General features: G+C 44.0%; 1 protein-coding gene across 1 annotated transcript; it reads right to left on the bottom strand.

Annotated features, from left to right (window-relative positions):
* Positions 1 to 48,564: 48,564 nt before the first annotated feature.
* Positions 48,565 to 68,950, bottom strand: LOC130607127 (BTB/POZ domain-containing protein kctd15-like; the record flags this gene model as incomplete). Its single annotated transcript, XM_057423984.1, has 3 exons — positions 48,565 to 50,085; positions 54,823 to 55,128; positions 68,806 to 68,950. Coding segments are annotated over 3 exons (607 nt in total), but the record flags the coding sequence as incomplete, so codon positions are not given.
* Positions 68,951 to 72,089: the final 3,139 nt, after the last annotated feature.

Below are 72,089 nucleotides of genomic sequence, written 5' to 3'. Positions count from 1 at the left end.
AGGTGTAGTTTCTTATTAGCTACTGGCTAGTAAATACAGGTGGTTTTATACACAAAATCACAGCCTCTAATAATAGCTTCTTTACAAGCACACATATTCAGGATGTTACTTTTCAGTTGCTCCCAAGTGATGTTTTGCAATCATTGGTTTTTCTCTTCCTCTATCTCATTCTGCTTGGGGTATTCACGATCAGCTCCTGTAGCTGAGGCATCAGGTTCCTCCATTCGTCTGTCCAGCTCATGGCAAGGCTTGACAAACTTTGCAGGCAGTCTCCATGGACCTGTAGGCAGGAGGACACAAATGTAGCCCCTCCTCCAGGTTATCAGTTCTTGAGAAGCAGACAGGTTAAACTGCACATTGTTAACAGTGGAGGAGTTTGCTGCATCATTGCCTCTTCTTTTTTTTTTTTTTCTGTCACCCTGATGCTGCTTAGGTGACGGCTCATAAAGCCTGTGGTTGCACTACCCCTCTCGCTTTTTTAGTTAGCAGTTCTTATTTCAACTGATCTATCTATTCCTCCAAGTCTTGGATTCACCCCCAGGTTACCTTAAACATACTAAGCAAGGCTCCTACCATGCACTCACTGTGTTGCTGGTGCTCTTTAGGCTTTGTCTGTGGTGTCTCTACAAACTGCCTCAATACCTCAATAGATTGAGAGGTTGGGTTTTGTTTTGTTTGTTTTTTTTTTTGTTGGTTTGTTTGTTGTGTTTGTTTGTTTGTTTGTTTGTTTTTCTCTTCACTCCTTGGCTCTGGCTCCATCCTGGCCGTTCCACCAGTGGAGCACCGGGAGCTGAATCGGAGGTCAGGTTTTTTTGGTTTTTTTTTTTGGTTTTTTTTTGGTTGGTGTTTTTTTGTTTGTTTTTTTTTTTTTTTCCAAGAAGTCGCTCACTCTGCTTTGCACAGCTACAAACGCTGGCCTGCTCGGCAGCAGCTATAAAAGCCTGTCTGCTCAGCAGCAGCTACAGCTGCCTGCCTGCTTCAGCAGCAACCATAAATACCTGCCGGCAACCGCACTTTTTCATTAACCCTCTCTTGCCCGAAATGTTAAACTGCTACCGGCTAAAAAACTTTTACATGAACTCAACAACAAAAAATGCACAGAACACCGTCTGCCCTCAACACACACACACACACACACATATGGGATCCCACAAGCACACTCCACACAACTACAATATTTGAAGCACAAAATCCAGACAATCATTACTCCCACTACAGTCCCACGTACAGAACGTGGCACAAGAACCCTGTGGAGACTAACAGGAAACCAGCTCCGAGAAGCATCATTGCAGTGTGAGGTGGCAGGCTCATCCTTAGAGGGCATCCCCGCAGAGGCTCTGCCTCCCCCACATCGTATGAGTCTTGGGCTTTTATACTGACCAAAATGCACACTCATTCCGACACAGGTGGCCAGCCTATGTTGAAAGAAGTGGCCAGCAATAGCTTTAAAGGTCTCCAAAGGTCGACAGAAATGTGGACATACTTATATTTACCAACTTCTAGTAAATGAGTATCACAGAGAGACTGTATCAAATGAGTTGTATAAGGGATCTTTGATTAACCCGTGCCAACAGTGTGCAGGATTTGTGCCCCCTGATACCTCTCCCACCCCCTCCCCTGGTTGCCTTCTTTAAGGAAGGGGTTTTACAGAGGATAAGGTGGTGGCACCGATGGAGATGTCTCAATCTGAGTCTCGAGGGCTTCAAGCTTTTTCATCAATTGTTGCAGCCGAGCGTCTCCAAGGCCAGTAAGTAGTTGCTGATGAGCCGAGCAGACCGACCTGGGAGACGAACAGTCAGAGTCTGGAAGCAGAGGATATAAATCTGGCTTGGATTCAGGGGACTCGGAGTCTGATCCTGGGTCGAACTCAGGGTCTCCATTGTTCGCAGCTATGTCTTTCTTGTCAGGTGTCTCTCGTTCGGTATGTGGCCATCTGCAGACCTGGCTCTTGCTTTCATCCGCTCGGGGATTTGATCTTTTTGGCACCGTTCCAGGTACCACAGGAGGTGCAAAAGTCATAGCCGCAGCACTATGATGGGGGTTAGGGGAGACAGCCCCTTCTGGAGCTGTGGCGGCAAATACAGAAGCTACCGCCGCCCTTTCCAATTTCATCTCTTTCAAAGTCTCTAACACCAATCTCCAAAGTGTAGAGTGTTTCTGTGCATCTTTGGTCCCTTTACTAACCTCACGATCACAGGACCACTTTAACAGCCTCTGTAAGGCAGCATTATTATATTGCAGTCCTCTCTTAGAGAGAATGTGTTGGAGGAGCTTCACCACCGCCTGTTCCTCTTTGGATAGCAAGTGCCCCATCTCCTCCCCGGCCGCTCACCTGATCAGGGTGAGATTCCTGAAGTTTTGCAGACGTATGACTTCTCAGCGCTGGGGCAGTGCTGAATTTCGGCCGGCTCTTGGCCCCCTCCTTTTTGTCGGACCTTCAAACTCGTCTTCGTCGAGTTACCAATCGGAGTGTCCTTGTTCGGGCACCACTTGTTGATGTGGGAGTCACGGACAACGCAGAGACGATCAATGTGATCAAGAGATTGCCAAATTTATTACAAAGCCTTAACTCCTTATGTATTATTTCTTACATGCAGTTACAGTGATTTGGCATATTATGATTGGATACATATCTTGAAGACCCTTAGTGACTAACATATAATTGGTTAAGCACAGGTGTGAGAACTTGACCTTGAAAGCTTGCCAACACTCCACAGTTCTCATTAACTCAGTGAATTCCAGCTTCTTCTTATCTTGCTTGCTTAAGCTTCTTCCGGCCTCTCATGGCCTTGCTGTATCTTTCAGGATTATTCAGAGTTTATGTACTAATTATGCATTCTCCCATGAGAACACTGTCTCCACATACCTCCTATATCTTCTCTCCTGGGCAACAGAGTGTCTTCTGTTAATAGCTGAGATGTGGATTGGTACACATTGGGATCTGGATAGATAGTCTTTCAATTGTTTGACCTCCTGGGATAGTTTTTCCACAGATGAAGTGGTGGAAGGGGTGGGATTGTCTTCAAACTCTCAGAACTGATGACTCATTTCATCCACTCTTGGTGGTGCTGCCTCACTTCAGCTCATTGATGCCAATGAGAGGGCATATGATGATGGCACACTCCATTAAAGTTTCCACCACGAGTTGTGCACGTTTGACTTCATCTGTATCCATGATTGCGTTCCCGGCATCCGGCCTGTGATAGATCATCTCTAGAATGGCTGATCCCCTCAGAGACTGGATGCCTCTCTTTATTGTGGTCCACTTGGCTGAGTGACACGTAACATTATCCTTGTAGGGATACCTTTCCTTCACAGCTGCCAAGAGCTGCCTCCAAAGGCTGAGGGACCATTTCTCTTTTGCAATCTCTCTGTCAATTCCTCCTTCCCTAGCAAGTGATGCCAGCTGCTTGGCTTCCCTACCTTCTAGTTTGTGACCGTCAGCCCCTTTGTCCCAGCATTGGAGCAACCAGATGACAATGTGGTGCCCTGGAAGATGGCTGAAATCTGTTCGTATATTCTGCAGATCCGCTGAGGTCCAAGTTCAGGAAGTTACCTCTTCTTCTTCTCTCTTCCTCTGATTCCTGTAGTACTAACTCTTGTTCAGATGCTGCCCCCTGTAGCAAGTGCATTGGTTCTTCATTTTTCTTCACTGTACAGGTTGCTTTGTGCCTCTCATTTTCTTTTCCCCTTGCTTACAGGGGCAACTGATATTGTCACAGATTGGTCCTTTGGTTTAGCTGCAGTGGCTATCACTGTGGTTGGAGTGGCTGTCGTGTCTGTCACTAGTGTTGGAATGGCTGTAGTGTCTGTTGTCAGGGTTGGTGTAGCTGCTATGTTTGGGGGTTGAGTAGCTGTGTTGCCTGTTGCTTTGCCATCAGATCCCAAGACATTTTTTTCCTGCTCCTTACAGAGCATGTCTCTGTAGGCCTTGGCCAAGCCCCAGCATGTTGCTGTAATTTGTCCCTCTCTGGCATTGCCGGGACAACAGCACACCTCTTTTAAGTGTTTTACTAGGTTTTCTATATTTTGAACTTTTTCAGGGGTAAGGTTCCAAAGTACTGGAGGGGCCCACTGGCCTAGATACTTGCCCATACTGTCCAGCCTTGGGGAAATTCTCATGGTGGTCTTCTTAGATCATTGTTTAACCTTAGACAAGACCCAAGCCCGACCCTGCTTGACTTTCGAGATCAGATGAAATAGGGCATTCTCAGGGTGGTATGGCTGTGGGTAAAGCACATACAGTATTTGTGGTAATATGCTGATTCCTAGCAAAAGCTGCAGGCAGGTTTCAAAGGTATTTAAAGGCCATCCAAAACCTTTAGGATTCTCAAATGCTGCTGTAGGGGTAGCTTGGTAGGGGAGCAGAGGGTGTGAGGCCATGTCCCCTTCATAGGTTGACTGAAGAGGAAAAATAAAGATGTGTATTTGCTACAAATTCCCATTATATGCCTTCCAAAGCATAGAGTTGATGACCATGTTGAGAAGGCATACCAGACCAGTTTCATGATCAATGAGTCTATTGTATTACAAGTCATTACCATAAAGTACAGTGAAACAAGAGCCTTAGCCCAGGCCTCCCAGCCAATAAACACTAAAACAGCAAATACTGCAAATACTGGCTCTAAGTAAGTTATGACATGCTGAAACTCTGAGATCAAGTGCAACAACTCTGAGAGCCAATAAATCAGCATTGTGATGAGTGACTATTAATCCACAACAATGAATGCTTATCACAAATACAATTAGACACACTCTGGTCAGACCTGTCGTTATCTCAGCCCTTTGTGCCCAATGTTAGGTGCCACAAAGAATTGTCGTGGTTTAAGCTCAGCTGGTAGCCCAGAACCACGCAGCCTCTTGCTCACTCCCCCCCTTCTTCCTCCCCCTGCTCTTGGAAGGATGGGGAGGAGAATCGAAAGAATGTAAACCCCACAGGCTGAGATAAGAACAGTCCAATAACTAAGGTATAGTGCAAAACCACTAGTACTACCACCAATGCTAATAAGGGAAATAACAAGGGGAGAGAATATAAAACTAACAGGGTAAAAAAAAGATCAATAACCGCAAGTTATGCACGATACAGTTGCTCACCACTGGCTGACCAATACCCAGCCTGACAAGAGCAGTGATCTGGGCCAGGTTTTAGGAATTGCTTTATTTGCTTAGCTGATTTTTTAAATGCTATTTATTTATATTACTGGGGGAGATGGTATTTTAGCAGTGACTGTTTCCTAGGGCACAGTGCAAGCAACTACACTAGTTGCCATCCGTATGACTTCTTATCAGATGTCACCACCATGAAGCTTTGATGGTGGAACAGTTCGTGCAAGTGCATTCACTTTAGACAAAATCAGCTGGATTATTCTAAATAATGTCAATAGGTGATATGGGTTCGATGGGCTGATATTGCCTGGAATGAATTAGGGAGCACTCATACAAGCTAGTGTGCTTGCAGATCTTCAGGGTAATAAATTCAGCAGGGGGCAGTGAGGAGCAGCTTGGGGGCATAAAGCCTTTGATCAGCACAGCTGGATCCAAAGCTAACTAACATCTGTCTATAGTCTTAGACTTGACACTTTTGTTAATACTGTGAGCTTTATTTGCATTTGTTAGATTATTTTGGTAACAGTATTTTCCTGTCTCTAGTGTTCCATTTCTTTCCATAATCCCCTTTCACAGCACAATCTGTATTGGCAATTCAGGAGAAATAGAACAATTATAATCATATAACCCTTTAACAATTTTTAACTTTCCTATACTTTTCTAGCAATGGTTATATGTGTAAGTCTTAGTAAAGAGCAGATGTGAAATTAAAATACAGGAATTTTAGAAAGAAGCTGTTTAGTTGTGCTGCAATTGCCATCAAAGAGTGTGTATATGTACTCAGTCTTTCTCACAGCTGATGAGGGAGAGTCCATGTGCCCATATACTCAGGGTATTTCAGGTTCCTACAGTCATGAGGCTTGTCTGTGCCTTGAGGAAGTGAATGGCTGATGGGAGAACAGAAGATTTGAATTTACAGTCCAATGCACGCTTGACCATAACTGAGTTGATTATAAAAATCTTTATAATAATTTAATGTCAATTTGAGGAACACAGGGAGGAGAAGCTTAGATTAAAAAAGGGTGTTGTGGAGCAGCAGTCTTGGTATCTATTCAGCTTCCCTGAATACACTTAATCACATCTTCTCTATATGTTTCAGAGAAAAAAAATCCTGTAAACATTTGCTGATTTTTGGCATGGAATAATAAAGCAGACAAGTGTCATATGAATGATTGTGACACTTGTACAAATATCTGTGAGCTGAAACAGGACAGGCAAATTATGTTTTGACCCATTAACTATACCTGTCTTAGAAAAAAAATGCCAATCTATCTAAATACTTCAAGCAATCACTTCAGACTTAAAAATTCTGCAGAATCATACCTTCAAGGATTAATAATTTGTCTGCATATTAAAAGCATGTTAAGATGAATCGTTCCATCCTCAGTTTGCTGAAAAAATACAGCTTTGTGTGGATGACGGGAAGGAAAATCTAGCTGAGTGGTTTGATTCCTTTTCATACAGATACAGACCACCTTTTTGCCATTCCTACTGTTTATCCATTTAACTGCAGTACTGTGGAATAGATAATGCTGAATAAAGGCTTTGGATATGTCATTCTTTGGTGTTAACAACTTCTCAAATTTCCTTTCAACTTCTCATAGTGTTGTGTTGATTCTGGGATGATAGTAAGAAGTTTTCTAGGACATAGTAAATTTGTTATCTCTCCATAAATGAACATGGGATAGCCTGGTTGTGGGGCTCAGATGTGATGCTGCAAATACTTAATTTTATGACTTATTACTCATGTTGGAAAATTTTTAATTTGAAAGACTTTTTAAAAAAAAAAAATATTGTAAATTCTGCCATGTCTCAAAATAATTCAAATTTATCGTTATTTCCTGTTTAGTGTAGGTGTTTATGTAGTTACATTACTGTGTTGGAGTCTGATGCCATATGAATTTTTCCACCCAAATCCCAGTAGTCTTATTCTAGAAGGATCGTTCTATACTTGTGTGTTGCTGTAACTCAAGATCCCCATCTTTTGCCTTTGTTTTCTGTCTTCTTCCTTACATGTTCCTTACCTGAGCTTTCCTTACCTATTCTCCTTTTTCTTCAAGTAAGGAAAAAAAAAATAAATCAAGGCAAATTTTTTTAATGCTGGAGTTGAGACCTCACTAAGAAGCATTTTCTGAAAGATGTGTTAATTTTAATTAATTCTCCATTGCTTGTTTTTTATTATATGGTTGATAATATGAAAATACAGCTCAAGAATTTAGGACAAAGGATAAAAGTTTTAAGTATTCATGTACTCCTAAATTGAGCATTCTAATGGGTCCTCAAAGTGTAGCCTTTTATTAATGAGAGTATTTTGGAAGAAATACTGTCTGTAGCAGGTAATAAACAGGCTGAATGTACATTTGTATAGACCTCTTTAATATGAACGAGGAAATGATATTTGATCTGCTTAGGGAGGAGATAAAAAGCCCATCTAAGTAAAAAGGTATAATAGGAGTAAAAAAGTGAGGCACAGTTTTAGAATGAAATGAGAGTGAAGACTTGGCAGATTAGGTTTGCCTTAAGTCTATGATAGTTAAAATAACCCTGTTTAAAATTTTGAGACTAATTTACATATTCCTTTACTATTATTCAGATTAATACTAAAACAGCAGAAGTCATCCAAGGAATTTATGCATTAATTTTCTTCCCTTTCAGTACTCTGCAGATTTGTTTAAAAATATTTTTCTAGCACCTTGAATTTCGTTATTTTTTGGTTTGACAAGTATAAACTTTTCTTTCTGAATGTCTATTAATGCTGCTGAGAAATAAAGATGCTTTTACAAAATGCTTTCAAGCACAAAAGGAGATGGTTTTCAAGAGATTATTTTACATATTTACATATTTTACCTTAAGCATTTTGTAGTCACTGCCTACTGGTGAATGTATCAGATTTTTACACACACTTTAAAAATGAACCAGTTTTGCTTCTAAGCCATTGCAAAGGAAGGAAATGAACTCTTAACGTTTCTCACTTCATTTTCACATCCTCACATTTCCTTATTTCACATGGTTGAAAACAAAATGCCTCTAGCATTATTTTTCCTTTCCGAGGAGCAAAGTGAATGTGACTTTTCTAAGGGGGTAACAGGATGCCTCTGAGGCCTGTGGGTGTTACTGGACTGATGCCTGCTTTCAGCTTAACTGAAAGGCTTGTCATAGTTTTCATCTCCTAAGAAATTAGCTCTAGGTGCTGGCCAGAAGCAGAAGGCAGCATTATGAGTCCCACGCTGGTTATTTCCCACTGACATCAAATCCTGAGTTTTTTTTAATTCATCCTACACAAAGGCAACCCTTCATTTTGGTGCCAGTTTGAAATTAGACTGCAACAAAGACCTTTTAAAGATGTCTACTTGTTAAGATAACCCCCGTTGAAACTTGAAGGTAGCCATTGCACACGGTGTTAATAAGACCTTACTGATGCTTTAGCAGATTTTGTAAAGGTGACTGGAAGTCATGGCCAGTGCCTTGACCTGTGCTGCCAACAGGAATGAATCTAATAGCCCACTGAGCCTTCCTTGCCTTGTATCTCCCTAAATCCTGGTTCCAGAAGCAAACAAAAGGTCTTTATAAAGTTCTAGTGGGAAGATTAGTTACAAACTAGTAATAGAAGACTTGCACAAAAGGGGGCTCATTTGGCCACCAACAAAAGTTAATACTCGGCTCCAAGTGTGAATTAAAAGCATACCTTCTAATGCTTTAACACTGGCTGGTAACGGGAAGAACTAGGAAAATGGAGTATTAACAGCAACTGTTAATATAAACAAGTAAAGCGAAGTGATTAAATATATGCTACCCTCAAGTGTTACTACATCTGAAGTGAAAACTGGATCAGTAGAAAATGGGAAACATAGAATAGATCTGCGTAACAGACAGGAGATTTTTGGCTATTGGTCCTCAATTAAGATTACTTGCCTAATTATTCCTGCCTTTTCACCTTAGGGTTTTGCATTATAAACCTGTATGAATTTACCATGTGCAAAATTGTCTTTCATTACTAGTAATAAATAGGTATGAAGTTGGAGATGATATCTCTTTATAGTCAAAATAGGTGTGAGTAAGCAAAGAGAAGACACTATATATCTATGAATTTCTTTTTCGTACCCATTACCCTTAGCAATTTTCTACATTTAAATTATGAAAAATGCTATCATCATACTGTATTTCTGTTAAAATGATACCTACATCATTTTTTAAATGTAAAATTTTACTATGCTAAATTTTTCAGGGCTTTTAAATTTTGCAGTGCTTAAAGGCAGCTACAACTACATAGAGTATAACTTTGATTGCTGAGACAAATTTGATTATGATTTTAACTATACGTAATATATGAAAATTTCAGCTGTTTAACCAGCATCAGTAGCATGTTTTCCTTTAAAAACTGTAGTAGGTCCTATAGAATGAGCACTTTTCAGCTGTTACAGTACTCTACCTTTGACTACAGTTATTTCAGTTCTATTCATCAAAAATAGAAATTATGCATTAAACACTTCATTATTTAATTGTGCACTACACCATCTGCTGCCATAATGGACACAACTCTTCCTTGTTTTAAGAAATATACTGTGAAATCTGTTTGAATGTGTAGATTTTGAAAATGTGCAATATACAGATGTGCAAGAATTACTCTTTTAACCCTTAGCATTCTTAAAGATTTCAAGAGCAGCTTTACAGCATTTCACAAATTGAAGGATTATTATAGAATCATAGAACAGTTAGGGTTGGAAAGGACCTTAAGATCATCTTGTTCCAACTCCCCTGCCATAGGCAGGGACACCATGCACTAAACCATGTCATCCAAGACTCCATCCAACCTGGCCTTGAACACTGCCAGGGATGGAGCATTCACAACTTCCTTGGGCAACCCATTCCAGTGCCTCACCACCCTCACAGTAAAGAACTTCTTCCTTATGTCTAATCTAAATTTCCCCTGTTTAACAAAATACTGGCATAAGAAAAATGCTGTTTATATCTTGTATTTCCCTTTTGGCTTTTAAAATAGTGGGATTACTTGCTTTATTAGTTTAAGGAAGTAGTAGAAAAATTGTCTCTCATTTTGTTATCATTTGTCTTCTTTAATACATTTCACCTAGTTTACAAGTATGGATCAGAAACTCACAAGGAAAACTGATGCCCTTTCCTGCAATTAAATGAACAGGAATCACGTGGAAAACAATCTGAGCCTTGTATGAAAATGGGAGTCATTAAAATTAGCCCTAAGTTTTGGACTGCACCCAATATCACTAGTACTGCACTCACTGCAGATGTGGAGGCTGGCTCCCAGGCAAACTGAGCTGTGTTGTATAGCTACAATTAAAATCAACTCCTCTGCCAAAAAATAAAAGGGAGGAGAATATCAAAGACAGATTGAAACTTGTAGTTAGTAATAAGAGTGGTCTCCTCTTGAACCAAGCCCTGCAGCGATTCATGGCTCCCTCGTTAATGAGAAATTTTGACCTCTGGTTTGTAAATTAAATTTGTAATCCCAGCTAATGAAGTAAATCAATCCCAACTTCAGTCTGTTGTTCCCATTTTTCTTTCCACAGTGTGTCTGGGAGTTAGTATCCAGGTCTACAAATATGATTTAGGGAAAAAAAAATATTCTGCTTCTATGTAACTTCTCCTGTTTTGCAGATTCACTTAAACATATATAAAGCAGACAGATTATTTTAACTTGTCTGTGGGCTTGTAAAATGTCCCATTAGTTTGGGTGGTTTAGAGACATTTAAATAATAGGCCTGAGTTAACATTTTAAAAGGAAATCTGTATTTGTAATTATCAAAAAATATTAATCTCAAACAGATTTATGCTTTAGATATGTAGATCTGTTTGAAATTATTTGAGGAGCCTTAATTTAGTTCTTGCTATGTATTTAAGGGGATACTGATGAGAGTTTTGTGTCAGAAAAATGGTCTCCCACTTCCATCTCAATTCTGAGAGAAAAAAGATTTTCTAGCAATAAAATGAATGCAAATCTAAGATGCTAATTCTAACAATGGGTGGATCATCCTTTGAAATCCATATTTCTGTGTCTGGTAAGCCACTGAGTGACAATAAACCCAGGCCAAAAGCCCTGGTAAAGCCTCTGAGCTGATTCCATGTCATACCATGTTATTAAAGAATCTGTAAAAGATCAGCAAATGGTATAAAAGGAGGTGAAGTCTTTGTGGCAAAAACAAGGAGATGCCAGGTTCATAGTGATCCCTTAAAAGAAAACATAACCAGCTAGAGAGAGAAAAAAAACCATGCTTGCTTGTAGCTGCTTCGCTTTCCTTCGGCATTAGTAACTGGTATCACTGTGAACCCTTCTAAATGATACAAGCCCTCTTTTGTTCTAATATGTTCCTGTCCAAAGAAAGTTTTTACATTATTTTATTTTAGTGCTGCAGACACTGTGTTACAGGGGCAGAAGATTCCTAATACAGCATGATTTTCTAAATTAAGGGGTTCACAAGCCCCCTCTCTAACTGCAGACAACTTGCTGCATCTTCGCATGCATCTCTGCTCTCCCTGGCAGCTGTGGCACAGAGCAGAGCAGAGTTGTGGTTGTCAAACTTTTGGCTCTTGATACTATGTTTTTGTAGCCATATTCCTGCAATTTGCTCAACAGACCTTACAGCATGCTACTATCTTTTGTAGGCATCACACACTTATATTTCTGTCATGAATAGGAAACAAATGACCAAGTGCTGCTGTATTTTATGCAATTTTATTATAGAAAAGTTTTTTACATGGCTGAAGTAGGAGTCTCTAGGAATTGACACAGTTCAGAAGTTGTTGTTAATGCAATGACCCCGGAGGTGCTGTATTTTTATTACCTGTGGGACTGAGACTGGTCTGTTCTTTCCAGAAGTAGAAGCCATATTATTTTTATGCCTTTAAAAGAAAGGAAACTCCTGACATGTGGAGACAGTGTTCTCACAGGAGAATGGATAATTGGTACATAAACTCTGAATAATCCTGAAAGATACAGCAAGGCCATGAGAGGCCCGAAGAAGCTTAAGCAAGCAAGATAAGAAGAAGCTGGAATTCACTGAGTTAATGAGAACTGTGGACTGTTGGCAAGCTTTCGAGGTCAAGTTCTCACACCTGTGCTTAACCAATTATATGTTAGTCACTAAGGGTCTTCAAGACATGTATCCAATCATAATATGCCAAATCACTGTAACTGCATGTAAGAAATAGTATATCAGGAGTTAAGGCTTTGTAATAAATTTGGCAACCGCTTGATCACATTGATCGTCTCTGCGTTGTCCGTGACTCCCGCGTCAACACTGACTGGTTTTGATTACTTGCTGTCAGAAAGATGATGGTAATTTCCTCAGGGCAGGCAATTGTCAGAAGGCTGTTGGTGCACCCAGAAGGGATGCATTCCCCTGGGGTGGGGACACAGGCTCCTGCCAGCTTAAGTGAATGACCTGTGATTTCAGGTGACACTTGGTCCTTGTCCACTGCTCTCTTAACTGATGGAGACTGGGGAGCACTAAGGATGGTGAAATTCAACCAGATTTGGAGAAGAGGTGTCTTTGTAACTAACCAAAGGCTGTTCTGAAGCTCAGGCTTGCAGGGATGTACCCTGAGTAGTTTCTTTCAGCCTTCCTGAGAAAAGTAAAGCACCTGAATTGATGGGTCTGGAAAAAGAGGTTGATGAACAGTAGCTTTTGCACAGGACCTGCAAGCTGTGGAGGGTGAGATGCAAGAGACCCTCCCAAGGACAGGGAGGAAGAACTTGTCCTGGGTTCAGCTGTAACAGTTATTTTTCCCCTTCCCAGTAGCTGGTGCAGTGCTGTGTTTCGGCTTTAGTCTGAGAACAATGCTGATAACACACCAGTGATCATTACATATGATCTTCAAAGTATAGATGAAGGGTTAGATTAAACTGTATGCTATTTTTGTTGGTGAGAATACTGTAAAATCATTAACTTCAGCTGTATTATTCTTTGGAGATGCTCACAGTCTTCATAATGATTTGAAACTGTCTGCTTTAGACTGCTGCAAATCATTAATACATTATAAGCAAGAGTTTATGTCCTGGGTTCAGCAGTAGCAGTCATTTTTCTCCCTCTTGGTAGTTGGTGCAGCGCTGTGTTTTGACTTTCGACTTGGGAACAGAGCTGATAACAATGATGTTTTGGTTTGGCCAAGGACTTTGTGAGCCTCATGCTCTGCCAGGGAGGAGGGGAAGCCAGGAGGAAGCAGAGACAGGACACCTGACCCAAGCTAACCAAAGAGGTATTCCATACCACAGCACGTCATGCCCAGGATGTAACTGGGAAGGGCAGGGAGTCTGAAGGGTTGGAGGAGGTATCGGTCAGTGCTTGGTTGGGTTGGGGGGAGGGGGGCGAGTTATCAGTCGGCTGGTGGTGAGGTTTTGTATTCTCTTCCCTTGTTATTTCTTTTATCATTATTATTAGTGGTGGTAGCAGTAGTGATTTGTGTTATACCTTAGTTACTAAACAGTTCTTATCTCAACCCGTGAGAGTTGCATTCTTTTGATTCTCCTCTCCGTCCCTCTGGGAGTAGGGGGAGGGAAAGAGGGGGGGGAGTGAGTGAACGAGTTACCTGACTGGGTTTAAACCACGACAGTTCTTTGGTGCCCAACGTGGGGCACGAGGGGTTGAGATAACAACAGATCTGACCAGATTAATAGTCACTCGTCACAATGCTGATTTACTGGCTCTCAGAGTTGTTTCTTTTCACCTCACACTTTCAGAATGTCGTACATTACTTAGACGCAGTATTTGCTGTGTTAGTGTTTATCAGGTGTGGGGCTTGGGTTAAGGTTCTTGTCTCACTGAACTTTATGGCAATGATTTGTAATACGGGCGGGCTCCAGCAGCAGGGCGGGACGGACGTGGCCGTGGACTTGTACCTGGCCGTCCCGCTGCTCTTCACCGTCCTGGCCCTCGTCCTCGCCTCCGTCTTCGTGAGGCTGCTGGGAGCCGAGGGGGAGCCGCCCCGGGAGCCGCCGGCTGCTGAAGCGGCCCGGGAGAGAGGCCCCGGGGACCAAGCGGCGGCGGGAGCGGGGCCAGAGGCCGCGAGGGGACGGCTGGCGGTGGAGGGGGTCGGGGAGGTCGAGGAGCCGAAGGAGGCGGCTGCCGATCAGCGGGAGAAGGCGGCGGAGGAGCCGAGCCTCGTGGAGGAGCCGAGCCCCGCGGCGGCCGAGAGCATTCCCTGGAAGCCGCCCCCCCGAGCCCCAGGAGGATGCAGGAGACCAGGCAGCATTTCCCAGCAAGGCAGAGGAGGAAGAGCTGGACTCAGAAAAAGAGAAGCTGGTGGTGGGAGAGCCGGCAAGCACAGCAGCTACAACAGCCCCAGTGACAAGTACAGCAGCATCGTTTGAGAGTTTTGAAGGTTTTGAATGAATGGCCTTTGGGTATCCTTGGGACCTGCCTGCTGATTGTGATGGGGATCAGAATATTGGCACACATACAGACTGTGTTTTACCCACAACCATTTTGTCTGATCTCAAAAGTTCAGCAGAGTTGGGTTTGGGTCTTGTCTGGAGTTAGACGATGATATAGGGGGACCAGGAGATTTTCCCCAAAGCTGGACAGTCATGAGTGGCAGGGTGTGTGGGACAGTATGGGCAAGTATCTAGTCCACTGGGCCCCTCCAGTGCTTTGGAAGCATCGGAGATGGAAGGCAGCTCTATGGAGTCCCCATCAACAAGCTCCAGAAACTGCTGGAGGGGACAGTGAATTATTTTGAGCTGGGTGGGCCCATGACATTCAGGCCATCAGGGCAGAAATGCAACATAGAGATAGACTCATGATCAAGGGGTGGACTTAGCAATGGATGCTATTGCCCAGGTTATTCACAAGTGTGAACACTGGACACAGCCTCTCCTGCTCTGAAAGATTGTTACAAGAGATGGAGCCTGCCATCATGGACCAGATAGACTCAGCAGCTTTATAGGGACTGGTTCATGCACTAAGATCAGAGTGATGGTATATTGAAAATGTGGGATCTGAGCATGACGTGAATGGTATGGAATAAGGGGTGGATAATGTCCTGGGTTCAGCAGTAGCAGTCATGTTTCTCCTTCTTGGTAGTTGGTGCAGCGCTGTGTTTTTGTCTTTCGACTTGGGAACAGAGCTGATAACAATGATGTTTTGGTTTGGCCAAGGACTTTGTGAGCCTCATGCTCTGCCAGGGAGGAGGGGAAGCCGGGAGGAAGCACAGACAGGACACCTGACCCAAGCTAGCTAAAGAGGTATTCCATACCACAGCACGTCATGCCCAGGATGTAACTGGGAAGGACAGGGAGTCTGCAGGGTTGGAGGAGGTATCGGTCGGTGCTTGGTTGGGTTGGGGGGGGGGGGGCGAGTTATCAGTCGGCTGGTGGTGAGGTGTTGTATTCTCTTCCCTCTTTGTTTCTTTTATCATTATTATTATTGGTGGTAGCAGTAGTGATTTGTGTTATACCTCAGTTACTAAACTGTTCTTATCTCAACCCGTGGGAGTTGCATTTTGACTTCCCCCCCCCTTTCTTGCCCTCCCCCTGCTCTCGGAGGGATGGAGAGGAAAATTGAAAAGAATGCAACTCCCACGGGTTGAGATAAGAACAGTTTAGTAACTAAGGTATAACACAAATCACTACTGCTACCACCAATGATAATAATGATAAAGGAAATAACAAGGGAATACAACACCTCACCACCAGCCGACCGATAACTTGCCCCCCCCCAGCCTGACCAAGCTCCGACCAATACCTCCTCCAACCCTGCCGTCTCCCAGACCTTCCGGCTAACTCCCAGTTACATCCTGGGCATGACGTGCTGTGGTATGGAATACCTCTTTGGTCAGTTTGGGTCAGGTGTCCTGTCTCTGCTTCCTCCCGGCTTCCCCTCCTCCCTGGCAGAGCATGAGGCTCACAAAGTCCTTGGCCAAACCAAAACATCGCTATCAGCTCTGTTCCCAGGCCGAAAGTCAAAACACTGCACTGCACCAGCTACCAAGAAGGAGAAAAATGACTGCTACTGCTGAACCCAGGACATTATCCACCCCTTATTCCATACCATTCACGTCATGCTCAGATCCCACATTTTCAATATACCATCACTCTTATCTCAGTGCACTCTTATCTTAGTGCATGGACCAGTAGCTATAAAGCTGCTGAGTCCATCTGGTCCATGATGTCAGGCTCCACCTCTTGTAACAGTCTTCCAGAGCAGGAGAGACTGTGTGCAGTGTTCACACTTGTGAATAACCTGGGCAATAGTGTCCATTGCTAAGTCCACCCCTCAATCATGAGTCCATCTGTATGTTGCATCTCTGCTCTGATGGCCTGAAGTGCCATGGGCCCACCAGGCTCAAAATAATTCAATGTCCCCTCCAGCAGTTTCTGCAGCTTGTTGCTGGGGACTCCATACAGCTGCCTTCCATCTCCGATGCTTCCAAAGCACTGGAGGGGCCCAGTGGACTAGATACTTGCCCATACCGTCCCACACACCCTGCCACTCATCACTGTCCAGCCTTGGAGAAAACCTTTTGGTCCCCCTATATCCTCGTCTAACCCCAGACAAGACGCAAACCTGACTCTGCTTAACTTTTGAGGTCGGACAAAATGGTTGTGGGTAGAACACAGCCTGTGTGTGTGCCAACATGCTGATCCCCATCACAATCAGCAGGCAGGTCCCAAGGATACCCAAAGGCCATTCAAAACCTTCAGAACTCTCAGTTGATGCTGCTGTACTTGTCACTGGGGCTGGTGTAGCTGCTGTGCTTGCCGGCTCTCCCACCGCCAGCTTCTCTTTTCCTGAGTCCAGCTCTTCCTCCTCTGCCTTGCTGGGAAATGCTGCCTGGTCTCCTGCATCCTCCTGGGGCTCGGCGGGCGGCTTCCGGAGGATGCTCTCGGCCGTCGAGGGGCTCGGCTCTGCCGCGGGGCTCGGCTCCTCCGCGGGGCTCGGCTCTTCCGCGGGGCTCGGCTCGGCCGCGGGGCTCGGCTCCACCGCCGCCTTCTCCCGCTGCTCGGCAGCCGCCTCCTTCCTCTCCTCGACCGCCCCGACCTCCTCCACCGGCAGCCGTCCCCTCGCTGCCTCCGGCCCCGCTCCCGCCGCCGCTCGGTCCCCGGGGCCGCTCTCCCGGGCCGGTTCGGCTGCCGCCGGCTCCCGGGGCCGCTCCCCCTCGGCTCCCCGCAGCCTCACGAAGATGGAGAGTAGGGCGAGGGGCAGGACGGTGAAGAGCAGCCGGACGGCCAGGTACAAGTCCACGGCCACGTCCGTCCCGCCCTGCTGCTGGAGCCCACCCGTATTACAAGCCATTGCCATAAAGCACAGCGAGACAAGAACCTTAGCCCAAGCCCCACACTTGATAAACACTAACACAGCAAATACCGGCTCTACATAAGTTACAACATTCTGAAGCTGTGAGATCAAAAAGAACAACTCTGAGAGCCAATAAATCGTCATTGTGATGAGTGACTATTAATCTGGTCAGATCTGTCGTTATCTCAACCCTTCGTGCCCCATGTTGGGAGCCAAAAAGAACTGTCGTCGTTTAAACCCAGTCAGGTAATTCGTTCGCTCACTTCCCCCCTTTCTTGCCCTCCCCTGCTCTCGGAGGGATGGAGAGGAAAATCGAAAAGAATGCAACTCCCACAGGTTGAGATAAGAACAGTTTAGTAACTAAGGTATAACACAGATCACTACTGCTACCACCAATGATAATAATGATAAAGGAAATAACAAGGGAATACAACACCTCAGCACCAGCTGACCGATAACTCGCCCCCCCCAGCCCGACCAAGCTCCGACCGATACCTCCTCCAACCCTGCCGTCTCCCAGACCTTCCGGCTAACTCCCAGTTACATCCTGGGCATGACGTGCTGTGGTATGGAATACCTCTTTGGTCAGTTTGGGTCAGGTGTCCTGTCTCTGCTTCCTCCTGGCTTCCCCTCCTCCCTGGCAGAGCATGAGGCTCACAAAGTCCTTGGCCAAACCAAAACATCGCTATGAGCTCTGTTCCCAGGCCGAAAGTCAAAACACTGCACTGCACCAGCTACCAAGAAGGAGAAAAATGACTGCTACTGCTGAACCCAGGACAACTGTTCTTATCTCAACCCGTGGGAATTGCATTCTTTTCGATTCTCCTCTCCGTCCCTCCGGGAGTAGGGGGAGGACAAAAGGGGGGGGAGTGAGTGAACGAGCCCTCTGCCTGGTTTTAAACCTCGACAGTTTATAATAACCTACTTTTTGTCTCGCTAAATTTAGAAGTTTTGTTGATTCTAACAAGTGGAGAATCACAGCAGTGAATCTGTTCTCAAGTGATATACCTTAGTATATGGAGGATCCTGTTGTGAAGAACTTTGAAAATAATCATGGTTTATTAGCCACACAGTCTTTTCCCCTTTGTTTCTATTAATTTAATTTAAAGTGAAACAACTCAGCATGCAAAACTAAAATTGTCTGAAAAAAAAGGTGTAAGTGAATAAACAGGCAAGTCCATTAGAGTCAATGGGTTATTGGATCCCTCAGATGGTGGCCTATTAAAAGTAGTAATGTCTGCCTCCAGAATGGCCTTAAGGCAAGAAAGAAGGCTAAGACAGGCATATTTCACATACATCAGACACAAGAATTAAATAGACCCGTGTTCCCTAAAAGACTGAAGTACATCTCTTTCTGACATCCATTTCGGGCAAAAAAGCATTGATCTCAGTATGTCCCTTGGCAATTATATAATATTAAATCCAAGTCACACTTTTCTAGGCTTATTTTTTTCTTTATTCACAGATTTCTATTTGATCAATTTTAATAAGTTAGGAATAGCATCTAGTGATAAAATAAAAAGTGCAGAGTGAAAAAGTTTGTTCATTTGACAGTCTTATATTTCAGTATTTAGTCTTTAGACCTGCCTCTCATTTTATTGTATTTTAAATAGATTTGCAGACTAAATAGATTAAAATAATATTTATTTATACACACAACCCCCCCCTCCACTCTCTCCTTTGAATTAGAAGCTTCTTTTTAAATCTGGATGCTTATATGTGGCCATGATATTGCAGTGAAATCTGTATTTTAAAGCTAAATCTGTGTAGTTAATCACCATTGTTTTTCCTAGTGTCAGACAGTAATTATTTCTGCTTCATGTTTCTCTTATGCCAGACTGGAAAATAATATTGGTGGAACCTTATTTCTAAATGACTACTTACATGAGCAGTTGTTTTGTTTTGTTTTAACCAAAAATTGTATTTGTTTGCGTAAATACCAGACAAGTAGCAAAATGAAAAATAACCTGTCAGAATCTGAATCTCTTTTAACATAAATGTGGAGATTGTCACATACAGTACAGCAGAAATAATGACTTTGCTGGTGGTCTTTGCTGATGAGAGACTAATCTGGGGGAAATCTTTCCCATACAGGCAGTCTACCTGTTGTGTTAGCTTGTTCCCTTCCTGCTTAGCGTTCTCATCTGGCTGGCACACTTACGTTCTTTTTCTTAAATAAGCTCATTCAGTCGCCAACAGCTATAAACAATCTTGGCTGAAAAGATGTCAAGAAGAATGCTCAGAGACTTGGTTAGCTTTCAAAAAATTGCAATTTTGATTATTTACTATAAGCAAAATTACTGCACAAAGAAGAGAAGGCTAACCAGTAGGTCTTAAATTTTCAGAATAGTTAAGATTAGGATTGTATGTTACATTTTTGGAAACAAGATCCCATTGCCATGTTACTACATGTTTATAAACAGCTTAATTTTCTTTTTCTTTTTTTTAGTAAGAAAAGGTATTGTAAGTATTAGATAGAAAAAAAAACAAACCCCAAGGAGTATGGCTGCTACTGTAGCTCCATGAGCACCATTGGAGAGAAATCAGCTCACCTAGGGTGACCACTTAAAAACATGGACAGATTGGATGTATATTTTTGTAATTTCTCAACAGAATTTTTAACCCGGAAAACATTTACATTGACTGTCCTGGGTTCAGCAGTAGCAGTCATTTTTTCTCCTTCTTAGTAGCTGGTGCAGTGCTGTGTTTTTGACTTTCAGCCTGGGACCAGCGCTGATAACGCTGAAATGATTGGTCTAGCCAAGGACTTTTCTGAGCCTCATGCTCTGCCAGGGAGGAGGGGAAGCCAGGAGGAAGCAGAGACAGGACACCTGACATAAACAGACCAAAGAAGTATTCCATACCACAGCACACCATGCCCAGGATGTAACTGAGAGTTACCTGGAAGCGCTAGTGGACTGTGGGGTTGGAAGAGGTATCGGTTGGTGCTTGGTCGGGCTGGGGGGGCGAGTTATCGGTCGGCTGGTGGTGAGGTGTTGTATTCTTTTAGAATCATAGAATCGTTAGGGTTGGAAAGGACCTCAGGATCATCTAGTTCCAACCCCCCTGCCGTGGGCAGGGACACCTAACACTAAATCATATCACCCAAGGCCTCGTCCAACCTGGCCTTGAACACTGCCAGGGATGGAGCATTCACAACCTCCCTGGACAACCGAATCCAGTGCCTCACCACGCTAACAGTAAAGAATTTCCTTCTTATATCCAACCTAAACTTCCCCTGTTTAAGTTTTAACCCTTTACCCCTTGTCCTGTCACTACAGTCTCTAATGAAGAGTCCCTCTCCAGCATCCCTATAGGCCCCCTTCAGATACTGGAAGGCTGCTATGAGGTCTCCATGCAGCCTTCTCTTCTCCAGGCTGAACAGCCCCAACTTTCTCAGCCTGTCTTCATATGGGAGGTGCTCCAGTCCCCTGATCGTACTCGTGGCCCTTCTCTGGGCTTATTCCAACAGTTCCATGTCCTTTTTATGTTGAGAACACCAGAACTGCACACAATACTCCAGGTGAGGTCTCACAAGAGCAGAGTAGAGGGGCAGGATCACCTCCTTTGACCTGCTGGTCACGATCCTTTTAATGCAGCCCAGGATAAGGTCGGCTTTCTGGGCTACAAGCGCACACTGCCAGCTCATGTTCATTTTCTCATCAATCAGCACCCCCAAGTCCTTCTCCACAGGGCTGCTCTGAATCTCTTCTCTGCCCAGCCTGTAGCTGTGCCTGGGATTGCTCCAACCCAGGTGTAGGACCTTGCACTTGGCATGGTTAAACTTCATGAGGTTGGCATCAGCCCACCTCACAAGGTCCCTTGTGAGTGTCAAGGTCCCTCTGGATGGCATTCCTTCCCTCCAGCATATCAACCGAACCACACAGCTTGGTGTCATCGGCCAACTTGCTGAGGGCACACTCAACATGTACTCCCTTGTTATTTCCTTTATCATTATTATTATTGACTGTAGCAGTAGTGATTTGTGTTATACCTTTTTAGTTACTAAACTGTTCTTATCTCAACCCCTGGGAGTTGCATTCTTTCTGATTCCCCTCTCCATCCCTCTGGGAGTAGGGGGAGGGCAAGTGAGTGAACAAGCTGCCCGACTGGTTTTAAACTACGACATCGACATCAACCCAGCATGTGTAAGATTAGGCTTCCTATCTGTGTTTATAGTCCTCAGCATAGGTTTGTATTCACTTGCCATGAATTGATGTTTCCTGGGTGGCCCCGGGGGAAGTGGACCAGCTCGCTCCCTGTTTGTAAGGATATTAGAACAATTTATTATCCTTTTTTTTAGATTGCTAATTGTGCCTGTCCATTGCTGTGTCTTTATAGAGTGTATACTGTAAGAGAGCTCATTTTCAGAGGGGGCTTAAAGGTGGATATAGTTACTAATTGACCAGCATCCATCCATCTATCCTGCCTGTGACTAACAAAGAGGTAGGTAAGGTATAATACAGTCTTCAGGGATCACAGGAAAAACGTACTGGTGACCCAGAATCCCACTAGCTGTAGAGATTTTTTTCCCCTTTTTCATAAAAATTGTGATGCAGGCATTTAAAAGTCACTTCAAGAGCAGTGTTACTCAGAAGCATATTGGGTTTGGAAAAATGCAGGTATAATTTTTCCTTTATAAAATTAACTTTTTGTTCCTCTACAAGAGCCACAGTTTGAAAAAAGGTCTATAATATAACCTCTACTGAAATGCTTATATCTTCTTATATACACACATGTAGACATTTATCTATATAACTTTATGCCTGGTTTACAATCAGCCATTTGATATATAGAATTGTTAAGGTTGGAAAGGACCTCAGGATCATCTAGTTCCAACCCCCCTGCCATGGGCAGGGACACCTTACGCTAAATCATATCACCCAAGGCCTTGTCCAACCTGGTCTTGAACACTGCCAGGGATGGAGCATTCACAATCTCCCTGGGCAATCGAATCCAGTGCCTCACCACCCTAACAGGAAAAAATTTCCTTCTTATATGCAACCTAAACTTCCCCTGTTTAAATTTTAACCCTTTACCCCTTGTCCTGTCACTACAGTCTCTAATGAAGAGTCCCTCCCCAGCATCCCTATAGGCCCCCTTCAGATACTGGAAGGCTGCTATGAGGTCTCCATGCAGCCTTCTCTTCTCCAGGCTGAACAGCCCCAACTTTCTCAGCCTGTCTTCATACAGGAGGTGCTCCAGTCCCCTGATTGTACTCGTGGCCCTTCTCTGGGCTTGTTCCAGCAGTTCCATGTCCTTTTTATGTTGAGGACACCAGAACTGCACACAATACTCCAAGTGAGGTCTCACAAGAGCAGAGGGGCAGGATCACCTCCTTCGACCTGCTGGTCACACTCCTTTTGATGCAGCCCAGGATACGGTTGGCTTTCTGGGCTGCAAGCACACACTGCCGGCTCATTTCCATTTTCTCATCGACCAACACCCCCAAGTCCTTCTCCTCAGGGCTGCTCTGAATCTCTTCTCTGCCAAACCTGTAGCTCTGCCTGGGATTGCTCCAACCCAGGTGTAGGACCTTGCACTTGGCATGGTTAAACCTCATGAGGTTGGCATCAGCCCACCTCACAAGTGTGTCGAGGTCCCTCTGGATGGCATTCCTTCCCTCCAGCATATCAACCGAACCACACAGCTTGGTGTCATCAGCAAACTTGATGAGGGCGCACTCAATCCCACTGTCCATGTCAGTGATGAAGATGTTAAACAAGACCGGTCCCAACACCGATCCCTGAGGGACGCCACTCGTTACTGGTCCCCAGCCGGACATTGAGCCATTGACCACAACTCTTTGCGTGCAGCCATCCAGCCAGTTCTTTATCCACCAAGTGGTCCATCCATCAAATTCATGTCTCTCCAATTTAGAGACAAGGATGGCGTGTGGGACAGCGTCTAATGCTTCGCACAAGTCCAGGTAGATGACATCAACTGCTCTACCCCATCCATCAGTTCTGTAGCCCCATCATAGAAGGCCACCAAATTGGTCAGGCAGGATTTCCCCTTAGTGAAGCCATGCTGGCTGTCACCAAGCACCTTGTTGATTTTCATGTGCCTTAGCATGGCACCCAGCAGAATCTGTTCAAAGATTTTGCCAGGCACAGAGGTGACACTGACCAGTCTGTAATTCCCCAGATCATCCATTTTCCCCTTCTTGAAAATGGGGGTTATATTTCCCTTTTTCCAGTCATCGGGAGCTTCATCTGACTGCCTTGATTTCTCAAATATGATGGCCAGCGGCTTCGCAACTTCATTTGCCAGCTCCTTCACGACCCGTGGATGGATCTCATCAGGACCCATGGACTTGTGCACATTCAGATTTTTAAGATGGTCTCGAACCAGTTCCTCTCCTACAGTGGGCGCAAGGTCTTCATTCTCACAGTCCCTGCGTCTGCCTTCCAAGATGGGTGGTGTGTTCAGAGCCTTTGCCAGTGAAAACCAAGGCAAAGAAGTCATTCAGAACCTCAGCTTTCTCCAAATCCTGTGTAGCCAGTTCTCCCGAGAGCTTCCTGAGGGGCCTACATTCTCCCTAGTCTGTTTTTTATTTGCTATGTACCTGTAGAATCCCTTCCTGTTATCTTTAATACCTCTAGCTAAGTTTCATTCTAACTGAGCCTTAGCTTTCCTAACCTGGTCCCTAGCTTCTCGGACAACATCCCTGTATTCTCCCCGTGCCACCTGTCCTTGCTTCCACTTATTATAAGCCTCTTTTTTCAAATGAATTTTCCTCAGGAGCTCCTTATCCTTCCAAGGAGGCCTCCTGGCCCTCCTGCTGCACTTCCTTCTGGTTGGGATGCAACACTCCTGAGCTTGCAGCAGGTGATCCTTGAATATCAACCAACAGTCTTGGGCCCCTCTGCCCTCTAGGGCTGTATCCCATGGAACCTTCCTAAGCAGGTTCCTGAAGAGGCCAAAGTCTGCTCTTTTGAAGTCCAGGGCAGTGAGCTTGCTGCACACTCTTCTCACTGTCCTGAGGATCTCAAATTCGAGCATCTCATGATCACTGCATCCAAGGCTGCCCTGGAGAGTCACATTTCCAACAAGCCCTTCCCTGTTAGTGAGCATGAGGTCAAGCATGGCACCTCTCCTTGTCAGCTCCTCTATTACTTGCAGAAGGAAGTTGTCTTCTACACAACCGAGGAACTTCCTGGATTGCTTGTGCCGGGCTGTACCGTCCTTCCAACAGATGTCAGGGTGGTTGAAGTCACCCATGAGAACAAGGGCCTGCGAGTGTGAGGCTTTTCCTATCTGTCTATGGAGTGCTTCATCCGCAGGTTCTCCTTGATCAGGCGGTATGTAGCAGACCCCCAGAGTAATGTCTCCCATAGCTATATTCCCTTTAACCCTGACCCACAAACTCTCTGTGGACTGCTCACCTATCCCCAGGCAGAGTTCCATACTCTCCAGCTTATCCCTAACATAAAGGGCAACTCCCCCTCCCCGCCTGCCAGGCCTGTCTTTCCTAAAGAGCCTGTAACCTTCCATTCCAACACTCCAGTCATAGGAGCCATCCCACCATGTTTCTGTGATGCCTATTATATCATACCCCTGTAGATGTGCCCACATCTCTAATTCCTCTTATTTGTTCCCCATGCTACAGGCATTTGTATAGAGGCATCTGAGCCGGCTTATTGGCTGGAGCAGCTGGGATATCTCTACATTGCTCCAAGCATTTATTATAGGTTCTGGCAACTGACTGGGTGTGTTGGAATGGAATGATGCCCCCCTCGGCAAACCAAACTAGCTTAAAGCCTCCTTGACCAGTCTGGCAAGCTGTCCTGGGTTCAGCAGTAGCAGTCATTTTTCTCCTTCTTGGTAGCTGGTGCAGTGCAGTGTTTTGACTTTCAGCTTGGGAACAGAGCTGATAACAATGATGTTTTGGTTTGGCCAAGGACTTTGTGAGCCTCATGCTCTGCCAGGGAGGAGGGGAAGCCAGGAGGAAGCAGAGACAGGACACCTGACCCAAACTGACCAAAGAGGTATTCCATACCACAGCACATCATGCCCAGGATGTAACTGGGAGTGAGCCGGAAGGGCTGGGGGACTGCAGGGTTGGAGGAGGTATCGGTCGGAGCTTGGTCGGGCTTGGGGGGCGAGTTATCGGTCAGCTGGTGCTGAGGTGTTGTATTCTCTTCCCTTGTTATTTCCTTTATCATTATTATCATTGGTGGTAGCAGTAGTGATCTGTGTTATACCTTAGTTATTAAACTGTTCTTATCTCAACCCGTGGGAGTTGCATTCTTTTCGATTCTCCTTTCCGTCCCTCCGGGAGTAGGGGGAGGGAAAGAAGGGGGGGGGGGGGGTGAGTGAACGAATGACCTGTCTGGGTTTAAACCACGACAGTTCTTTTTGGTGCCCAACGTGGGGCACGAAGGGTTGAGATAACGACAGATTTGACTGGATTAATAGTCAGTCATCACAAAGCTGATTTATTGGCTCTCAGAGTTGTTCTTGTTGATCTCACAGCTTCAGAATGTTGTAACTTACTTAGAGGCTGTATTTGCTGTGTTAGTGTTTATCAAGTGTGGGGCTTGGGCTAAGGTTCTTGTCTCACTGTGCTTTATGGCAATGGCTTGTAATACGGGCGGGCTCCAGCAGCAGGGCGGGACGGACGTGGCCGTGGACTTGTACCTGGCCGTCCGGCTGCTCTTCACCGTCCTGGCCCTCGCCCTACTCTCCATCTTCGTGAGGCTGCGGGGAGCCGAGGGGGAGCGGCCCCGGGAGGCGGTGGCAGCCGAACCGGCCCGGGAAAGCGGCCCCGGGGACCAAGCGGCGGCGGGAGCGGGGCCGGAGGCAGCGAGGGGACGGCTGCCGGTGGAGGAGGTCGGGGAGGTCGAGGAGCGGAAGGAGGCGGCTGCCGAGCAGAGGGAGAAGGCGGCGGAGGAGCCGAGCCCCGCGGCCGAGCCGAGCCCGGGGGCCGAGCCCAGCCCCGCGGAGGAGCCGAGCCCCTCGACGGCCGAGAGCATTCCCCGGAAGCCGCCCGCCGAGCCCCGGGAGGATGCAGAAGACCACGCAGCATTTCCCAGCAAGGCAGAGGAGGAAGAGCTGGACTCAGGAAAAGAGAAGCTGGTGGTGGGAGAGCCGGCAAGCACAGCAGCTACACCAGCCCCAGTGACAAGTACAGCAGCATCAACTGAGAGTTCTGAAGGTTTTGAATGGCCTTTGGGTATCCTTGGGACCTGCCTGCTGATTGTGATGGGGATCAGCATGTTGGCACACACACAGGCTGTGTTCTACCCACAACCATTTTGTCCGACCTCAAAAGTTAAGCAGAGTCAGGTTTGCGTCTTGTCTGGGGTTAGACGAGGATATAGGGGGACCAAAAGGTTTTCTCCAAGGCTGGACAGTGATGAGTGGCAGGGTGTGTGGGACGGTATGGGCAAGTATCTAGTCCACTGGGCCCCTCCAGTGCTTTGGAAGCATCGGAGTTGGAAGGCAGCTGTATGGAGTCCCCAGCAACAAGCTGCAGAAACTGCTGGAGGGGACAGTGAATTATTTTGAGCCTGGAAGGGCCCATGAGATTGAGGCCATCAGGGCAGAGACGCAACATACAGATGGACTCATGATTGAGGGGTGGACGTAGTAATGGAAGCTATTGCCCAGGTTATTCACGAGTGTGAACACTGCACACAGTCTCTCCTGCTCTGGAAGACTGTTACAAGAGATGGAGCCTGACATCATGGACCAGATGGACTCAGCAGCTTTATAGGGACTGGTCCATGCACTAAGATAAGAGTGCACTTAGATAAGAGTGATGGTATATTGAAAATGTGGGATCTGAGCATGACGTGAATGGTATGGAATAAGGGGTGGATAATGTCCTGGTTTCAGCAGTAGCAGTCATTTTTCTCCTTCTTGGTAGCTGGTGCAGTGCAGTGTTTTGACTTTCAGCTTGGAAACAGAGCTGATAACAATGATGTTTTGGTTTGGCCAAGGACTTTGTGAGCCTCATGCTCTGCCAGGGAGGAGGGGAAGCCAGGAGGAGGCAGAGACAGGACACCTGACCCAAACTGACCAAAGAGGTATTCCATACCACAGCACGTCATGCCCAGGACGTTACTGGGAGTTAGCCGGAAGGGCTGGAGGACTGCAGGGTTGGAGGAGGTATCGGTCGGAGCTTGGTCGGGCTTGGGGGGCGAGTTATCGGTCAGCTGGTGCTGAGGTGTTGTATTCTCTTCTCTTGTTATTTCCTTTATCATTATTATCATTGGTGGTAGCAGTAGTGATCTGTGTTATACCTTAGTTACTAAACTGTTCTTATCTCAACCCGTGGGAGTTGCATTCTTTTCGATTCTCCTCTCCGTCCTTCCGGGAGTAGGGGGAGGGAAAGAAGGGGGAGGGGGTGAGTGAACGAATTACCTGTCTGGGTTTAAACCACGACACAAGCCTCCTACCAAAACTGCTCTTTCCCTTCTTTATCATCAGACCAGCTCCACCAGCCCCCACTGGACATGGCCTACAAGCTTGGGTCCTGTGTTCAAGACACCCAAACCCCTGACTATGACACCACCCTTTTAACCATTTATTAACCTGGCTAATCCTCCTAGCTTTTTTTAGGTCCTCCCCTGTACCCTGGAGAATTGATGAAAAGACCACCTGAGCTCCAGAGCCCCTAACCACCTCCCCCATGTCTCTGTAGTCCTTCTTTATGTTCCCCAGGCTACTACTACCTATATCCCTAGCACCCACATGTATCACCAGGAGTGGGTAATAGTCCGTGGGACTTACTAGAGCAGGCAGCCTCTCTGCCACATCCCTGATCCGTGCCCCCGGTAGGCAACACACCTCCCTTGAGATGGGGTCTGGCCGGCAGACAAGTGCTTCTGTCCCTTTCAGCTTAGAGTCCCCTACTACTATGACCCGCCGCTTTTTCCTAGCAGCACCAATAGAGATCTTCTTTAGCCGTGCATCAACCGGCTGTTTCTGGCTCGAGTGCGCTTCCTCATTAGCCCCCTGCAGGACAGCAAAGCGGTTCTGCGTGGAGACAGGGGATTTAGGGGGAAGCCCCTTGCTTTTGGTTGTCCTTTTCCTCCTTTTATTTGTTGTTTTGGTTTTGTTTTCTTTTTTTTTTGTCACTAAATTCCCAGCTTCCCAGGTTAACGGCCTCCTTCTTTCTTTCATGAGGTAGAGGTGAAGCTCGAGACCCCTGCACAGTTTGGGCCGGGAGCAAGCATTCCTGCTTCCTCTCTGCTTCCCTGACATCCCGCAGCTCAGCCAGATGCTGCAGGAGCACCTCCACCAGGGAGCACCGAGTGCAGCCCTGCCCATTGCGCACCCTCCCTTCAGGAGACCAGTGCAGGCACTCTCTACACTCGGAGCTCTGCACTGCAGCCTCCCCTCTCATCGGCTCTGTCTGGGCGCCTACGCTGGCCACCGCCGGGGTAGCCAGAGCAGAGCTCCCAGACCAGGCCCTGATCATACGAGGGGTGCTCACCATCCCGCGCGAACTGCCTCGACCCGCTCTGTTCGCCTGCCCGCGCGAACTGCCTCGACCCGCTCTGTTCGCCTGCCCGCGCGAACTGCCTCGACCCGCTCTGTTCGCCTGCCCGCGCGAACTGCCTCGACCCGCTCTGTTCGCCTGCCCGCGCGAACTGCCTCGACCCGCTCTGTTCGCCTGCCCGCGCGAACTGCCTCGACCCGCTCTGTTCGCCTGCCCGCGCGAACTGCCTCGACCCGCTCTGTTCGCCTGCCCGCGCGAACTGCCTCGACCCGCTCTGTTCGCCTGCCCGCGCGAACTGCCTCGACCCGCTCTGTTCGCCTGCCCGCGCGAACTGCCTCGACCCGCTCTGTTCGCCTGCCCGCGCGAACTGCCTCGACCCGCTCTGTTCGCCTGCCCGCGCGAACTGCCTCGACCCGCTCTGTTCGCCTGCCCGCGCGAACTGCCTCGACCCGCTCTGTTCGCCTGCCCGCGCGAACTGCCTCGACCCGCTCTGTTCGCCTGCCCGCGCGAACTGCCTCGACCCGCTCTGTTCGCCTGCCCGCGCGAACTGCCTCGACCCGCTCTGTTCGCCTGCCCACTCCTAGTCGCTCGCGCTCCCTGGGGCACGTTTTTAACCAGTCAGGGCTGGTGCCACTGCTTCAGGCTCCGCCCCGTGTGAGTCAGCTGAGCTGCCGGCTCGTGGGCAGGTCCTGTCGAGGACTTGAGGCTCCCTCGGTGGCTCTTGTCGCTCTGAGTTGAGGCTCCTGGACGCTGATCTTCCCCCCCCCCCCCCCCCCCGCTCCGGTGTTGAAGGCGTCCTCTCTCGAGCTACTCACCTCAGCAATTGACCAGCAACGGTTGGTGATGCCCCGTTTAAATCTGCCGCCGTTCCTCCTGGTTCCGCCCCCTGTGAGTCAGCTGCTCGCGTTAGCTGAGCTGTCGGCTCCTGGGCAGGTCTTGTCGAGGACTTGAAGCTCCCTCGGTGGCTCTTGTCGCTCTGAGTTGAGGCTCCTGAACGCTGATCTCCCCCCCGCTCCGCTGAGCTACTCACCTCAGCAATTCAATATCAATATCATTGTAAAATGTTTCAAACATGGTTGAGACTAATCTCAATGAAATTAGAGCAGTTGTGTTCTGTGTTTGATGATTGTAAATTGACAGGTTAAATTTGATCTTTCCAAGTTTCAGCATATTACATATATTCTCTGTAATGGTGGTTTTGTTGAACTGCCAGCACACATTTATGACCAGCCAAAATTTGATTTCCATTTCTTACCTAATGGACTGACACATAATATATTATTTATTAAAGCCATGATTCTAATTGATGCTTTGTCTAAGTAAACATTAGTACATTGGATTCCAACGATACTCTGTTCACAATATTGTTTCCTTTATTGAGTCCTTGCTGCCATCAACCATACACTTTTAATCTCATGCTATTTATTTCATCTGCCCTGAGCATTACTCTCACCTGTTTGTCTTTGAATTTATAAATTGCAGAACAGGGTTTGCTTTCAAAATCCACTTAAAATGCTGTATTTCAGCAAAATGAGACAAAGTAAGATGATTTTAAGTATTCCAGTTATGAATGCTTCCATGACTTCACGTGATATGAAAAACTGACCATCACCAGCTAGCAGTTTTATTTTATAAAATAAATGGCAAAAATAAATATAACCATTCTTATTTTTTTTTAATTCTTTAAACATAAATTAATGATAGTTTAATCAGTTTTCTGGCTGTTTGCATGTTTTTTTCCTAGCCCGTTCTGCATCATGATATCCTTATACATTATATTATGATGCTGTGATACAAAAGTAAAATTAATAGCCGTAAAAAATGACAACATTGTGCTGTAAGGATGTGAAATATTGTTTATTAAAATGATCCTGTTTAAAGAACATTTTACTCAACTTCATTTTTCTTGAACTGCATACTAATTTTAAAGGTCAGTGTGGTTAGTTACCATAGTAGTGACCTAAAAATAACCTTTCTATTGTACCTGCATATTTCTTATCTGTAGTGTTAGCATTCAGAAATGTTCTTTCCCTTAGAGTTTCAGGAGCTAAATAAGTTGTAACCCCTTCAGCTATACTCATAAAAATTTGTTTCCAGACAATATGGTCTGTTTATTGTGTAATAATTGAAATGGCACTAAATTGCAATGATTGCTGAACACTTAGGAATTGCATTAACCACTTAACTGCTAAACTTTCATTTTCTTCCTCTCTGTGAAGTACTATATTGATTTTCCTCTTTCTTAGAGCTGCTTAACTCAACCTCTGAGATGAACAGAATATTTTAGTAGCCTCATACACTGTCATATTTTTAGTCATCAATAGTGACCTTGGCTAAGAATTTTCTAGAGGTTTTTAAAACAGCTATCAAGCAAAATAGCTTGCAGTGCATTGCCTTGAATCTTTACAGAAAACAGAGGAAAACACAAAACATCTCTAAGTGAGTTTAGAAAAATATAGGGAGGATTAAATCTTTCTCTTTCCTTCTATATTAGGTGTGTTATTTCCTATTACTTCTGAAAAGACAAAACAGTTAATAGTTTGAGGCCTTATCCAGGGACTTAATAATAGCCTGTAATGTGGTGCTAAGAATGTAATTAAAAATCTAAATACACTGATAGGATTTTAGTAGTGCCATTGTTTTCTATGGGATTGTTGATTATGATTTTTTGTTGTCTACCTATTTGTTGTTAACTGAGGTAAACCAGACAAACATTTGAGCAATATCAAACTTCAAAGCTCCATGACTGCTAGCTAAACTAGTTTTGTTTCCAAATATTTTAGTTTAAAACGGATTTCTGTTTTCTCTCAAAGATTTATAAATTCTGGTCCTATTTTTTTTCTAAGAAAACTTGTCAGAAAAAGCAGAAGGGTTTTGGTTTGTGGTTTTGTGTGGTTTTTTTTCTTTTTTCTTTTTTTGTTTTTTTTTTTAAGCAAAACCCTTCTGAAATGTTGCTGCAAAAAGGGGGGGGAAAGGCTGATACAGGTAAGGAAGAGTTAAATGGAAATTGAGCGGGGATGCTGGGGAACATTGTAGTGTTTGTGCAAAGGCAAGTCATTTCCCCAAACACTGCAGACATATGGCCTGAGGCTGTCTAAAACCTTTGGAGACCAAAATGGCTCCCAGGAGTTAGAAGTAATAAGGTGTTTTTCCCTTCTTTCTCCTTCACTGAAATTCTGTAGGGTTGCTATGCATTACCAAGGAACAATGTCACTATTTCTGTTCTTTGTATGGGTATTAAGATCCATTACAATTTGACATTTTTAAGATTGGTTATCCTGTAGTTTGGTGTTAAATTGAAGTTGTTTGTTTTGAATTTAATTCTTTCATTTTTCAAAGGAAAAAAAGGCAGCACTGTTGTGCTGATTGATATCTTACTGAAGTATGCCAGGATTCAATGTTTGAATTGAATGTTTGCTATCCCAAAATATAGTTAAAATTATCTGTAAAATATGTCTGGGGTTTTATTTTTTTTAATCTTTTTAAGTCTGAAAGATGCTTTCTGGCTAGCTTTTCACACTCAGATTGTAGAACATATTGCACATGTAATATCTTTAAGGCATGCTGTTTCTGGGATTATTTTTTAAGACTATGTATGTTATGCATCTATGTATGTTATGCATCCATGATGTATTGTGCTTAATTCAACCTGTTTATGATTATTATAACCCTGTATGTTTGCAGCAGCTAAATAAACTCCACATCACATAAATTACTGGAGCAATGTTATTATGCCAGCAGCAATGTTAAGAACATCTGTTAACTATTTTTCAAATGCCCTGTCCTTACTCATTTATTCCAAACATTTCTATTGTTAATTACTACTTAAATACCTGAAGCAGTCATTCAGACATAGCTGTGAAGACCAGCTGAGGAGGATGAGGCAGGTTTTGGTCCTATCTTTGGCTCTGAATGCCACAGTCAGAGGGGACCTGTAACGTAAATTTTTAGAGTAAACATAGGTAAGCCAGGACAGAGCAATGGATAATAGACATATATTCCCATTACTTAATTACAGTAATAGTCATTGCTTTAGCCAGGGAGACCTCCTCTCTATATCAGCAAGGCACAGTCCAAGCAACTTTCTCCATTTAGGCCCTAAAAGTCTGACTTCTTGTTATTAGAGCTGGTGAAAAAAATTTGCAATGAAACTTTCTCTGTCAAAATATAGTTTTGTCAAAGATAAAATGTTTAGCAAAAATACATCTGTTTAAAAAACATATTTGTCAAGAAGGTTTCTCAGCACCACGACAACATTTCTAGTGAGAAAGTGAGTCTATTGCCACATGGTTCCAGCCTGGATCTGGGAAATGAAAGATGAATAGTGCCTTAGGCACTGTGTTGACAAGTCTCTCTACCACTCATGTTTGTTATAACACAGAATAAAAAACATAGTTGAGAATTGAAATGTTTTCTATCTTAGTCATTATTGTGTAGTAAAACGTTACAAGTTAGAAACCAATTCATAGTTCTTTTAAAAATTATTTCTTTCAACTTGAAATTTATGGCACCAAGTCACCCAGGTCTCCTCTTCATTTGTAATTTAGTGAATTGCAGATACTTGATCATGAAAACAAACAGGATGCTATTTTTCAAAGGTTAGATGGAACTTAAGAGCAAACAAGCAATAATAAAAGGTCCTTCAAAAATTCTCTACAGACAGTGTCTAAAAGGTTTCTCTTTCTGTTGGGAAGTTTGTCAGGATATTGTGAACGTATGTAGCTTTCCATCAGCCTCGTAGGAAAAATAGATGCAAAGTAAGGAATACTCAATAAGAGTGTTTCAGTTTTGTCATCTGAGCAATGTCTGATTTTCAAATTACAGTCTTGCCTCTTGATGCAATTGAAGCAAACCTGTAGTATATATTTACAGTATTGCCAAATCAGGTATTTTCTCTTGCTCAGTACTACTGCAATTCAGTTAATTCAAAGTGCATGTGGCTCATTGCAGTGTGTGAAGCTGTGGAAGATCACAGCATGAGTAGAAACCTCCATTAAATGATTCACCTGCAGAAAGTGAGTGACCAAAGACAGACTAACTTCCTGCAAATGTACAAGTTCCAGGTTGCAAGGCAAGTTCCTGTCCTTTGCCTTCCTTCTCCTTGGCAAGGCCAAGGCACCCAAGCGGAGCACTTGACCCCTGGTTGCAAAGCCCAGCAGCTGCCACCAGCCCTGACCAGTGTTTCTCCCATAGTGAGATTTCCACGTATGCTCCCCAGAGTCTGTCAGATAAGATCATGGGCTGGCCATCTTTTATTTATGGGCCAATGAATTATGCAGCAGGGGCAACTGGATGTTTTTGTTTTGTGAATCAGGATTAGTTCCTGGGGTGCCAACCTAGGAAAGTCTGTGAAACTGCAAATAAGTCATTTTTATGCAGAGGTGGAAATATTTGAATGCAAAAGAGAAGGGGGGGGGGGGGGCAGAGCCAATGTCCTCATATATTTGTAGTGGAAAAGTGAAGTGTAAACTCTAGTTATCTATTAAAGCTTTTATTTCTCTTGCATTGTATAGGGAAGGAAGAGGCTGGTTTAGCATAAATTTGAAAGGAAAAGAAGGACTTTTCTCTTCCCGCAAGTAGAGCTATAAAATATAGATGCTTTTGTGTAGTTGGAAAATATATATGGAATTATAAATGTATATTCAGGGACTCTGTACAGTCACTGTATGCTATTTGTGTAATAGGACCCTGATTACAATTAAATTCAGTATAGTTTCCATGATATCCTTCAGATGCATATTTTTAAAGACATTTCAGGTAGCAGCTAGTTTGGGTCAGGTGTCCTGTCTCTGCTTCCTCTCAGCTTCCCCTCCTCCCTGGCAGGGAATGAGACTCAGAAAGTCCTTGATCAGAGTAAACATTACTTAGCAACAACTTAAAACATTGGTGTTATCAGCATTGTTCCCAAGCTGAAAGTCAAAAACAGGGCACTGCACCAGCTACTAAGCAGGAGAAAAATGACTGCTACTGCTGAACCCTTGACAACGCCCGCACACAAAGAGTTGTGGTCAACAGCTCAATGCCCAGTTGGAGACCAGTAATGAGTGGCATCCCTCAGGTATCTGTCCAGGAAGCTAGGAACCAGGTTAGGAAAGCTAAGGCCCAGTTAGAATTAAACTTAGCTAGGAATGTTAAAGATAACAGGAGGGGATTTTATAGGTATGTAGCAAATAAAAGACAGACTAGGGACAATGTGGACCCTCTCCAGAAGCTACCAAGAGAACTGGCTACCCTGGATTTGGAGAAGGCTGAGGTTCTGAATGACTTCTTTGCCTCAGTCTTCACTGGCAAAGGCTCTGACCACACCACTCATGTCTTGGAAGGCAGATGCAGGGACTGTGAGAAGGAAGACCTTGGGCCAACTGTAGGAGAGGATCTAGTTCGAGACCATCTTAAGAACCTGAATGTGCACAGGTCCGTGGGACCTGATGAAATCCATCCGCGGGTCCTGGTGGAGCTGGAAAATGAAGTTGCTAAGCCACTGGCCATCATATTTGAAAAATCATGTCAGTCAGGTGAAGTTCCCGATGACTGGAACAAGGGAAATATAACCCCCATTTTCAAGAAGGGGAAAATGGATAACCCAGGGAACTACAAACCAGTCAGTCTCACCTCTGTGCCTGGCAAAATTTTGGAGCAGATTCTCCTGGAAGGCATGCTAAGGCACATGAAAAACAACAAGGTGGTTGGTGGCAGCCAGCATGGCTTCACTAAGGGGAAATCCTGATGGGACGGGGTAGAGCAGTTGATGTCATCTACCTGGACTTGTGCAAAGCATTCGACACTGTCCCCCATGACATCCTTGTCTCTAAATTGGAGAGACATAAATTTGTTAGGTGGACCACTCACTGGATAAAGAACTGGCTGGATGGCCGAATGGAAAGAGTTGTCAATGATTCAATGTCCCACTGCAGACCAGTAACAAGTGGTATCCCTCAAGGATCTGTGTTGGGACCAGTCTTGTTCAACATCTTTGTTGGTGACATGGACAGTTGGATTGAGTGCACCCTCAGCAAGTTTGCCAATGACACTGAGATGTGTGTTTATGTTGATACGCTGGAGGGAAGGAATGCCATCCAGAGGGACCTTGACACACTTGTGAGGTGGGCTGATGCCAACCTCATGAGGTTTAACCATGCCAAGTGCAAGGTCCTACACTTGGGTTGGAGCAATCCCAGGCACAGCTACAGGTTGGGCAGAGAAGAGATTCAGAGCAGCCCTGCGGAGAAGGACTTGGGGGTGTTGGTCGATGAGAAAATGGACATGAGCCGGCAGTGTGAGCTCGCAGCCCAGAAAGCCAACCGTATCCTGGGCTGCATCAAAAGGATCGTGACCAGCAGGTCAAAGGAGGTGATCCTGCCCTTCTACTCTGCTCTTGTGAGACCTCACCTGGAGTATTGTGTGCAGTTCTGGTGTCCTCAACATAAAAAGGACATGGAACTGTTGGAACAAGTCCAGAGGAGGGCCACAAGGATGATCAGGGGGCTGGAGCACCTCCTGTATGAAGACAGGATGAGAAAGTTGGGGCTGTTCAGCCTGGAGAAGAGAAGGCTGCATGGAGACCTCATAGCAGCCTTCCAGTATCTGAAGGGGACCTATAGGGATGCTGGAGAGGGACTATTCATTAGGGATGGTAGTGATATGACAAGGAGTAACAGGTTAAAACTTAAACAAGGGAAGTTAAGATTGGATATAAGGAAGAAATTCTTTCCTGTGAGGGTGGTGAGGCACTGGAATGGGTTGCCAGGGACGTTGTGAATACTCCATCCCTGGCAGTTTTCAAGGCCAGGTTGGGCAAAGACTTGGGTGACATGGTTTAGTGTGATGTGACTCTGCCCATGGCAGGGGTGTTGGAACTAGATGATATTAAGGTCCTTTCCAACCCTAACTATTCTATGATTCTATGATCTTTGAAAGGTTAAAAGTCTCCACAGAGTGCAGAGCTGTCTCTGTGCAGGAAAAACTGGAGGCTTTCTTTCTCGTATTAACACAGTGATTACTCAGAGATGTGCATGATTAAGAAGTTCAAATTAATTGCACTCTTTTTTCTTCCTGGGAATGACCTGTTGAGGATTTGGTGGTTGAACACTCACCTTCCTTGAGCAGGTAAATGTCATAGCTCATAGCTGCCTTACAGCTCATCTGCATTATTTATCTGTGTTGGGGCAGACTTCTTCCCAAATAGTTTCTCACTGCAGTGCTGTCCAGCCTGCTGTTTGGCCCTCCTCTCATGCAGTCTGTGGGGGAAACACTCTTCTAGAGGAAGGAAGGAATAGGTGGTCCGGTTGGGAAGAGATGCACAGTTCTCTCAACTGGAAGTTTTTGGTGTGATGCTGTTTTACAGAGCAGGTTTTCAATTGTAATAGTGCTTGCGTATGTGACTTAGCTTAACATAATAAAGTCAAAGAGCAGGTACATATAAAACATACTTGTTGTAATGGCAGTCCATTTCTTTAGCTTGAAACAGCATCATGTAACTATAAACTAAAGCAATCACATCTAAAGAAAAAAATTCACTGTATACATGTCTTAGTATGATTTACCTTCCTCTTATTATTTCTGAATATAAAATTTACTGCATGCTGTCTTTGAAATGTTGCAATTGTGTTAGTATTTGAAGTACTTGTAAATGCTTGTGCAAATCAGTTTTCATAATGTTTGTCTGCAGGGTGAGGTGTGTGTTTATGTGCTCAGGGGATATGAGATGCATTGGCATCCAAGAAGGTGTAGCAAGTGAACACCTGCCAAGATGGAGTCTGTAGGAACAGTCGCACTAAGATAGTACAGGATAAAAATGTTTGGAAATGAAAATAACTAGTTTCCAAAGAAATAATAGTATCTAATCCTCCCTGTTAGCGTTGCTGATCTGAAGGCCTGAATGCCAACTTTTGGTGATGAATCCTTCTGAAGACACTTGTAAAGCCACCATATTACCCATATGAAGATGCACCATCTTTTTGTAGATATAATTTATTTCATACAGTATTATTATTCTTTGAGGTCCTGACATTTATTACTTACTTTTCTGTACTTCAGGGGAATACTGATTTAAGGATGTTTCGGTTCTCATTTAAATCAGTGAAATCATTACTATTAGCCTCAGTAGGGGCTGTATTAAACCCTGAATTATGTGGGACAGTGTCATGGTTTAAGCCCAGCCGGCAACCCAGAACCACGCAGCCACTTGCTCACTCCCCCCCCCCCTTCCTCCCCCGCTCCCAGAGGGATGGGGAGGAGAATCAAAAGAATGTAACTCCCACGGGCTGAGATAAGAACAGTCCAGTAACGAAGGTATAACACAAAACCACTGCTGCTACCACCAATAATAATAATGATAAGGGAAATAACAAGGGAAGAGAATACAACTGCTCACTACCCACCGACCGACACCCAGCTCGACCTGAGCAATGATCTGGCCCTTCCGGGTAACTGCCTCCAGTGGCATGACATGCTGTGGTATGGAATGCCTCTTTGGCTAGTTTGGGTCAGTTGTCCTGTCTCTGCTTCCTCCTGTCTTCCCCTCCTCCCCAGCAGAGCATGAGACTCAGAAAGTCCTTGGTCAGAGTAAGCATTACTTAGCAACAACTAAAAACATTGGTGGTATCAGCGTTGTTCCCAGGCTGAAAGTGAGAAACACAGCACTGCACCAGCTACTAAGAAGGAGAAAAAAATGACTGCTACTGCTGAACCCTTGACAGACAGCTAATCACACATAATATTATACCTGGTTTTCATGTATAAAGTGCCTTTCAGCCAAAGATCTAATGGCATTTTGTGCAAGTAAACATCATTGGTGCAGAATATCTCCACAATATCTCTTATGATCCAAGACCTCTTATTCATAAGAGCAGACTAATATATACCTTATCTTCCCACTCCTCTTCAGTGCATGGAGGTTGGAGAGACAAAATTCCTGGTATTTTTTCACTCCATAGATAGCTTGTCTTTGAATTGCTACCATTCGATTCCCACATTCAGACTTGGGCTTGAAGTGCAAGTCTGCTTCAAGGATGTGCCATGTAGCCTGGGAAGAAACCAGCAGATCTTTTATCATTATTGCCTTTTCTTACTGGGTCACAGAGAAGCAATAGCCACAGATCAAGACTCTACTCTGCTCTCGTGAGACTCCACTTGGAGTACTATATGCAGTTCTGGTGTCCTCAACAGTACATGGAGCTGTTGGACCAAGTCCAGAGGAGGGCTATGAGGATGATAAGGGGGCTAGAGCACCTTCTGTATGAAGACAGGCTGAGAAAGTTGATGCTGTTCAGCCTGGAGAAGAGAAGGCTGTTTGGTGACCTCATAGTAGCCTTCTAATATCTGAAGGGGGGCTACAAGGATGCTGGAGAGGAGCTCTTCATCAGGGACTGTAGTGATAGAATAAGGGGTAATTGGTTAAAACTAAAACAGGAGAAGTTCAGTTTAGATATAAGGAAGAAGTTCTTTACTGTGAGGGTGGTGAGGCACTGGAACTGTTTGCCCAAAGAACTGGTAAATGCTCCATCCCTGGCAGTGTTCAAGACCAGGTTGGACAGAGTCTTGGGTGACATGGTCTAGTGTGAGGCATCCCTTCCCATAGCAGGGGGTTGGAACTAGATGATCTTAAGGTCCTTTCCAACCCTAACTATTCTATGATTCTGTGTTCAAAGGAGATATGTCAGGACTGAATTGTTTTCTGGTTAAGGAAGGATGGATAAAATATTAAATGCAATCCTCTATTTGCTCTTATCTTTGTGCTTCCTGACAAGAATATCATGCTGTATTTCCACGGTTCTATAATTCAAAGCTGAAGGTATGCAGTGAAAAAAAATTATATGTATTCAACAGTAGAAATCATTATTATAAAAATAAGTACAGATTTTTTTGTATTACATGTGCTTTCTTATGTGAAAGCACTTCTATCTCAAGAAAGGAATGGCACACTTTGGAAAGTTACTTGGTTTAATTTTCATACACCTGCTGCTGTGATTATTGTAATTTAATGAACAAAGACATTTTTACTTTCTGAGCAGTTTGTCTATGAAAATTTCAGAAGAGGTGTGTCTGTTTCAATCCTCTTTCCCAGTTAAACCTTTTGGTGTGGTGGTGGGGACCAGCAGAAGGGGGACAGAGGTAGGAAGGAGCTCAAGATTTTAAGTCCCTGCAACTTCCATGTGAACTGTTGTCTTGGATACAGGAAGGAGAAACATGCCAGTCTCACCAGTGAGGAAGAGGCTACGGTATGAGCTCAGCAAGCTTTGTGGTACTTTTGGCTTCAGGGCCACATGTCTGCTGGGTGGCTGATGAGCACATGCGGCCTGGTGGGTCACCCACCCCATGGGACAATGCTCGCCTAGCTGGTGAGGATGGGAGAGGAACCAACCATGCAGTAGTTCCAAGAATGTTTTAATAAAGATGAAGATTTGGGAGGAAGGGGGGAGTTTGTGATAGGTGGAGGGTAGTACCAGTGGACCGAGAGTATTTCTGAAGGAGGCAAGAGGCAATACTCTGTAGAGGAGATGATTTTATTGTGGTAAGTAGTACCAGAGCAATGTGACACCATCTGTCAGATATGAGGCTTCATTAATTTCTCTGCAAAGGACTATTTGTTTTAATTCCTACCTTATCACTGTGAGAGCATGTTTCTTTGGCAGATATAAGGAGGAAATTTTTTCCTGTTAGGGTGGTGAGGCACTGGAATGGGTTGCCCAGGGAGGTTGTGAATGCTCCATCCCTGGCAGTGTTCAAGGCCAGGTTGGACGAAGCCTTGGGTGGTATGGTTTAGTGTGAGGTGTCCCTGCCCATGGCAGGGGGGTTGGAACTAGATGATCTTAAGGTCCTTTCTAATACTAACTGTTCTATGATTCTATGATTGTTGGTCAGTATTTTATAGTAAATTCCTGCATTTGATTTTCCTTGAAGTTATTTTGTCTTCAGTCACAGCTGGGAGCAGGAGGGTGGCGGGGGGAATCTCAGAAAAGCCCTGTTGTAGCCCTGCGAGGGACACATGGAGCACAAAATAATTTGTTTGCTCTCTGTGTCTTCCTTGCTGTCCTGTCGGATTCGCAGCTGCCAAGTTCAAGGCTGTCACCAGTCACTTTGGTGTGTTACCAAGAGAGTAGGATTGAAGTGGCAAGGGAGGAGGCAGTGGGGAAAAGGAGAGGATGAGATGGGAGAGGATGAGATAGAAGGGGATGAGAAGTTGCTATGCCTCATGGATGTAAGCAATCTCATAATGAAGAAGAGAAAGAATTCATATATAAGTTAAATTATTTTTTTCTGGTCTAGAACAGCTTAAATTTCCCTTGAATTTTAGCTGGAAGTTCACTGATACCAAAGCTGGTACTGATGTATATTTGAGTGGGTGTGATTTGGGAATAGCTTAGCAGTGGCAGGCCAGGAAATAAAGGATGTAAACATCTCAAAACCATTTTTTTTATTCTAGCTTTTGTCTTTGTATCTCTTATTAGTTGCCATTGATACAGAAAAAAAGGGCTTGTTGGGGTTAATGAAAAGTCTGTCATGCTGACAAAAGATGTCATTTTTCTGGAGAAATATCCACATTACTTCAATTCCACTATTCTTGGCAATTAATTTTAACTCTGGTTGCTTTCATGTATATAATTAAAAAATCATGGCATTTAGTATTCTGCATTTCTTATATGGCATCTACAGAATAATTTTGAGTACAACGCAGTACCAAACTAATTGGTCTTTAAATTAGAAATCATATTGGCAGATCTAAATCCCTGTTCTGTTAATTTAGATGTGCTTCTGTACTTCCTAAAATCTTGCAATTTTTTTATCCACCTTGCAGAACAATTACAGAACATTATCAGGTAACTGACTGGCTTACCAGTGCGGTTATGAAGGTACACAACTTCATGTCATGATATTGCATGAAGTATATGCTCTTCCTATGTGAAAGTTCAGTATCTCAAGTGATAAATGCAATGAATATTGAATCCTAGAATGGTTTGGGTTGGAAGGGACCTTAAAGCTTATCCAGTTCCAACCCCCTGCCACAGGCAGGGAAACCTTCCACTAGACCAGGTTGCTCCAAGCCCTGTCCAACCTGGCCTTGAACACTGCCAGGGATGGGGCAGCCACAGCTTCTCTGGGCAACCTGTGCCAGTGTCTCACCACTCTCATATCTTAATTCCAGCTACTCTGTCCAAATAGAAAGCAGTTATATGCTGTACATATACCTCAATTAATTCAAGAAATGGGTTTATGTGAAGAAAACATAAATTAAGTAGCTTTTCTATTACTATTTGGTAAGTGTGTGCAGGATGGTTCCAGTCCAGTATGCTATGGACAGTATTTTTTAATAAGTGGCCACATTTCTTACAAGTGTGTTTGTCACTGTTCAGGAACTGTAGTCAGGATGAATCTGAAGTAAGTATTACTTAGGGCAGGAGGGAGAGATACACCATGTGGGGAACAGAAAAGAAAGAAAACTATTTTTGAGTCACCTTGACTTAAAGATCTATTTGGTGGTTACTTGGAGAGTTGGAAACAGTGGCAACAGCCCTGGTAAAGCAAATGCATGATCAGAATGCAAGTGAGAGGCAACTTAAGGTAAGGGCTTATTCCAGACCTGTGGAAGATGAAGAGTAGGAGTTTAAATGATGCTATTTTTTTTTTTAGGAATGCAGTGTTTTGGCATAAAGGCTGAATTCAGAGCACTGCTAAATAAATGGATTGTGTGTAAGGGATGTATACGGCTTCAGCATGGATGAACAGCCCTTGCAGCTGCAGCACATGCTTTTCCTGGGAGCAGTGAGGTTAGGTAGCAAAATCAATTAATCTGTTAACAAAAGCTATTCCATACTGGAGAAAAGAATGACTCAGATCAAATGATCATGGTGCTCAAAGGTTGTGGGCTTCACCCTCTCTTGCTTGCAAGCTTAGCCACACTCATTTCACTACATTAAGCCTTTTGTATTTCTGGTTACAAGAGAATAGGATTTGCCCCACTACTGTAATTTAATAATCAAGTATAGGAGAAATACCTTGAATGGCACAGCTCTGCAAGGATTCTGACTTGGTACGCTGGGAGAAAAGCAACAAACAGAGCCATGTCTTACTTGCAATGTACCACTGTTGTGGTTTAAGCCCAGCCAGTAAATCAGAACCACGCAGACACTTGCTCACTCCCCCCCCTTCTTCTCCCCCCTGCTCCCAGAGGGATGGGAAGGAGAATCGAAAGAATGTAAATCCCACAGGTTGAGATAAGAACAGTCCAATAACTAAGGTACAATACAAAACCACCACTACTACCACTAATAATAATAATGATAAGGGAAATAACAAGGGAAGAGAATATAAAACTAAAAAGGGAAGGGAAAAAAAACAATAATAAACACAAGTGATGCACAATACAATTGCTCACCACCTGCCGACAGATACCCAGCCCAACCCGAGCAGCAATCTGGGCCTTCTGGGTGACTCCCTGCAGGTTATATTTGGGCTGTTCAGTGTGGAGAAGAGAAGGCTGCGTGGAGACCTCACAGCAGCCTTCCAGTATCTGAAGGGGGCCTATAGGGATGCTGGGAGGGACTCTTCATTAGGGACTGTAGTGACAGGACAAGGGGTAATGGGTTAAAACTTAAACAGGAGAAGTTCAGTTTAGATATAAGGAAGAAGTTCTTTACTGTGAGGGTGGTGAGGCACTGGAATGGGTTGCCCAGGGAAGTTGTGAATGCTCCATGCCTGGCAGTGTTCAAGTCCAGGTTGGACTAAGCCTTGGGTGGTATGGTTTAGTGTGAGGTGTCCCTGCCCATGGAAGGGAGGTTAGAACTAGATGATCTTAAGGTCCTTTCCAACCCTATTCTATGATTCTATGATTCTATATACTAGGCATGATGTGCTGTGGTATGAAATACCCCTTTGGCTAGTTTGGGTCAGGTGTCCTGTCTCTGCTTCCTCCCAGCTTCTCAGACCCTCCTCACTAGCAGAGCATGAGAGACTGAATAGTCCTTGATCAGAGTAAGCAATACTTAGCAACAACTAAAATCATTGGTGCATTATCAGCATTGTTCTCAGACTAAAGTCGAAACACAGCACTGTACCAGCTGCTAAGAAGGAGAAAAATAACTGTTACAGCTGAACCCAGGACAACCATACATGTTTTCCTACAATCTTTCAGTAATAGAATTATAATGAACTGTATTTTTAATGGCTAGAATCAAGATCCTAGAATAAGTATTTCCTGGGGAAAGGTAGGTTATTAAGAGCAGCAGTATGTAAATTTGGGATTTCAAAAGTATTGAAAACTTTTCCAGATGTCTTAAAAGGTTTGAAAAATAATTTAAACTTTTAACTTAGAAATATAGGTTTTAATCTCTGAAATGATCTATTTTGCCAGAAATCAATTGAAATGAATAAAACCAGTGGTCTCCTAAGGATGATAATGGTTGAATGTGTGTATGTATCACATTTCAGTTTTAAACTCAACAGGACTGCAAAGTCTATAATTTTGTCCTTTCAGTTTCTAAATAGTCAGAGCACAGTGCTCTCAGGCCCAGTTTGTGTATTTTCTCTCTATATATAGAAAGCCAGGATAAGGTATGCTGTAATTCAGTACCCTTGAACCAATTTAAACAACAAAAATAAAAATTATTTAGCATATCCTTAGAAAATAGTATGTTGATATTTGACTTTATCATCACACAATATCCTTGTGATTTTTCTGTTTAATTTTTCCGCCTCTCAGCTGAGCATTGGTTGTGTACTGGGGCAAGGTTGCTCACTCTTTCCCCACAATGAGCCTTTCTCTTCAGTAGATTCAGAGGAGAGAATCAGGGCTCCCATGGGTCTCACAGCTGCAGAGGTTATTGCAGTAGCAGCATCCTGATACACCACTCACCTTTTTCCAGTCCTAGACTCAGGATTTGGAGTAGGATGCTGCACACATTTGATGTACTGAAGATGGCTTTATTTGCTGCAAATAGTTTTGTCCTAAATAGGTTCCTGAAATTAAACTGGTCAGATAAGTCTATGGTTAACATGAGTATAGCAGGAAAATTAGTCAGACATACTTGTCCCCAGTTGTAAATGAACTGAGGTCTAGCCTCATGTGTTTTCAATTGAGTTTCTTTACTCAGGATACCTTGGTAAGACTCAGAAGAATAGAAAAAAAAAAAAAAGAAAATCTCATGTAATACTTTCAGAATTAAACTCATAAATAATACATTTAAGATGTTTCAAATGATCCAGCAATCAGTAGTTGTAAACCTGAGAGTACAAGGAAACTCTCTGCCATTTCAGGGCTTTTGACTTTGCTGTGTTCTCTTTGCAGGGTCTTGGTATGTCTGGTGGAGGTCAGGCTGGCTTGGGCACTCCTTCATCCTGGCAGTATGCACGACAGAAAATAACTCGCGTAAACCTCAGGGACTTCATCTTCTACATGGAACAGGAAAGAGAAACGAGCCATTCTCTCCTGCTCTATCGAGCTCTGCTTAAATAAAGCCAAGAATTGTACTGAATTCTCCATACAGAAGCTCAACTTGCATTGAAAAGCTGTCATTTTAATGTGCCTTCTATTTTTTTCAGAAGTCAATGTTCCAGTAATTTTGTTTTGTAAAATTGCCAGACACATGCAATAATTCCCTTTATGTTAAAAAAAAAATATATAAAACACACACAAAAAGGTGTGCAAAAGGTTTTAAAATGTTAAATACAGAGACACAACCAAAATCAAAGTCTTGCTCCATTTGGCCACTTCAGCTACAGTGGATGACGTTGACTGACAAGGCTGCTATGATGACTCACCACAACTATTTGCGTAAGGAGCACTGGGACAGGTTCACAGGATTAGGACCTAACCGTGGTGTTAACCTGTATGTTCATGGATGGTACTAGGTTTGTTTACTTTTTAGTTTCAGTAGCACTGTTTCTGCTAACCATAGTGATACCTATTGTTATTTTAGATTAGTTATAATTGCAAATTTTGCACAGCTAAGAGAAGAGCCACTGTACACTCTCACAAATTTTATCTAGTTAAGATTTCTGCTTTTACTGCACAGCTCATTTCTTCTGAGCCATTTGCTGAACCAAATCCTAAGTGTATGAAATCTGTGTGTGTGGGTCTTAGCTGAGTTACCTTGACTAGCTTCCAGTTGTTTTCTAAAATCTTCTCAACCTTTTGTGCATTTGTAGCAATTGGTTAGTAACACGAATCAAAGTTGGGTTTTATTTTCTACAAAAAAAAAAATTATTTATTGCAAAGTGTATGATTTAATGGTGGTTTTAAAAGAGAATATCATTCAGTGAAGATTATAGAGTATTCTGTATGGACTTTAAAGTCACTGTAAAGGAAGTTTTGGGGCCCAGTTCCACTAGTGGAGGATCAGGCAAGCTCCAGTGCCGCAGTGCCAAGGGCCTGGCCATGCCCTGGCCTTGGACAATTGGACCTGAGGACTACAGTCAAGAGAGGCTTATGAACAAGCGCATGACTTGAAGCATAATGAGTAGATGTAAGTACTTAAAGGTGGGATGAATGCTTTTTAAATGCTTTGCTGAATTGGGATTTAAGAGGCCCACACCAAAGCCAAGTGACATTAATGTGAGCCTTTTAAATGGGTATTGGCTAAGAGTATTGAGCAGGCACACGGGCACAAGTTGTACTTCAAACATAACAGTATTAGCAGAAACCATGGAAGGGAGAAATTTGCTTTTTTATCTTGCCAATTTTTTGAGGTTTTTTTGGTTTTTTTTTTGATAGGGAAACCATAGCAAAAGCACAAATAAAACTATTTGTCCAATAGTTTTAAAAACAAAAGTTTTATCTTTTTTTAAGGTTTATGGAAAGCAGAAGAAAATTTATACTGCTGCTGCTTAGCCAAAAGATTATTCATAAGGTATTAAGGCCATGAAGTGTAAAATTATGTTTTAAATGTATTGGTAATTTGTACATACTGTTTATAAAGGCCTTGTGTTTATTAGAATTACATTATTCTGATGATTTATGTACATACTCGTAAATACCCCTAATTTGTGTGAAAACATACTCTTATTTGTATTTATTTTGTAAATAAATAAAAATTTACTAAAGTAACACATTGAGTGACATACAGTATTAATTTATCAAACAGGAATTTCATAGTCTTGTCATTCTTGAATATTGTTCAGAAACATTTAGTATTAAAATATTAACAGAATGCCCACAAAGAAATAAACCCAAATACTTCAATGTTTTGTTGTGCTAATCCTTATCCTTTGTCAAACATCTAATAAAATTGTCATCAAACATTGATGCCGTTAATACAGTGAATGAAATGCACTCAGCAGTTGCTTTCTCAAAAGCCATCAGTCCAAGAAGCACAACAGAACATTTTCCCTCTCTCTTTCCTTCTGAGGCTCAAGAGCATAGCAGTGGGAAATGTACGGGAAGTCTCAGTGAAGACTTGAGTTCTTCCAGCCACAGGTTCAGTGCTTTTTGGCTTTTTTTTTTTTTTTAGCCTTCGCTGGGCTTGTTGGGGTGTTCTAAAATCCATCCTAGTGATTCTGAGCAATGTTCTTAATTAAGTTATGCTGCTATGGTTTAAGGCCAGAAGTAAGAATTCAAATCAGTTTTTGCTGCCATTGCTGCCTAAACATATAGGGAAATAAGTAAAAAAGATATAAATGAAACTGTAATAAACTTTAAATAAGTGACCTGAAGTTACTAACTAAAAAAACATGTCTTAGCTTAACTTTTTTTTAAAGGCATATTTCTTCTAACCAAGTGATTGTTTCTACATCTTCCTTGCCTTAGTGCTATTTTGCAGTCAACGCTGTGATGCCACGGCTCACACTTTCCATCTGAAGTTCACATTTAACTTGGCTGGCACAGCCTGGAACCCTTTCCAATGCCACCTTAACAAGCTGCCCGAAGCACTGGAGCTGCTTTATTGAACTCTAAAAGAACATACAGTAAAAAACGGTAATCTGAAGAAAAAACAACCAACCACAAACCTTCCTGTCCAGGAGGGCAGGACATAAGCGTATGTAGGATTAAAACAAGAAGCTAAATGGCTTACTTAAGGATACTTTGAACTCAAAGTGAACTCAGTGTATGAAAGTAATAAATAAAACACTTTTTTTTCCTCTTTGTAAGACATGGCTACATCGAGCTGAATGGAGCAAAAAGCCAGAGGAGATGCAATCGAAAACTCTCGTGTCTATCAAGCAACATGGGAGATACAGTGAGTGTTCCACCCTACTTGCTTATTTTTGATCATTTACTTTACAGAAATGTTTATGGCATGAAGTAAAGTATAAGAAATGTGCATACACAAATACATGACAATTATATGTTAAGTTCTTTACAATATTAAATGTATAATATACAGATATCTTACAAAGGTGAATGGTGTGCCATACATTCAAATATGGCAATGCCTAGCAACTTTAGAATGTCATACAAGTATAAAACCACAAAATAAAATAACTTTACAACTCTTTTGAAGTAGACAGATGTGCTCAACTGTTCTACTAAGTTAGCAGGCCAACACTGACCAGCTACGAGATTGCTGAGTTGGGTAACCAAGGTGAGGAAACCTGCAGAGGTCTGATTTTCCATGGACAGGTATCCAGCCCTCTTAAAAAAATTAGACCCCTACCTAGATTGTCCCTTGGGCAGTCAGTACAGCTCATTGCTTTTGAAAATATTAGTTAAAAACATGATTTTTTAACTTTGCCTCATTGTAATCAATTGGCATTAGGGAATTGTTGACCACTTCATACTCTGTCCCTTGTTTATGCCATATTTATGCATATAAAAAGAATTTCATTAAAATTCAGCATCTACAACAATATTCTATAAATTAATGTGGGAGAAACTAAACTGCGATTAACACAAGAATTAGCTACTGACAACCCAATCACGCCAAGCAGCAATCAACAGGATTTAGCAGAATGCTATTTATAACCTTACACCTGAAAACCCAGTGCCGTCTCCTGAGTTAGGAAGCACTGTGAGTTAGAGTCGATACCGATGCATGGAAGGAGCAGTCAGTCACCTCCTGCAGACACCCTGCTTCAATAGACAAAATTACAGGTAGAGGGCAGCTACCAAACTGTATTTTAATAATAGTTTAAAATAATAGAGGGAAACCAATCTAAACAAGCATGTCCAACTTTCATCAGACACTGGCAGTATAGAGGGTTTTAACATCGTTTTGCAAAATTTCAGACTCATAAAGAGTAGGCTTGTCCAAAATTCTTAATGTTTCCTCCTAAATGTGGGCTTACAACATGGTTAGTAAATGATTAACAAGGGGTGTCAGAGCTTGCTTGGCAGAACCATGCTGCTTAACAGTTTCTGAGTCAAAACAAGATTGGCTTTAAGAGAACTACAGCTCCATGTTGGGTATGTGACCCTCATGGGATGGCAGCTGGCATTTTATTTTGTGATTCCAGATCCCTACTTTTGCAAACACTGCCATAACTGGCCTTGTCAATTTTGTTGTCACATTGTTGTTTTGTGGGGGTTTTTTTAGTACAGAGCACCAGTTGACTATAAATTGGTCCTTTTCAGATTCTGGAGTCTGTCCACAGGGAGATGTTTCCATTGGAAATATAGTATAAAAATAAGCCATTTGCTAGTACAAGCAAGTACAATCACGGAAGTGTCACATCATGTATGGAGGTGTAAACCACATTTGATATGAAGGAAGTGCAGCAGACAGAGAAGATACTCAGTGCATTTTTTAGGGAACCATCTTCCTCTCAGAGGCTCCTGCTTCCATGCATCACAGCATCGGAGTACGTCTGGAAAGGCTGTCAGAACTGCTTCTTCTGCTGATCTATTCAAATTGCTTTAACTGCTCTTTCAGAAGTCCAACCTATGGTCAGGGGTTGATGAAGCTTTGTCTTTTCCACCGCCACAGCTGTTCAGCTCAAAGTACGCTCCCAGCAGGCCTGGTATGCTGAGTATGCTCAGGAATTCCATCATGAAAAATGGACAACTGATTTTTCAAATGCATGTCATGGCTGGCTATGTGACAGGTGGTTTCAGAATACCACTAATTGGCAACTTAAAGTCAAAATCTGTTTGCTAATACTGTTTTGCAAATCCTTAGTGTTTCACATAAGGGACTATTAAACACATCTATGGTTACAAAGAAGTAGGGGTAAGGTCTAGTCCAGGGGCTCCTGTTTTATTCTGATTGTTGGGGTTGGTTGTGGTCGTCTGTCCTCACGACACAGCACGTATTCACTGAACTGAGAGGAATCCACCCCACCACCGCATGAAGCTGCCACATTAAATCCCTTCTGAAATAATCTTTCAAGCACCTGCAATGGGGGGGGGCGGGGGGGAGGGAATCAGATTAATATTTAGCAAATTTTAGTGATAAAAGCATTCAGGAAGACCAGATCTAAATGATGGATTTAGTCTTCTGAGTTAACATTGAATGAATATTATTCACCTATAATTCTGTAAGTTATTGTTAAATGACTTATTGTTAAATGTGATTAAAGTCTCACTCTCAGCAAGCATCTGCAGAAAACAAAAATTAATCAAACAAGCACTCTGCAGAACAGTTTAGTACATTATATAGTAAAATACTGGACTGTGGTGATATTGATACTCTCTCTTACTGCTTAAAAAAAGCAACATTGGATTTAGGTCATAATAAAAAGCATCCATTATTCATTAGTAATATGAACAGGCTTACAGAAAGGGGCTGAAAACATTTCTCAGCTCTTCCTTGGCAGATGACAATGCCTTAGGATGCTGAGTGACACTTCCACCAGATCTCCACAAACATCATAGTAGTGATTTTCCCTCGCCAGAAGGGAGTGCTGCTGTGTGTGCATGCAGAGCATGGCTGGGACAGGATGCAGAGCCAAGACATGGACAACCAGGAAACGTTCCAGCCCAAGAAAGCGGTTAATTTGTAATGCCCAAATACATATTTTCTCTTTCTCCTTCTGAAGAAAAGTTGGTGCAATTTAGATGCATGAATCTAAGGAACCCAGAAGCAACTTTAATTTCTGAGGCTGTCACACAGCACATTACCCTAGGATATAGTGATCTTGGCAACATGATCAGGGCTGTGTTTTCACTTGCATGAGCATGTTAATATATGGCTTCCCAGCAGTGCAGGACACACACAGACTTTTCTCAGAGCAGATGCCAGGTCCACCTTCAGCAGATCCACAATGCCAGATCTACCGGAGGAGATGCCATGCAGCCTCCCACCCAGAATTGGCTCTCCTGGGTCCAGGGCAGGAGCCTGGAAAAATGGTTCCTCTACTGGTAAATGCCATCAAGGGGGGCAGCCTGTACTGGTCTCGCCCAAGGCACCACTTCTATTGCTATAGCACACAGGCCACTGTGCTGGGAACTGAACTTGATGATTGATTAAACCTGATGAACTTGGTAATATCAGCATCCCCGTGTGACAGCTGTCTGCTGCCCACAGTGACATACTAGGGACAGAAAAGGGATTAAACCACTTAAAAACTTGATTATGGAATCACAGACTAGTTTAGGTTGGAAGGGACCTTAAAGCTCGTCTAGTTCCAACCCTCTGCCATGGGCAGGGACACCTTCCACTAGAGCAGGTTACTCAAAGGCCTGTCCAACCTGGTCTTGAACAGTCAGGGATGGGGCAGCCACTGCTTCTCTGGATCACTCAACCTAGAGAAGCGTCTAAGCAATAGACCCACCTTCAGACAGAGGCAATACATATGCTTTCACAGGTTTACGTTATAATAAAACTTTATTTCTTTTTTGGTTTTACTAGCCCTGTGAGCACTGCAGCAGTTACACCTACTGCAGTAGTACTGAAAAGTTTTACGTTTCAAGGCCCAAGCTGACTTAAAGATCTGCACACCACACTGCTGCCCTGACAGAGACCCATGCGAGGCCATGGTGCATTTCTTAGTGCACCCTTTCCTTGGCCTGTGCATTGGCTTTGCTTCCTCCAGAAACATCAGTTTGGAGCCTTTATTAAGGGTAACTGAGTTCCAAAGGACAACTATATCCAAAGTGGTACTGTGGTGCAATGCAAACCATGGCAGCAGTGTTTGCTGGTTTTAATCCATGGGAACCAAAAGATCAAAAAAGAACACCAGTGTATGGAAGAAAAGTGAACCTGAGGAGATTAAAAGAAGGGGTGGAAGGGTAGGTTATCAAAATACATTTAAGATGCTTACAACTCTCATATCTAGGCTGCATGCTGTCTGTAGGACAGAAATGGGGTGTGGACACTAACACCTTTTCCACTTCAAAGAGGAAAGCAGAAGCTTGAGAGGGAAGAAGAAGTAAGACATCATCAGACTGCTGTTCCACAGGCTGGAGAGTATTTTGACTGTATTACGTTCCTAGAGCTGGCAAAATGAAGATGAGAGGCAACCCAGCTACAGGAAAGGAGGCTGCTTCCATTTACCTGGATAGCAAACCAGAGGATTGAGGGGTAAGGTTTCAGAGAGAGACATGACTTCAAAATCCTTGATGAAAACTTTTTCAAATCAGTTTGCTTGTAAGACAAACCAAGCGCAGAGGTGCCCTTGGCTTGCCTCCATCCAAAGCTGTGGAAGGCTGCCTGTTAACATAGGACTCCCCTAAGCCAGCTCTCTGCAAACACACAGTCTAGGTACATTACACCTTAGAACACCACGCAGAACGTGATTTGGTTTTGTTACCTAAGTGCTCAAAGGACTAGACCGCAGGCTATCATCTAGCCTTAAAAACCTTAGTACCATCCAGTTTCTCAGCAAGAAACAAACCAGGCCAAATCCCGTAAACAATGCAGAGAATGTTTAAATATTGTAGAGTTTTAAGTGTAACTTCGATGAGGTTGAACTCAGCTCTGTGGAGAAAGGCTCCTACAGGCTACTTCCATGTGTGCTGAGCACTGGTTTGTATGCGATGGTGCATGCACAAGACAACAGCATGTTGAACATGAACAGTTTGAAATGCCATTTACTGTATTTGGTTCTATGCACATTACTTTTTAAAAAGGTAAGATACAGACAGAGGGAAACTAGTGTCTCTGAATCAAATCGGAGCTTCTGTCCTGTAAACCTCCAGAGAAAGTATGTAAAAAGTGACCATTAGCTGTGATTCTCCTATGTATGGGGCACACACACATTACAAGAGGATTTGTGAGTGGTGAGGCACTTAATGCTTCTCATTTAAAATTTGCAGAATGCTAACAAATACATTCTTAATTATGAAGACTCAGTGTTCAACATAAACAAGCATCACAGCATTTTCTCTAAGGTAAGCTCATGTATCTCACCAGAACCAGGACTTGAAAAAACTGTCAGTCTTATGAAAACTCTATACCTGTAAGTAATAACAAATGGGCATTAAATTAAGAGCTCCTGTTATGTTTTTGGCTACCGCTACCTACTCAGTGTTGACATTCTTTGCTTGATATGCACAGCTCTTCACACAAAACATTTAATGAAAATACCTTCCAAAGATAGGAAGAATTTAAAAATATTGCAATGTTGCCACAAAATATATTCAGCAGGGCACAGGGAGGCAAAAGTGCTGTACCTGAGCAAGCAGCAGGCAGACTTACTGTTTACTCTTTGAGCTTCTTTGGAAATTATTCTGCTCTTCCACCCACTTTCCCCTCCTAACCCATTTCCCTTAATCTGTGCGTCTGCTTCCCTGTACTTCCAATTTTATGGCTTAATACTCTTTTGCCAAAATACCCTGGGAAGGGAAGGGGCAAGCACCTCTGTGCTGACCAGAGTGAGTCCCATAGAGCCAATAATAATTAGCTGCTGATTTCATCAGCCTTTGGTCTCAGAAATGCATCATTTTGCAGAAAGTGTTTGAAAACACTATTAATTATAAAGTGATGTAATTTAGAATTATCATTTATACTGTAAGCTGACAGACATTTTTTTCACAACATGAACTTGTGAAGAGACTCTGATTCTGTCTGAATTTTGACTGAATTCAAAGCACATTCAAATATTAATAGTAATTAGCATTCAGCTTTTACTGCACATCACTTTGGCTAACCCAGACCCAAGTGCTCAGCCAGGTGAACTGAGGTATCAGTGTCAAATGCACATTGTTAAAACGACTCCATCCACCTTTACTTGTCTTTACAGTCTGTCCAGCCAGTCCCATGGGCCAGCTCTTCTGTGGGTATTTGACCACAGGGAAGTTTATCAAGGCCATTAAAGCATTTCCCACATCCCAGTTAACATCTGCAGCCACAGCCCATCTGCAAGGGACAGTAACTTCAGAAATATTCCCCACAGGTTGATTTCATTTCCACAGTATTTGCAGCATATTTTAAAGGCATACGTGCAAAAAACGATAGCTGTCTTGCCCTTGTTAAGTAAGGCACAAGTTAACAGTATCACCAACACCATTCCTTCTCTGCAGCCCAAGGACAACTACAACACCAAGGCCTTGGCCACAGTGGTGGTGATCCCTTGTGAAATGGCATTTCTTGTCCATAAGGCTGCTGCCTAAACACAAGGCACAGATTTATTTCTGCCACCATCTACCTATCTGTCCAGTTATCTATCTTCTTTTGTTTCATATGTTTAATTTTAAGCCTAATGGCAAAACTCTGAGTATAAAATGAAATATTTTTTTAAGTCCATCCCATAGGCACCATCATTTAATTATGAGTAAGATATAAATTATACATTTACACATTGTTGTATTTTCTATAAAATGGTGTGGAGATTTTTTTTTTTTTTAGTTTTTTGGAACTCTCTTTTTTCCTGAGGGGCACTTTGGAGAAAAAAAAAAAGAACAACCCTGCTGCAGGCTATACATTGATGAAAAAAAATAGCATTTATCAGTATAACACCATTATGAGACCAGTATGGCACTAACATACACAAAATCTAAATCTGTTTTTCTGCTTAAACTTAGGAAAATCTGAAAGGCTGTGATCTCACCAGGCAGAAAATATCTCCTTGCAGTATAAGCACTGAAGGTAAGTGGGCAGAAGTAAATAATTTGCACATAATTGAACAAGAAATACTAAAAAAAAACCCTCAACAAATAGATGAGCCAGCACTGAAAGGCCATTACATTACCTGCACTGAGTTCAACCGGCAATATCCATTCAAAGGAAACCTAATAACGTGGGTAGGGTCCTGGTTCCAGCCAGCATTCACAGAGTTGCACATGACATCCCCAGTCTCCGGGAAGATCTCTTCTATTAAAGCTTTCTCCCCACTCAATGCAATTCTCTCCCCCAAATCTGGAGTCACTCTTACAACCAAGCACTCATAAGGCTGGAAATGTTTCCTTTGTTCTTTCTCTTGTTTCCATCGCTCAAGTTCCTTAATCATTGACTGCAGCTGGTAATACTTTGCTTCTTCGTATAAAAGATTAAAGTCCTGGGGGGGGGGAAGAGAGAGAGGAAGAGAGAGAAATTAGAAATGCTTATATAGGTCTCTTAGCAATGAGTATTGTTCCTGTTTGATCTAATTAGGCTTATGTATTGTCAGCAAGAGTGCAAAGACAAGTACCCACATACTTCATCTTTGTCTTCACCTACACAGAAAACCACACTGTGTTAGTGGTGAATCTGTTAGAACTGACTGTGAAGTTCCCACTGCACTGAATTATTTGTTCATTTGTCATCCCACAAGCTCAATGCCAGAAGGCTTTACTTTTTGGATTAAGAAATCAAAATAAATGATTGCACTAAGCAAAACCTGCTGATGTAAGAGATGTCCCAAGACCTAATCTTCATTCTTGGCCTCAGATAGTCACTTCTGATCTTATAACAGAAGATCTCAGACTTTGCTGTCACCTCTCGCACACATTAGGAGACAGAGATGTCAGTTCAGCTTCACTTCTCACCTGTCTTTGCTGAGTCTGAAATTCAGCTACAGCATCTACTCCCTGTGTTTCATGATTATTCATGTACTGAAAGCCTACTTTGGATCCTAGAAAATTATACAGAGGTAGTGACCACCCCACTCCAACAACTTAAAAGAAACAGCTCTTCCCAGCCATTTGTCCATGACCTCATTTGGGCTTTGGGCAAATTCCTAATTTTATCCAATTCCAAGTTCACCGAATGAGATGTCTTCTGCACATCCTCATTAACAACTTTGCATCAGATCTCCAACAGATCTTTCCACCTCAGCTGTTGAGTATGATGAGGCAAGGGGTGTCAGCACCCCACCAGACCAAGCCAGAGAAGAAAGAGAGGGGCGAACACTGGGCGGACAGTTTGCTTACACTAGCCCCACCGCCTCCTGAAGGGAAGAGAAGCAACAAGAGCACAGCACCAGCTCCTCTCTGCAAAGACCTGTCATTTGCTTTCCTGGCTCTTATGCCTGTCTACAGATGGAAATGCTGCACCACAGGTATGCTATGTGACTTTTGTGGAGCATGCTGTAGGTCAAACCTGGACATAAAGACTGCAATGCAATGAAATGAAATGAAAAATCACAAGAGTAAAATGACTGGAATCATTTGGACTGGGAAGAATGGCATGGCAAGAAGGAATCAAGAAATGGGCACCAAAATTACATGAAAAATAACAGCAGTGTTGCTGCTCCAGGACTTGGGAAAGTGGGGAAATCAAAGGCCAATTAACATGCAGCACAAAAAGGTGTGACTCTTCATAGTGGCTGGGAATTAACCTGTAAAATCTGCTGCTGCAGGATACTATTGAATCAAAGCAGTTAGCTCTGTTCAAATTTGGCACACAGACCCACCATTGGTAGTGGAGAGATGCTCTTTCTCCCGAGGGCTGCCTACAGCCTGGAGATGTATAAATATTCACTGACACTGGTAAGGTTATCGCGTTTCAAAAGGGACATCCAATCCTTTACATCTCTCTGATGTCTGTTAAGGCTGGGACAATAGGCACACCACTAAGGGAGAAAAAAGGAGCAGAGAAGGCACAGAGAGGGAAGAGGGATAAGAGGCAAGTGGGAAGAAATGAAGGCAACAAACACACAGGAAGTACCTGGGCGATGAAAAACATCAGGAAGATTAAAGAAGAAATCCTATAGAAAGCATGCTGCAAACAACCAGAGCTGGGAACAGGCCAGATGAAGAGGCATGGAGACTGGCTGCATCACCTGGTCTCAGGTAAGACAGCATCAGCCCTAAATCTTTGTCCCTTGATGGATGGTATTTTTTCCCCTCCCCAAAATCAGAACTCTCTGCTGAACCATTACTACTTTTCTGTGTCCGTCAGTGAATCTCCCTGGTTACCAAGCATGGGATTGGTTTAAACCTACACAGATTAGCGGCCTACATTCAAAACAGTCCCTGCCCTAAACTTTCCAAAGTCTTTGTGAGGGACACTGGAGCAACACAGCCCACCACCTAACTGTGTTCATTACAGAGCTGTGTGCAGGGGCCTATCAAACATTCACTGGGCATCTGCTGGTCCCATGTATCTTTTTGAGCAGAGGAAAACATACAATGCTAAGGAAAAATGTAACTCTGGAGAGTGAACAGGAGCATCCTGTGCTTCCTGAAGGCAATGGACAGTCTTGCTGTTTTCAGTAGGTCCTGAAAAACTAGTTTTAGCCTGACTAGTTTTAACCAGGGTCACACCACCTCTAAATCCCCCCAGCCAGCTGTTAGCCCACCGCATCAGATGCAGCTCTTAGTAACTCCTGCTAGACATCATTTATCCTAAAATAAATAAGATAAATTTTATATTCTGATATAATTTTGTAATAAGATGACCAGTTTTCAAATGAAACAGCTCTTCCACTACTGTTCCCAGAGGATACAGCCATGCTTCAGATGGCTGTGTGGAAATCGTGGCTGTGATGGAGCATCATGTGTTCTGCAGGATGAGGTGTGCACCTGGTCGCAACTGCCTGGGTTAAGCCAAGGTGTTTGGGTTAATTTAAGAAGCAAGACTCTCATCTCTGTGTCCATTCCACACTTGGGTTGAGCACAGAAGGGGTTTGCAGCAGAAGCTGGGAATCTGAGGCGTGCTGGTAAGGAGAAGCAACATACATGTGCAGCATTAGGGAGTCTGGGCACCTATTATCAGGCAGTGGCAATGAAGGGAATTTGTTGTACTGTAACAAAGAGAGGGGATGAAAAAGTGTCTTCTGTTAGGCAAGAGAAAATTCACCTTCCATGACCCCCCCTTCCATGTACCACACGCTGCCCAACCCAGCCACCACCAACCCACCCTGCCCCACCGCCCCGACCCGCTCTGGCTTTGTGCTGGACTGCTAGTATTTCTGCACTGAGTCACTTGGTCACTGCTCAGGCATTTGACCACATATTTAGGGAGGGAGGAGGACTTCACCAAACCAGGAACAAAGAATGAGTGGCTCACACTGTAAGGGTCCAGTTCTCTGAAGCCTGTGCTTGGGCAAGGTAATGTACTCAACACACTGCTAACTACACAATCTTCTCATTCAGGTTTTATACACCACTCAGAGTACTGTGCATCTGAGACTGAACTGGAAGCAATGCCCAACTCTGGATTGTCTGCCTACACAGGATACTCAGGATGCCCAGGTAATACTGACTTGGCTATTTCCACCCTTGCACTGTATATTAAATTATGCACTGATGATTTGCAAGTTTAACATGAAATGTGAAGTAGAATTCAACCCACAAGGGACCTTGCCATGAAGGTGCCACAGAAGCTGCAAGAAAACATTTCCATGTTGCTAGTTTTGATAAGCTACCAAAGGCAGATGCAGACAAGAATCTTCGTAGACTTATCCAGAAGAGGCAAATGAGTAGCTACAGGGCATTAACTGCCTAGCACAGTGGCAAAGTGCACACAGTCTCATTGAAACTCAGCCTCAGAGCAGCCTGGTACAGCTTCTGTCCCAGGTGTACACTGATAGATGCACACAGATATTGCACACTCTAACAGCGGCTGCAGTCCTGGTGTCAGTGCAGTGCTGCTGAGCTCAGACAGCATCCCACAGCAGATTTTGTACAGTATCCAGGAGTTCCTTGTCCTGCAGGACTAATGATGCATCTCCCATTTCTTCTAAGGATTATTTCCCTACCTTCCAGCTTCTTAATAGCACTGCACTTGTGGCAGCACAGCCCAGAGTCAAGCACCGTGTATGGTAGCTAATGGACCTGTTTGTGTTTAGCCAAGGAAAATCACTTTACTCCGAAGGTGATTCCCATCAGACAAGGTCCCTGCTCATGAGAAGGTAGCTCCTTGCTAGACTGAAAGGGGAGATGGACAGACCAGCCTGCGGCTTTGTTGTAACATACTACAAAAATTGGATGCCCCATCCCTGGCAACATTCAAGGCCAGGTTGGACAGGGCTTGGAGACCTGGTCTAGGGGAAGGTGTCCCTGCACATGGCAGGGGGTTGGAACTAGATGAGCTTTAAGGTCCCTTCCAACTCAAACAAGTCTGTGATTCTATGATCCTATGAAAAATTCTTCATGAGCTACCATAAGCCTTCAACTTGTTGTGGCTGTTGTAGGAACTAGTGAGGAAGTTGTATCAGATCACCTGGAAAAGGAAGCAGACAACCAGGTGGAATGCACACAGCCTTTCTCTATCCACAACTTCTGGACATTTAGATCTCATAGGAAAGGTAAACATCTTTCAAAGACACAGCTTTTTGCCTTTCACAAAATAATTTTCTGCTCATGATTCAGTAGAAAAGCTTTTTTCTGGTGGATTCTACAGTCACCTCTAACAAGGGTGACATCCTGCTGGGGAGGTGATGAGAAGTATGACTGAAAGGCCAGTTGTGCTGCTGTTTCCACATCAGTGCCAGCGGGTCAGCAAAGATCTGCTAACTACAGGCAAAGACAGCCAACAGAAATGGTAAAATGGTGTCTCCTGTGAAGCCGATGCTGTTCTCTCAGTACTAAAGAGGTACTTTGGTTCTGTACCTGTCCTGGGTTTAGCAGTAGCAGTCAATTTTTCTCCTTCTTAGTAGCTGGTGCAGCACTGTGTTTTGACTTTCAGCCTGAGAACAGAGCTGATAACACTGATGTTTTTAGTTGTTGCTAAGTAATGTTTACTCTGACCAAGGACTTTCTGAGTCTCATGCTCTGCCAGGGAGGAGGGGAAGCCGGGAGGAAGCAGAGACAGGACACCTGACCCAAGCTAGCCAAAGAGGTATTCCATACCACTGGACGTCATGCCCAGGGAGGTAACTGGGAGTTACCCAGAAGGGCACTCACTCTTCTCGGTTGGGCTCTTTCCAGCGAGTGGTATCGTATTCTCTTCCCTTGTTATTTCCCTTATCATTATTATTATTGGTGGTAGCAGTAATGATTTGTGTTATACCTTATTTACTGGACTGTTCTTATCTCAACCACGACAGTTCCTTGGCACACAACGTGGGGCATGAGGGGTTGAGATAACAACAGATCTGACCAGAGTGTGTCTAATCGTATTTGTGATAAGCATTCATTGTTTTAGATTAATAGTCACTCATCACAATGCTGATTTATTGGCCCTCACAGTTGTTGCTCTTGATCTCACAGTTTCAGTATATCGTACTTTACTTAGAGCTGGTATTTGCTGGATTAGTGCTTTTCAAGTGTGGGGCTTGGGCTAAGGATCTTGTCTCATTGTACTTGTAATGACTTGTAATGCAATAGAATCATTGATCATAAAACTGATCTGGCTTATGTTCCCTTTGCGGTCACCACCTTTATACTTTGGGAGGTATATAACAGAAGTGCTTAGCAATTACACATCTTTTTTCTCCTTCTCAGGTGGTCAACCTGTGAAGGAGACATTCTTTTACCCTCCCAGTCTTCCCCCCTCAGACTGTTTATAGAATCATTTGAGAGTTTTGAAGTTTTTGAATGGCCTTTTAATGCAGTTGAGACATGTTTGCTGACTGTGATGGGGATCACCATGTTGGCACGCATACAGAGTGTGTTTTGCCTGCGAACATTTCGTCTGATTTCAAGAGTTAAGCAGAGTCAGGTTTGGGTCTTGTCTGGGGTTAGACGATGATGTAGGAGGACCAAGAGATTTTCCCTGAGGCTGGACAGCCATAAGTGGCAGGGTGTGTGAGATAGTATGGGCAAGTATCTAGGTCAGTGAGCCACTCCAGTACTTTGGAATTTCACCACCGAACAACTGGAAAATCCAGAAAAATTAGTAAAACACTTAAATGAGATGTGTGGTCATTCTGGCCATACCAGAGACAGACAAATCATGGCAACGTGCTGGGGCTTGGCCTATGCTCACAGGGCCTTGTTCAACACTATCCAGCACCTTCAAAAGGAAAAGAATGTCGGCGGATCTGAGGGCAAAGCAACAGACAGTGCAGCTACTCCAGCTCCAAGCACAGCAGCTTCACCGCCCCCAGCGACAAGTACAATCGCTACCCAAACCTTGGCTGCAGTGGACAGTGCAGCTACCCCAGCAACAAGAACAGCAGCTACTCAAACTTCGAATGCAACAGACAGCACGGCTACCCCATCTCCAAGCACAGCAGCTACACCACCCCCAGCAACAAGTGCAGTCGCAACTCAAACCACAGTGATAATCACTGCAGCTAAACGAGAGGACCAATTCGTACCAATATCGGTTGCCCCTGTACGCAAGAGGAAAAGCAAAAAAGAGGCAAGAAGGGTGAAGCAAGATGAAGAAACAATGTATTCACCACCCGGTCTAGCATCTGATCAGGAGTCATCATCACATGACGAAGAAGAAGAAGAAGAGGTGACTTCTCAACCTCAGACCTCAACCGAGCTACGGAATATGCGAAAAGATTTTACCCATGAACCAGGGGAACACATAATCACCTGGTTGCTCTGATGCTGGGACAATGGGGCTGATGGTCACAAACTAGAAGGTACAGAAGCCAAGCAGCTGGGATCACTTGCTAGAGAAGGGGGAATTGACAAAGCAATTGCAAGAGAGAAAAAGTCCCTCAGTCTTTCAACGCGGCTCTTGGCAGCTGTGAAAGAAAGGTTTCCATACAAGGATGATGTTATCAGTCATTCGGCCAAGTGGACTACTTTAGACAAAGGCATCCAGTCTCTGAGGGAATCAGCCATCATAGAGATGACATCAAGCTGAATAACAGGGATATACCCATAGATCCAGATGAAGTTGAATGTTCACGACCCATGTGGCAAAAACTCACACGGAATGCACCGTCATCATATGCCCATTCATTGGCAACAGTAACCTGGAATGACATAGTACCACTAACAGTGGATGAAATGATTCATAAATTCTGAGAGTTCGAAGACAATCTCACCCCTTCCATCATCTCAGCTGTGGAAAAACTGTCCCAGGATCTCAAACAATTGAGGGACGATCTACCTGATTTATCTGGCTCCTCACGTGTACCAACACAAGTCTCAGCTATTAACAAAAGGTGTCCTATTGTTCGAGAAAGGAGATACAGGAGGTATACGCCACGGGCTACCCTATGGTTTTACCTGCGGGATCACGGAGAAGACATAACAAAGTGGGATGGCAAACCTAGTTCAGCTTTGGAGGAACGGGTGAGTGAACTGAAGAGGGGAGCAAGGGCCAAGACTGATCGTCCCATGAGAGCTACGGCTTCAGTCTCTGGTGAGCAGTTTCCAGATGGAGTGGAAGAGCTGATTTTACTCCAGATCCTGTGATAACAAAGAATAATCCCTTTCAATATGACTTAAGTGTCCAATGTTGTGATGATCATTAGAGGGGCCCTGCCTCCAGCCAGGTGGAGGTAGGGGACAATCGGATTTACTGGACTGTGTGGATCAGATGGCCTGGTACATCAGTCCCACAGAAGTATAAGGCTCTAGTAGATACCGGTGCACAGTGTACCCTGATGCCATCAAGCTGTCAAGGGGTGGAACCCATCTATATTTCTGGAGTGACAGGAGGGTCCCAAGAGTTGACTCTACTGGAGGCTGAAATCAGCCTGACTGGGAGGGAATGGCAAAAGCACCTCATTGTGACTGGTCCAGAGGCTCCATGCATCCTCGGCATAGACTACCTCAAGAGAGGGTACTTCAAAGACCCAAAAGGGTACCGATGGGCTTTTGGCATTGCTGCTTTGGAGACTGAGGAAATTGATCAGCTGTTCACACAGTAGCCCTTGGACCAGTCCAGAGTGGGCCAGATGTAAAAAATATACTGTACACTGCATCTGGGGAGAATGGTCCTACCTGGAGCCTCTGGCATAAAGCTCCAGGAGAGCTTCGATGTCGACCCCTCAGGTTTTGGAGTCAGGGATAAAAAGGATCTGAGGCAAGCTATACCCCAACTGAGAAAGAGATACTGGCAGCCTATGAAGGGGTTCGAGCTGCTTCAGAAGTGATTGGCACTTAAGCACAGCTCCTCCTGGCACCCCGGTTGCCCGTGCTGGGCTGGATGTTAAAAGGCAGGGTCTCCTCTACACATCATGCAACTGATGCTACATGGAGTAAATGGGCTGCACTAATTACACAACGAGCTCTAATAGGAAATCCCAGTAGTCCAGGAACTCTGGAAGTAATCATGGACTGGCCAGAGGGCAAAGATTTCGGAATGTCACCAGAGGAGGAGGGGATGCTTGCTGAAGAGGCCCCACCATATAATAAACTGTCAGAAAGTGAAAAGCAGTATGCCTTGTTTACTGATGGGTCCTTCCATATTGTGGGAAAGCATGGAGATGGAAGGCAGCTGTATGGAGTCTTCGATGACAAGTTGCAGAAACTGCTGAAGGAGAGGGTGAATCGAGTCAATTTGCAGAGGTGAAAGCCATCCAGCTGTCCCTGGACATTGGTGAATGAGAAAAGTGGCCAGTACTTTATCTCTGTACTGACTCATAGATGGTGGCAAATGCCCTGTAGGGGTGGTTTCAGCAATGGAAGCAGAACAATTGGCAAGGCAGTGGGAAACCCATCTGGGCTGCTGTACTGTGGAAAGATATTGCTGCCCGGGTGCAGAACCTGGTGGTGAAGGTACGCCATGTAGATGCCCATGTACCCAAGAGTTGGGCCACTGACCAACACCAGAAAAACCAACAAGTGGATAGAGATGCTAAGATTGAAGTGGCTCGGATGGAATTAGACTGGGCCCGTGATTGAGGGGTGGACTTAACAATGGACACTATTGCCCAGGTTATTCACAACTGTGAAACATGTGCTGCAATTAAGCAAGCCAAATGGTTAAAGCCTCTTTAGTATGGAGGACAATGGCTGAAGTAAAAATATAGGGAGTCCTGAAATTGATTATATCACACTCCTACCAACCCACCAAGGCAAGCGCCGTGTGCTTACCATGGTGGAAGCAACCACCAGATTGCTGGAAACATACGCTGTGCCCCATGCCACTGCCCAGAACACTATCCTGGGCCTTTAGAAAGAGATTTTGTGGCGACACAGCACCCCAGAGAGAATTGAGTCTGACAATGGGACTCATTTCCGGAAGAACCTCATAGACACTTGGGCCAAAGAGCATGGCAGTGAGTGGGTATATCACATCCCCTACCATGCCCCAGCCTCTGGGAAAACTGAAAGGTATAATGGGCTGTTAAAAACTACACTGAGAGCAATGGGTGGGGAAACTTTCAAGCATTGGGATACACACTTACCAAAGGCCACCTGGTTGGTCAACACCAGAGGATCTACCAACAGGGCTGGCCCAGCCCAGTCAGAACTTTTACATATTGTAGAGGGGGACGAAGTTACTGTGGTGCACATGAAGAACTTGCTGAGGAAGACAGTCTGGGTTATTCCTGCTTCAGGTAAAGGCAAACCCACTTGTGGGATTGCTTTTGCTCAGGGACCTGGATATACTTGGTGGGTAATGCGGGAAGATGGGGAAGTCCGATGTATACCTCAAGGGGATTTGATTTTAGGGGAAAGCAGCCAATGAACTTAATTGTATGCTGTTGCCTGCTGTGTAATACTTTTATAGCCCATCAACTAGTTGTCTTCAGGTCACCAGCGACTGGCCCTGACTTCCCTCCAACCATCATCCCAACAGAGAATGAACTTTGATAGAACCAGATGAGTTCCTCAGTAAAGGAACGATCATCAGCAGCAGGCAACGATCCAATACTGCATACAGCCTCTCCTGCCCTGAAAGATTGTTACAATACATGGAACCTGACATCATGGACCAAATGGACTCAACAGCATTATAGGTATTGGTCCATGAAAATAAATGATCTTTTTCTCTTGGTCTCTGTGTGTATATATGGATGTATATATGTGGGAGAGTGATGGTATATTGAAAATGTGGGATCTGAGCATGACGTGAATGGTATGGAATAAGGGGTGGATAATGTCCTCGGTTTCACAGTCGCAGTCAATTTTTCTCCTTAGTAGCCAGTGCAGCACTGTGTTTTGACTTTCAGCTTGGGAACAGAGCTGATAACACTGATGTTTTCAGTTGTTGCTAAGTAATGTTTACTCTGACCAAGGACTTTCTGAGTCTCATGCTCTGCCAGGGAGGAGGGGAAGTTGGCATGAAGCAGAGACAGGATACCTAACCCAAGCTAGCCAAAGAGGTATTCCATACCACTGCACGTCATGCCCAGGGAGGTAACTGGGAGTTGCCCAGAAGGGCACTCTCTCTTCTCGGTCGGGCTCGTTTTGGCGAGTGGTATCGTATTCTCTTCCCTTGTAATTTCCCTTATCATTATTATTATTGGTGGTAGCAGTAGTGATTTGTGTTATGCCTTAGTTACTGGACTGTTCTTATCTCAGCCCATGGGAGTTAGGTTCTTTTGATTCTCCTCCCCATCCCTTGGGGGGGGGGGGGGGAAAGAAAGAGGGGGGAGTGTGGCTGACTGGGTTTAAACCACAACAGAACCTAATGTTGACTCCTGAACAGGCTGAAATGGGTCGTTCTGCTCATTTTCCACTTGTTATTCTTTGCTGATGAAGCAACAAACTGTCATCCAAACTCAATGTTTCTTTTATATTTTAGTGCTGTGAAGATCTGACTCCTGGCTGCGAGAGAAGGTTGCTCACTTCTATGATGACAACTGTACCATTTGCTAAGGTCATTTTGAGAGCACTTAAAATTAGATGCAAACACTGATTTTAGAATTATAATTAATTAGCATGTTGGCCTTGTGGTTCCGGTGCTACAGGTGACCCCTATAATCCATTCAAAAATCATATGTCCTGTGTATTTGTGCTTCTCCCCTCCTTAAGATGGAGTAATAATGTACACATTGCCTATGTCTGGTTTTGTTTGATGATGTCTAAGGTAGGTGTGAGTCTCATGTTAGTAGGTGTGATGAGTTTTGGTTTTGTGTGAAGTTATGTACTGGCAGTGAAGGGGACAGATGTTGCTCAGAATATACTGGGGAAACACCTCTGATGGTGGAGGAAGACCAAGGCACAAAGGCCAGGTTGGATGGGGCTTTGACCAGCCTGGTCTAGTGGAAGGTGTCACTGCCTGTGGCAGGGGGTTGGAACTGGATGAGCTTTAAGGTCCCTTCCAGCCCAAACTCTGGGCTGCAGAGGGGCAGCTCCTGGGCCAGCCACCCCTTAACCCAAGAGCATGGCAGACCAGAGGGTACTGGCTCCACGCTCTGCTCCAGGACATTTGTTGCTCAAGATGTCATAGTCCCACATGCAGGTCTCTGAACCTGCGCAGGAGGAGGGAGCTGTGAGCAGCTCCAGGCTGCTCACCATTGCCTGGCTCAACACAGGCTAGCTGAGAAGGAGAACTGAGCCAAACAATTCACAGTAATTTCTCAGCATACTTCATGTGGCTTAAAATCCCCCAAACCAAGGAAAATTATATGAACTATTAGTGTTGCTTTCAGCAGGGGGACCTATCAGATACTAAACACTTTCAAGTTCTGGCTTATTAGTAGTTGGAAGTGTAACTAATATTCACTGTAAACACACCAATCAGACTTGATGATAAAGAATCACTAGCCTTGGAACACATACCCCACTTTCTCTGCATTTCAGTGTTAACTTAGTCTGAAAACAACACTTAAATAGCAAACACAATAACTCTGGTGCAGTACTAACATTCCAAACTTTCCAAAATAACCATCTGAGCAGCAATTCAAGTTGCAAAGCAATTTGGCTAAACCTTGAGGCTAATAAACTGCTTGATTAAATTAAGGAGTAAAAACTAATAAATATTCAAAACACTTGATTATGCTTTGTTTTACATAAAGAACATTTAATGCGAGTCTCACTGGAAAACCTGTCAGTTTTTATACCTTAAATAGAGTTTTGCATTTAGAAACACCAAGTGATTCCATTTGCTGCCTTTGATTATTGTCTTCTGTCACTTTAATCATGCTGGTAAAATTACACAATTTCTTTGAAGTCAAATCTGTTTACAATGCAGTTTTAATATAGCTTTGCAGCACATACTTCTATGCATTTTTATTTAGTTACTCCTTACCTAGCAATACTTTGCTTTGTTCTTGAGCCCTCATTAGCCTGGGGTTTGCTCTAAAGCTCTCCCAGGGAGGAACTAAATAAAATGCAGTTAACCCTTATCAAAGAGATGGTCTGGAACAATGGACTGAGCCTGGGCACAGTGACAGCTCTCCCGAGTCTCTCCCAGCCCTGCCAGTGGCTCACTGCACAGACACGTCCTTGGCACCCACCAGCACTCTTACCTCCAAGCTCTTACCGAATCCTGCTGGTTTTGTTTCACAATACCTCTGAAATCTGGATGCCAGTTGAGGCCACGATCAGCTCGAACTACATCTCTTCTACCCTCTTTTCTCACACTTCCTTGTCCCGCTAGATCGTCCAAAATGCTGCCACCAAAGCATCCCTCTGGCCTTTCACCTGTACCACTTTTCCATCCACGCCCCTTAACTTAATCCATTTTACAATCCACAGGATTGGTCTGGTCTTTAGCTTCACTCCTACCTGTGTGTTTTCTCTCATTTCTCTGTAAAGAACTTTTCTTGCATCTGCTCCTCAGTGCTCTGGCTCTACCCTGCCTTGTGGTACCCCAACCCATAGGCCCCTCTCCCCAACCTGCCTGCCACTTTCCAGAAAGAACAGTGCCAGGGCAGCCCTTCTGAGCTGGAGCTCCAAAACCACCCATAAATGCCAAAACTTCTCACTGCCTTGGGATTAGATGTGTTCTCCCATGGCACAGCATGTCTGCTCAACTTTAACTGTAAACACTCCCATGCCGGGGTCAAATACAATTGTACTCGTAACTTAGGCAAGAATGGCTGAGGAGAGGTTTGCAGCATGAATATCAGCTGTACCCCAAAGCTAAAGCCACCAGAGCAACCACAAATCTGGACTGACTCAATCATGACTGGCCAAATTATCTTGCCTACCTAGGCCAACATGCAAAGTGAATTCTCGCTGCACAGCACAAGAACTTTCCTTTCCAGCAACCCTCCATATCTTGTAACTGAGCAGATCCCCATTGCCATCCTAATTTATTCATCATTTCATCCTGGAGTTAGTGCTTTTCTTGAATTTGACAGTCTGGACACTTTTGTCTTCTAATTTTCATACATAAGGATGACAATGTTGCAAGTTTCGTAAGTGCAAAGCCAAGTGCTCTCCAGAGGAGAGCTTTTAAAAACAATCAGGATTTGCAAAGTGACAAACAGCACCATTATTTCATAGAGAACACATAATGCTCCTGAAAAAGCCCTCAGTAAATTCCATCTCCCGAGAATATTTTTACATTCATAAATTGTGTAAAAGTTTACTTCATGAAATCAAAGTATCTGCATCTAACACAAATCCTTATGGGTTTGTTAAAGTGTATTTATTTTTTTATACCAACAAGAAAAAGAATTATACAATTTAAGTCCTCTAAGTATCAAATTTAAAATATTTCTTTCAGATCTTGAGCATTAAACCCTGGTAAGTGCTAGTTGCTGATGTTGCTTCTTAATTGTTGTTATACCCTGATAAGTAAGCTAAAAATGTGAGAAAATACAATTAGTTTAGAAAAACTGATTTAGCCATAAGCTGCCTCTTTTAACTTTTTACGGTATCCATGACAACCGCTGGTCCATTTATTAAATAATAATACTGGTGTAATACACAAGTACTAGAAGTGCTAACAATAAACAGCAACATTTAGTTAAGTGTGTTTAGGTCAAGCACACAATTCAACCTGTACTAAAACAAACAGGAGGAAAAATTAGGCTGCAGACTATAGCTTTCCTTACCTTAAAGTCATCTGGGAGCAGTAACTTGGATGTCCTTAGGAAGCTTAATATATATCTGAAAATTTCACCATCTCGATCAATGAAATAATGTTGTTTTAAACTGTCCAAGACAATAGGCTCCATGCCATTAAACAGGTGACTTATTCTGAAAAAAGAAAAGAAAAAGAAATGGGCAAAAGAGACAAAATTTCATTATACTCTCAGGGCTTAAGAACATCCAGCCAATTTAGTTGCATCAATTCAGTGTGCATGAAGTAATATCTTAATCTGGTGACAAACAAGTGCACAAAGACAGATGCCTTAGACACATGTGTGCACCCACATGCTCAAACACATGAAGCATGTGTGCACATGCAGACACAGGCACATACCAGTAGCAAGTGCCTTGAGCTCATGCTGCCCCAAATCAGGGCTGCAAATTAGAACCGTGATCCCAACAAGGAAAGTGCCTACAAAACCCTTTCCCCATGGCTGGCAGAGTAATTTTGGTGAGAACATTTGTCACAAATATACTGATAGGGGGCCTGAATTAATAGCCAAATGTTAAACCTATGTTATTCTTCTGATTATCTTCAATCTCTTCAGTTAACAATAAGTATTTGTCTAAAAGTGCAGCTGGTGTTTAATGTAAACTTGTGTAAGAAAGGAAAGAACATCAGATAAGGGGAACTGGTGGTCAAAGTTTGCACTTGCAACACCATACATCTGGTTAAGACCCGGCTGAGACTGGAACTGCGGTTTGAGCCGAAGCCAGAGGACTAGTGAGCATGCGTGAAAGACAGAGGTGAAAAGTTCATGAGTGAGGAAGACTCGTTTACTTCATCTCAAGACCCCTGCCCACGACCACCAGGAGGCACTGCGCAGGCGTGAAGGAAGCTTTAGCTCAATATAATATGAAGCGGGAAAAGGATATGAATATGTATAGGCCTGTTGTATAACCTATTGCATATGTAACACTTTAGAGAATAAATGTAGAGGGAAAACGACGCTGGGGTGTGCATGCCTTTGGAGGAATTATCCCCCATGCGCCTCAGCTGAATAAAGCATACCTACTTTACAACTTTAACGAGTTGTGTAGTCAATATGCGTATCAATACAATCCTGTCCACATATCCTACTAACGGAGAACCGAATGGTTAGTTGGAGATGGGTTCCTGGCTGTGAGCTTTTCTTCTAGTTTGGCTGTCATTTTTATCAACCACCATCAAAACCTTTCCATGCTAGAGGAGAGGCTGCCCATCCATGGAGATAAGCTCTATGGATCCCTCAGTGCTGATAAGTGACCATCCAACACTAAATGTTTTAGCAAACCAGCAATCAAATCAAATGCAGTATCTGTAGCATAGCCTGTGGGACCATAGTCCCACTGCTAGCAGTCCTGGGGATAAGAGTCTGGCAGAAGAAAAGCAATGTGGCACACCTTTTATGAGCAAAGAAAAGGAAGTGAGACCTATGAGACCTGGGGATCAGCTGGTCACAGGACCAAAATCAGCTATATCACTCCATGTCCTGAGGAACATGCTCTGCAGAAAGCAAACCGGGCATCTGCCTGGTTGCCGTTCCTCCTGCCTCCAAATGCCTGGCTTCTCTCAGAAGACTTAGTCTTTCCATGAGAAATAATACAGCTGAATATATATTCCTGTTGTGGTTTAAGCCCAGCCGGTAACTCGGTACCATGCAGCCATTCGCTCATTCCCCCCTCTTCCTCCCCCCATGGATGGGGATGGGGAGGAGAATCAAAAGAATGTAACTCCCCCAGGTTGAGATAAGAACAGTCCAGTAACTAAGGTATAACACAAACCACTGCTGCTACCACCAATAATAATAATGATAAGGGAAATATCAAGGGAAGAGAATACAACTGCTCACCACCTACTGACCGATACCCAGCCCGACCCGAGCAGCGATCTGTGCCTTCCAGGTAACTGCTCCCAGTTTATGTACTGTGCATGATATGCTGTGGTATGGAATACCCCTTTGGCTAGTTTGGGTCAGGTGTCCTGTCTCTGCTTCCTCCCGGCTTCTTGTGCTCCTTCTCACCAGCAGACTATGAGAGACTGAAAAGTCCTTGATGGGGGTAAGCATTACTTAGCAACTAAAACAATGGTGTGTTATAAGCATTGTTCTCAGACTAAAGTCGAAAACACAGCACTGCCCCAGCTACTAAGAAGGAGAAAAATAACTGCTACATCTGAACCCAAGACACCAGCCAGCCCACAAGGACAAGAGTGCCAGTAAATTATTTTCTTAGTTTCTTGGGCAGGGGAGGAAGCTGCATGCAAGCACCCACTGACGCCTGCTGCTACCCACAGCCCCCACAGTGCTAGGACATATTTTCCATGCAAGGTCCTTGAAGCACCTGTCAAGATGGGAGCACAGAGGGGTCCTGTGGAGCAGGGACTCCAGCCCCCAGAGCAGAGCTCACCACACACCATCTCTTTCATAAATTCACCCAAATCCATCTTAGAAGCACTCAGAGCTTTTTGCATACCCAGCTTCCTCTGGAGCAACCTCAAATCTTCCCGACTGAGCACAGCCACAGCTCTGTAGATCACACAACACTGTCAGGGAGTTTAATGGCACTTTGAGATAGGAATGTTTTGGGGGTGGAGGGGGTTGCTTTCTGGTTTAAGGCCAGTTCAGCAATTTTCTTGACAGCTCATTTCTTTTCTTATTAAAAAAAGAACTTCTGTTTTCTGTTCAAAGGATTTAGAGGCTGAGAGACTTGAGCTTGTTCAGCCTGGAGAAGAGAAGGCACTGGGGAGACTGAGTCTTCCGATACCTAAAGGGGATGATGAAAAATCTAGAGAGGGACTTTTTACAAGGGCATGTAGTGACAGGACAAGGGGGGGATGGTTTTAAACTTAAAAAGGGTAGATTTACATTAGAAATTAGGAAGAAGTTCTTCCCTGTGAGGGTGGTGAGACACTGGAACAGGTTGCCCAGAGAAGCTGTGCCTGCCCCATCCCTGGCAGTGTTCAAGGCCAGGTTGGACAGGGCTTGGAGCAACCTGGTCTAGTGGAAGATCTGTGGGGATTGGTTACAGACTGCCTGATCAAGAGGACTCTGTGGATGAAGCGCTCTATAGACAGGAGCAGCCGCACGCTCACAGGCCCTTGTCCTCATGGGGGACTTCAACCATCCTTATATCTGCTGAAGACAGTACAGCCTGGCACAAGCAATCCAGGAGGTTCCTCAATTGTGTGGAAGACAACTTCCTTCTGCAAGCAATAGAGGAGCCAGGCTTGACCTCATGCTCACCAACGGGGGGGAGCTGGTTGGAA

Source organism: Pezoporus wallicus, unplaced genomic scaffold, assembly GCF_028554395.1.
Source record: "Pezoporus wallicus isolate ANWC-B61680 ecotype Strahan unplaced genomic scaffold, APGP_CSIRO_Pwel_v1 contig_7973, whole genome shotgun sequence".
Classification (NCBI taxonomy): Eukaryota; Metazoa; Chordata; class Aves; order Psittaciformes; family Psittacidae; genus Pezoporus; species Pezoporus wallicus.
Note: the sequence above shows the minus strand (reverse complement) of the source record. Positions and strands in the feature narration are given on the sequence as shown.